The sequence below is a fragment of the Quercus robur genome, chromosome 4 (assembly GCF_932294415.1).
Source record: "Quercus robur chromosome 4, dhQueRobu3.1, whole genome shotgun sequence".
Taxonomy (NCBI): Eukaryota; Viridiplantae; Streptophyta; class Magnoliopsida; order Fagales; family Fagaceae; genus Quercus; species Quercus robur.
Genome location: NC_065537.1, coordinates 5,270,292 through 5,342,380, shown reverse-complemented (window position 1 = coordinate 5,342,380; position 72,089 = coordinate 5,270,292). Strand labels below are relative to the sequence as shown.

At 33.7% G+C, this 72,089-nt stretch overlaps 3 protein-coding genes across 11 annotated transcripts in view; 1 reads left to right on the top strand and 2 right to left on the bottom strand.

The window, feature by feature from the left end:
* The first annotated feature begins 32,290 nt into the window (after nt 1-32,290).
* On the top strand, nt 32,291-36,672 carry LOC126721233 (putative receptor-like protein kinase At3g47110). The gene is made up of 3 exons (XM_050424284.1): nt 32,291-34,967; nt 35,620-36,092; nt 36,407-36,672. The coding sequence occupies exons 1-3, from the start codon at nt 32,291-32,293 to the stop codon at nt 36,431-36,433; spliced, it is 3,177 nt and encodes a 1,058-aa protein (XP_050280241.1). The 3' UTR covers nt 36,434-36,672.
* An 8,885-nt stretch (nt 36,673-45,557) lies between these two features.
* On the bottom strand, nt 45,558-62,783 carry LOC126720405 (cyclic nucleotide-gated ion channel 1-like). Of its 5 annotated transcripts, XM_050422843.1 has the most exons (10): nt 62,702-62,737; nt 51,649-51,688; nt 51,041-51,109; nt 49,963-50,572; nt 49,009-49,221; nt 48,633-48,928; nt 48,085-48,196; nt 46,885-47,121; nt 46,406-46,794; nt 45,558-46,012 (listed from the first exon to the last, which is right to left on the bottom strand). In XM_050422843.1, exons 3-10 carry the CDS (start codon nt 51,067-51,069, stop codon nt 45,775-45,777), a joined length of 2,124 nt encoding a protein of 707 aa, XP_050278800.1. In that variant the 5' UTR covers nt 51,070-51,109; nt 51,649-51,688; nt 62,702-62,737; the 3' UTR covers nt 45,558-45,774. The 5 variants fall into 5 exon arrangements, with proteins under 5 accessions (XP_050278800.1, XP_050278799.1, XP_050278801.1 ...); XM_050422842.1 differs by lacking the exon at nt 51,649-51,688 and having other exon boundaries at nt 62,643-62,783; XM_050422844.1 differs by lacking the exons at nt 46,406-46,794; nt 46,885-47,121; nt 48,085-48,196; ... (4 more) ...; nt 51,649-51,688; nt 62,702-62,737 and adding exons at nt 57,039-57,179; nt 57,514-57,902; nt 58,002-58,238; ... (3 more) ...; nt 60,986-61,571; nt 62,040-62,307 and having other exon boundaries at nt 45,558-45,871.
* An 8,780-nt stretch (nt 62,784-71,563) lies between these two features.
* LOC126720406 (cyclic nucleotide-gated ion channel 1-like) overlaps nt 71,564-72,089 on the bottom strand; it is a 6,671-nt gene continuing 6,145 nt past the window's right edge. For all 5 annotated transcript variants that reach the window (XM_050422847.1, XM_050422845.1, XM_050422846.1 and 2 more), the window contains exon 9: nt 71,564-72,009. In XM_050422847.1, the coding sequence (XP_050278804.1) occupies nt 71,706-72,009 (304 nt within the window). In that variant the 3' untranslated portion in view covers nt 71,564-71,705. The remainder of the gene's footprint in view (nt 72,010-72,089) is intronic.

Genomic DNA, 72,089 nt, shown 5'->3' with positions numbered 1-72,089 from the left:
GAATGTATGTTTCTTTTTTTGTTTTCCTTTTTGCTCCCTTTAACCTCCCCTCTACGTTACATATTTAAAACCCACGCTTCCCTTTTCTTTTATTTCTTTTTTTTGTTTTCCTTTTTGCTCCCTTTAATCTCCCCTCTACGTTACATATTTAAAACCCACGCTTCCCTTTTCTTTTATTTTTTTTTTTCTTTCTTCCAAACCGGCTTGAATGTACGTTTCTTTTTTTGTTTTTTTGTTTTCCTTTTTGCTCCCTTTATTCTCCCCTCTACGTTACATATTTAAAACCCAATCCTCCCTTTAAGCTTCCCTTTTTTTTTCTTTTTTTCAAACCGGCATGAATGTTAGATATCTTCAAAACCCTGAACGTAATATTATCCTCCCTTTAAGCCTCCCTTTTTTTTTTTCCTTTAAGGTGAACTGAAAAGGCTTTAGGTTGGACTTCATAGTGGAACTAAATAAATAAAAGATGGACTGGATTAATTATACAAATTTATTAGAGGGTGATAGTGGGAGTGTAGTGGGCTGGGATTTATATTGATGAGATTTATAGGACTGTAAATTATAAGAACCATTTAAAAATTGAAGGGAAAATATTTTTTTTAAAAAGAAAATGACGTGACAGCTGATGTGGCGCAACGTGAGAGCAGCAGAATTAAACTCTACGCTTCAGCTTTTAGTAATATATTGATTTGACTAAAAAATTTTGGTTACTGCTACTACTACTAACATTACTTGACCTAATTCCGCTTCTCTTCTTTTTCAAGTTCATGGAGATGACTTGGCTTCTATACTTAAAAGTTATACTATCAGAGAGAATCATTTAAACCACCAGCTTGGCTTACCTTTGGTAAATTTTCTTTAATCAATTGGGACATTATTTTTGTACTTGTACCATTTAGCCCAAAAGAAATAATTAGTGAAATTGAGCATTCAAACATACCTGTGAGTCTGTGACAGAGTTAATGAACTCAACGATAGCTGAGCTCAAGTAGAAGCCAATGGACAAAGCGAGCCGGGAAAAATAAGTGGAAAGGATCTCATCCCAACAAGAGCTTCCTTAGAGAAAAACTCCATCAGACCCACCGGTGTGTTCACAGGTTGTACAATACCTCCAAACATCAGATGACTCCCACGTATATTCATTTCCTCACTGGATAATTTACTTGCCACATAAATTATCCATGTATAAAATGGTTAGTTAAAGAACTGGAATAGGCTCTTCGGTTTTTGCACCCAATAATTTACTTGCCACAAAAATTAAAAAAATCAGATGGGACACATGGCGCAAAATTGAACTCCTATTAAAATTCAGATTAGAATCTAATTGAATTTAGACTCTTTAATTTTTGCAACTGATAATTCATTTAACACATAAATTTAAAATTTAGATAGAACATGTGGCGCAAATATATATATATATATATATATATATATCCATAAAGGGGGGAAGGGGACGCACTGCTGAAGAGAAGGAGATGGAAGCACAGTAATATTGTAAATGGAAATAATGTAAAGAACTTGAAAGTAAATAGCTTGAAAATAAATAACTTGGATGTAAGAACAATAATAAGGCGGTAGAACCAGCCAAGCAGTATATATCAAAATAATTCAAAGTAAATAAGAACAATAGTTCAAAATAAATGAAAGCAATTTAAAACCATCCGGTATGGCGGTAATCCGTCCAAGGTGGTGGTAGCAACGAGTAAAGTAATGAACATAGAACTGAAAATACTTGTTATTGAAAGTAGGATAAACACTTACAGTAGTAGTAGTGAATACAAGATTTCAATAGTTACAAAGCTTGAACTAGTCCTACTTACAAGGTTTGTAGGATTACAAGGCTTGTAGTGAACAAGGATGAACAAGGTAGTAGTAGAACAATAGTAGTAGTGGAAGCAAGTGGGTTCTCTCTCTAAGAAGGCTAGTTCTAAGGGAAGAGAAATCAGAACTAAAACTTTGCTTCAGAAGCCCCCTACACATAAGGGACAACCCCCCTTAAATAGGCAAAATTCGGAGTGAACAGTGTCATGAATAGTAACGGATGAATAGTGACAGATGAATAGTGACAGATGAATAGTGACAGGTGAATAGTGACTGAATAGTAAAATAGAATTTTTCTTCTCTTTTTGACCTAGGATTGTGGAAAATCTTCAAAATTGCATGAATCCACCGTAGAGCTCAGCAATAGACTTACAAGTTTAGGGACATGTCCTCATTATTGGTGTCCTTTAGTGACAAAAGAAACCAATAGGAAAGAAACCAATAAAAAGGACTAAGAAGCATGCCTTTCAATTGTCTTCTTGTGAACACTAGTCTTTGGAATCTTTGAAAGCATCATATTGGTGGGAAACAGGCTTTCAACAGTAGTGAATATTGGCCATTGTGCAGGCCAGACAAATATAGGAATCAAAATCTTCCGCAAAATCCGGAGTATCTTGGAACAGTTCCAGATCTTCATATCCGTCATGGACAATGAAATATTTTGGCTTTTGTGCAAGCCAAACAAATAAAGTAGTATCAGTCTTGTAACAGTAGTGACTTCAGGAATAGACTCATTAATCAGTGGAAGTAGCATCTGATGGGTAGTCATCGTAAAGTTCCCATGGAGGATCATCATTACATTCATGCTCATGATAGAGAACATATTGGTTACAAAATCCACAGTATAGAAGTGGCTCAAACTCTGGAGTTTTTCCTGGAGTGAGAAAACTTCTTGGATCACAGTGATCTGCTATCCGCAAATGAGGAATGGCATTAACATAAGGTTTCGGACCAAAAACAGAAATTCTACCTGAATTCCCCATAAAGTGATAATTCTTCCATAAATTCTGAGCAACCTCATGAATTTGATTGTTAAAATAATTACTCCAGCAGTCTGCAAGAGCCCAAGGATTTTTGAAGGATAAATAAGAGTCTCCTTCATACCATTGCCCTTGATGCGTGTATCCATTAATGAGAATGAGATGTTTTGAGGGCTGGACATTCATCCAGTTATCTCTTTCCCAATGAGGCAAAGTGCTCCAGCATCTGATCGAAACAAAAGGACTTTCAAATTTTTTAATAGCAGTCTGAATGATTTGGGGAAGCTGGTTGGTTTGGTTATGGCTTGTTAGTCTTATGAGCCTAATAAAGCCATACTCAAACATTTGGGAGAGCCAATCAGGACTCCTCTTATCATCATCTGAACCATCATCATAATTGACTAGAAGGCCGAGAAACGGGTGTTTCTTTTCGTACACTCTGAAACTACTCCCAAAGTGTTCTTTCCAATCAACATGTTGAAGAATGTCACTAAAATCATCTGAATTAGCAGGATCAGGAATAGCAGTTGTAACAAGTATCTTGAAATGTTCGAACCATAAGTCAAAAGACTTAAACATAGCCTTGCTTTCCAGAATACGAGATTGTATGTCTGTTGGCAAGTTGGCAATAGCACTTTTCAACAAAGATTGGCTCTTAAGACTCATTCTTGCGTAATCAGTGCCCATAATAGTCTTTTTATCCATTGAATGGATGTCCTCTTTGCCAAAGAGTTGACTAGTATTGGGTTCATCTTTGATATTTGGGTGGTTAACAGGTTGGCTTTCAAAAGCCTCATTTTTTGAAACAAAGTTATACTCTAAAGCAAGATCATTTTCTGAAATAGGGTTAACTTGGTGGCTCACATAAGCTTCATTTTGAGCAATAAGGTTAACAAGATGGATTTCAAAGTTTAGGAGAGTTTTTCGGAAAAGATCATGGTGGTTTCCAAAAAAAGCAAATTGAAGGCCATCAAGGATGAGTTTAATAGAATTTGGTAATTCTGAACAGGTTCCATTGTGGAATTGTAAATTTCTTGACAAAATTTCTTGTGAAGCAATTAACATATCACCATTAGATTATGTCACCTCTGGGGGGACATCTGTTTGAAGGGATGTTGATCCACTGGGTTTTACCCCAAAAGATGTGCCTTCATGCATTTTAAAAGGTCGTCCCGTTGGGAACCCTTCGTTTTGAGAATAGTCCTGTGCAGGAGCTTTTCCCTTGTTTTTCCTTTCCATAATAATCCACTTACTAGTGGTATAAATATGAATATTATTATTGTCCCACTTATTAGTGGTATTTATCCACGCATCATTATCCGATTCCTGCAAAGAATCATTAATATTGTTAGGATAATGGATAGTTTTTAACATTTTGGTGTTATGAAAATTACCTTTAAAATCATCAGAATTCATTATCAGTTCTTGAACAAGTTCATTCATGCGAGAGTCTTTCTTATAAGAAAGATTATCAATATCAATTTCAAACTTTGAAGCAAATTTGAATTTTACTTTCTGTCCAAATGGATCAGTAGTAATTCCATCATGTTCAACAAGAAAGGGATACAAAGCGTTAATAAATGGCAAACCAAGAATCACTTTATCAGTCATATTTTTGACAAGAACAGAAGGAATCTTGAAACAAACATTATCATGGCACACCTGAGCATTATTCAATTCATACTTAATTTTCATTTGAGAACCATTAGCAGAAACCAATCTTTCAGTAGATTTCTCAAAATATTTTGAGGGAATTAATCCTTCTTGAATACAGTTCATATCTGCACCAGAATCAATCATAGCAATAACAGTGAAATGATAATCAGGAGAAACAACAATTTTAACTTTTGTAAACCATTTTGGAGGAAATAATTTATTAACAAAAGCAAGTTGGGGATTAGTGAAAGTATCAGGAGTACCTTTATCAGAAAGAAGAGCCTGTTGACTGGAATCATTTCCATCACTGTGCTCATTTTGTTCGTTACTGGATTTATTAAGATCTTTATCAAGTTTTAGCATTGTCAATTCTTGTTTAAGATTATGGTTATCACTTTTCATGCTTTTAAATTCATGTTTTAATTCATTTATCTCTTGTTTAACAATATGAATTTCATTTTGGAGATCATTAACAGTTAAATCTTTAGATTTCTTTTTATTAAATCTTTCCAAAGTTTCTTCAAAACTTATGGTTGATTTTGGTTTTTTACCAATTTCATCTCTTATCAAGTTTTTCTTAAACCTATCCAAATAATCTTTCCGGAGTTCAGGGTTTTGAATTTGATTTATTAGCTGAATTATCAGTTTTTCATCTTCTTCACTCTTGGTGAGAGCATTAATAACATTGCAACAGGAATCTCTACAACCAATTTTAATATTAGGAGAATCAGAAGAATCATCAGCAGATTGATAGCAAGAATCAAATGAAGAAGAAAAATCATCTTCCAAAGAATCAGACGGAGTGTTTGATTCAAGGATTCTGAATAATTCTTCTTGCACATTATCATCAATGTTTAACATGTTGAACTTGTTTTTTAACTTACCAGGTTTTTCTTTACAATCTTTACTAAAGTGTCCAGGTTTACCACAGTTAAAGCATTTACCTTTACTTGGTTTTTGTTTAACATGTTTTTTAGAAACATTTTTCTTCTTAGCATAGAAATCATTAGGTTTAATAAAGTTATTTCTGTATTTTTTATGGCTTTTATCATGTTTTTTACTTTTTTGCCTAGAAGGAGCAATAGGAGGCAGACCATATTGTTCACAGAAATTTCCCATTTCATATTTAGCTTTTCTTTTATTCTTTAATTGGTGTTTTAACAATTTTTCATCATTGCACATATTAATACCAAGTTTTTTAATAGTACTGAACATATCACCATAAGTTAAATTATCATAATCAATAGAATCATTTTTACCCATTAATTCTTGTTTTACCTTATGAGCAAAGATAGGAGGCAGACCGTCAATAAACTTTTCTTTCCAATAAGGCTAATGGAAATCTTTCCGGAGCATCACCCTGGAAGTAAAAACATCTTGATACCATCTGTAATCAGACATAGTTGGACAACTCAAATTATTTAGATAATCAGACACACGGGATGAAATATTGGATGGAGTACCAACAAAATGTTTGAGAATGGTATAGATCAAGGTATTAACACCATCAGGAATACCACGACCAATACTTTCATAAAAAATAGGCAAACCTTCTTCATTCTTTTTAACAGCATGTTTAATAGACTCTTTGGATTCTTCAGTGATGTATGAATCCCACCATCCACGAAGAGTACCAGAAAAACCAGTAAGAAGCAAGTTAACAATTTCAGGTTGATCCAGATCATGGTTGTTTTGATAAGCAATACCAACCATAGACATGTGGCTCATTTTATTAATGATTTCCTGTTCAGACAAACCATCAATATTCCATTCATAGAGCTTATCAGCAGAGACAGAAAACTGTGTTTAAAAAGATCTCTCTTCGAACTGCATATCAGGAGGAGTAGGTTTTGGATACCAATTTTTTGTAAAAGACATGGGTTTGGAGTTCCCAACAAATCTTTTAATTTCTGGGAAATCATCATCAAAGATTCTTTTTGCAGGAACAGAAGAAACAGAAGAGACAGTATCAAAATCTGTATTTTCGTCAGAAATAATTTCTTTTTTGGAAATAGTTCAAGCAGTTGGAGTTCTTGTAGAAGTACTAGTACCCTCAGTTTTAATCTTTAGATTAGAAAGCATTTTGTCAACAATTTCAAGAGTCTTGGACTGAGAAGTTTTAAACATAACTTTTTCTCTTTGACTGGGTAAATCAATCAAAGGTTTCTCAGTTTTAACAAGAACAGGTTTTTCAGGAACAGAAATAGATTTTTCAACAAATTTTTCTTCAATACGGTCAAGCTGTTGACCAATAATATGCAAAGATTGATTAGTAAAATTGTTTTGTTCAATAAGGCTAACAATAGGAGTTTGATCATCAGCAATTTTGAAAGGAGAGGCCTTCACTTCCTCTTTTGTCACTTCATCTTTTTTTGTAGTTATCAAAATTGAATCAAGAGGAGGATGACTAGACCTAACAATGGTTTTATCAATCTTAACAAAATTTGATTTCTTTATCACATTCAAATGTTGTTTTGAAACCTCATTATTTGGAACATAATGGTTTTCAAGAAAATCAAAAAACAAAATATGTTTTTTCAATTGATTCATCATTTCCAACCATTTTCTTTTAACACGGTCTTTATCAGACTGAGCAAAATTATCTTGGAAATATTTTCTCTTGGTTTTGTTTGAAGCAAGCATAAACTCATTGTTCAAAGAATCCCAATCAATTTCAAAATCATCATTTAAAACAGTTAAAACTCTTAATTGATTTTGGTAAACAGGAGGAGTTTCAATAGGAGAATCAAAATCAGATGGAGTAACAGAAACAGTATCTTCCTTATCTTCATTAGCAGTTTTACTAAATGGAGTGGAAGTTTCAGGTTTAGTTGAATAGTAAACAGAGCTAAATTGGGATTTATCACTTGAAATACCTTTTAGCTTTAAATCAGAGGATGTTTCCAAATTCTTTTTCAAAAATTCATTGATCTCACGATCTCTTTTTGAAATACTTTCAGATCCAGCAAAGGAATGTCTTCCTTCGTTGATCCTCAAAGGTGGATTGTTTTGAAAACTTATTTTAACAGTACCATCAAGATATTGTTGAATATGGGTGAGATCAAGCTCATCAAAAATGGGTTTAGCAGGAGGGGTTTCTTGTTCTAACAACCAATCCTTAGGAAGTTTAACATCTTGCCATTGAATCATTTTTGGAACTTGGATTTTAGCATTAGGAGTTGAACATTGAATTAACATGGTTTTACCTGAAGGTTCTCTAGGCATTATAGCACAAGGATTCATTTGAGTACCCATTAGTTTGTAATAAATGCGATAGATCAAAGCAAAAGGCTTACTACCCTCTTCCATGTGATATCCAGATGAAGCAATATTCAAAGTCAAAGCTTTAACAATAGGTCCTAGGAATTCACTTTACGACTAGGGTGGCGCCAACTACAGTAAGAAGGGAACAATACAACGGAATATCAAGCGTTCGGGTAGACACGGACAAGAAGACAAAGAACACAACCACCGGCCAGAAAAGAGTGGCTCTGATACCATAAAGGGGGAAGGGGACGCACTGCTGAAGAGAAGGAGACGGAAGCACAGTAATATTGTAAATGGAAATAAAGTAAAGAACTTGAAAGTAAATAACTTGAAAGTAGATAGCTTGTGTGTTCTTTGTCTTCTTGTCCGTGTCTACCCGAACGATTGATATTCCGTTGTTGTGTTCCCTTCTTACCGTCGTTGGCACCACCCTAGTCATAAAGTGAATTCCTAGGACCTAGTTGTAAGGCCCGTTTGAGCCAATAGAGGGCGTGTAGGGCATGAGAGGTATGAGGTTGGTTAGGGTATGTGTTACGAAATGCAACGGTTGTGAGAAAAACATGATAACTGACTGTTGAACCTAGGATAGTATGGATAAGTTGTGGAGATCCAACTCCTCTATCAGTTCCAGGACTAGTTGTCCTCCTGATATTGTAAATGAAGAAGATCACACTATTGATGATAATGAGGTGATCCCTGATTTTCGTAAATGGACTATTCCTAAAGTTGATTCTAAAACCATTTATAAAACTAGTTTTGTTGAAAGCGCTTTTCATTCTGCTTACAAAGCTAGAACTGTTGAACAAATTTTCTCTATTTCGAGAATTCATGAAAAATGCTGTTTGTTTACTAAAAAGAATATTAATGACTTCCTTGCTGCTAAAAAATTCAGTTATTTGCATATTGGTATGGTTCAAGTTGCTATTAAACCACTTACCCGAAAGGGTATTAATGCTTCTGTTCTCATGTGTTTAAGAGATGCTAGATTTAAGATTTTTAAAGATAGCATTCTTGGCATGATCACTGCTTCTTTGTATGATGGTCCTGTTTATTTTAACTCTTATCCTGATCTTACTCTTGCTTTGGATGATCCTAATATTGTTAAAGCTTTGACTTTGAATATTGCTTCATCTGGCTATCACATAAAAGAGGGTAGTAAGCCTTTTGCTTTGATTTATCGCATTTATTACAAATTAATGGGTACTCAAATGAATCCTTGTGCTATAATGCCTAGAGAACCTTCAGGTAAAACCATGTTAATTCAATGTTCAACTCCTGATGCTAAAATCCAAGTTCCAAAAATGATTCAATGGCAAGATGTTAAACTTCCTAAGGATTGGTTGTTAGAACAAGAAACCCCTCCTGCTAAACCCATTTTTGATAAGCTTGATCTCACCCATATTCAACAATATCTTGATGGTACTGTTAAAATAAGTTTTCAAAACAATCCACCTTTGAGGATCAACGAAGGAAGACATTCCTTTGCTGGATCTGAAAGTATTTCAAAAAGAGATCGCGAGATCAATGAATTTTTGAAAAAGAATTTGGAAACATCCTCTGATTTAAAGCTAAAAGGTATTTCAAGTGATAAATCCCAATTTAGCTCTGTTTACTATTCTACTAAACCTGAAACTTCCACTCCATTTAGTAAAACTGCTAATGAAGATGAGGAAGATACTGTTTCTATTACTCCATCTGATTTTGATTCTCCTATTGAAACTCCTCCTGTTTACCAAAATCAATTAAGAGTTTTGACTGTTTTAAAAGATGATTTTTAAATTGATTGGGATTCTTTGTACAATGAGTTTATGCTTGCTTCAAACAAAACCAAGAGAAAATATTTCCAAGATAATTTTGCTCAGTCTGATAAAGACCGTGTTAAAAGAAAATGGTTGGAAATGATGAATCAATTGAAAAAACATATTTTGTTTTTTGATTTTCTTGAAAACCATTATGTTCCAAATAATGAGATTTCAAAACAACATTTGAATGTGATAAAGAAATCAAATTTTGTTAAGATTGATAAAACCATTATTAGGTCTAGTCATCCTCCTCTTGATTCAATTTTGATAACTACTAAGAAAGATGAAGTGACAAAAGAGGAAGTGAAGGCCTCTCCTTTCAAAATTGCTGATGACCAAACTCCCATTGTTAGCCTTATTGAACAAAACAATTTTACTAATCAATCTTTGCATATTATTGGTCAACAGCTTGACCGTATTGAAGAAAAAATTGTTGAAAAATCTATTTCTGAAAAACCTGTTTATGAAAAATCCGTTTCTGTTAAAACTGAGAAACCTTTGATTGATTTACCCAGTCAAAGAGAAAAAGTTGTATTCAAAACTTCTCAGTCCAAGACTCTTGAAATTGTTGAAAAAATGCTTTCTGATTTAAAAGTTAAAACTGAGGGTACTTCTACAAGAACTCCAACTGCTCTCACTATTTCCAAAAAAGAAATTATTTCTGACGAAAATACAGATTTTGATACTGTTTCTTCTGTTTCTTCTGTTCCTGCAAAAAGAATCTTTGATGATGATTTCCCAGAAATTAAAAGATTTGTTGGGAACTCCAAACCCATGTCTTTTACAAAAAATTGGTATCCAAAACCTACTTCTCCTGATATGCAGTTTGAAGAGAGATCTTTTTAAACACAGTTTTCTGTCTCTGCTGATAAGCTCTATGAATGGAATATTGATGGTTTGTCTGAACAGGAAATCATTAATAAAATGAGCCACATGTCTATGGTTGGTATTGCTTATCAAAACAACCATGATCTGGATCAACCTGAAATTGTTAACTTGCTTCTTACTGGTTTTTCTGGTACTCTTCGTGGATGGTGGGATTCATACATCACTGAAGAATCCAAAGAGTCTATTAAACATGCTGTTAAAAAGAATGAAGAAGGTTTGCCTATTTTTTATGAAAGTATTGGTCGTGGTATTCCTGATGGTGTTAATACCTTGATCTATACCATTCTCAAACATTTTGTTGGTACTCCATCCAATATTTCATCCCGTGTGTCTGATTATCTAAATAATTTGAGTTGTCCAACTATGTCTGATTACAGATGGTATCAAGATGTTTTTACTTCCAGGGTGATGCTCCGGAAAGATTGCCATAAGCCTTATTGGAAAGAAAAGTTTATTGACGGTCTGCCTCCTATCTTTGCTCATAAGGTAAAACAAGAATTAATGGGTAAAAATGATTCTATTGATTATGATAATTTAACTTATGGTGATATGTTCAGTACTATTAAAAAACTTGGTATTAATATGTGCAATGATGAAAAATTGTTAAAACACCAATTAAAGAATAAAAGAAAAGCTAAATATGAAATGGGAAATTTCTGTGAACAATATGGTCTGCCTCCTATTGCTCCTTCTAGGCAAAAAAGTAAAAAACATGATAAAAGCCATAAAAAATATAGAAATAACTTTATTAAACCTAATGATTTCTATGCTAAGAAGAAAAATGTTTCTAAAAAACATGTTAAACAAAAACCAAGTAAAGGTAAATGCTTTAACTGTGGTAAACCTGGACACTTTAGTAAAGATTGTAAAGAAAAACCTGGTAAGTTAAAAAACAAGTTCAACATGTTAAACATTGACGATAATGTGCAAGAAGAATTATTCAGAATCCTTGAATCAAACACTCCATCTGATTCTTTGGAAGATGATTTTTCTTCTTCATTTGATTCTTGCTATCAATCTGCTGATGATTCTTCTGATTCTCCTAATATTAAAATTGGTTGTAGAGATTCCTGTTGCAATGTTATTAATGCTCTCACCAAGAGTGAAGAAGATGAAAAGCTGATAATTCAGCTAATAAATCAAATTCAAAACCCTGAACTCCGGAAAGATTATTTGGATAGGTTTAAGAAAAACTTGATAAGAGATGAAATTGGTAAAAAACCAAAATCAACCATAAGTTTTGAAGAAACTTTGGAAAGATTTAATAAAAAGAAATCTAAAGATTTAACTGTTAATGATCTCCAAAATGAAATTCATATTGTTAAACAAGAGATAAATGAATTAAAACATGAATTTAAAAGCATGAAAAGTGATAACCATAATCTTAAACAAGAATTGACAATGCTAAAACTTGATAAAGATCTTAATAAATCCAGTAACGAACAAAATGAGCACAGTGATGGAAATGATTCCAGTCAACAGGTTCTTCTTTCTTATAAAGATACTCCTGATACTTTCACTAATCCCCAACTTGCTTTTGTTAATAAATTATTTCCTCCAAAATGGTTTACAAAAGTTAAAATTGTTGTTTCTCCTGATTATCATTTCACTGTTATTGCTATGATTGATTCTAGTGCAGATATGAACTGTATTCAAGAAGGATTAATTCCCTCAAAATATTTTGAAAAATCTACTAAAAGATTGGTTTCTGCTAATGGTTCTCAAATGAAAATTAAGTATGAATTGAATTATGCTCAAGTGTGCCATGATAATGTTTGTTTCAAGATTCCTTCTGTTCTTGTCAAAAATATGACTGATAAAGTGATTCTTGGTCTGCCATTTATTAACGCTTTGTATCCCTTTCTTGTTGAACATGATGGAATTACTACTGATCCATTTGGACAGAAAGTAAAATTCAAATTTGCTTCAAAGTTTGAAATTGATATTGATAATCTGTCTTATATGAAAGGGACTCTCCCATGAATGAACTTGTTCAAGAACTAATAATGAATTCTGATGATTTTAAAGGTAATTTTCATAACACCAAAATGCTAAAAACTATTCATTATCCTAACAATATTAATGATTCTTTGCAGGAATCGGTTAATGATGCGTGGATAAATACCATTAATAAGTGGGACAATAATAATATTTATATTTATACCACTAGTAAGTGGATTATTATGGAAAGGAAAAAGGGAAAAGCTCCTGCACAGGACTATTCTCAAAACAAAAGATTCCCAGCGGGACGACCTTTTAAAATGCATGAAGGCGCATCTTCTGGTGTAAAACCCAGTGGATCAACATCCCTTCAAGGAGATGTCCCGGCAGAGGTGACATACTCTAATGGTGATATATTAATTGCTTTACAGGAAGTTTTGTCAAAAAATCTACAATTCCACAATGGAACCTATTCAGAATTACCAGATTCAATTAAATTCATTCTTGATAACCTCCAGTTTGCTTTTACCAAAAACCACAGTAATGTTTTTCACAAAACCCTTAGAGCCCTTGAAATCCACCTTGTTAACCTTACTGCTCAAAACGAGATTTATATGAGCCATTATGGTAACCTTATTCCAGAAAATGACCTTGCTTCAAATATTGACTTTGTTCCAGAAAATAACCTTGTTTCAAAAAATGAGGCTCTTGTGAGCCGTCTTAAAACCTACATTAGTCAACTCTTTGGCAAAGAGGAAATCCATTCGATGGATAAAAAGACTATAATGGGCACTGATTATGCTAGATTGAGTCTTAAGACCCAATCCATGTTAAGAAGTGCTGTTGCCAACTTGCCTTCAGATTTACAATCTCGTATTCTGGATAGCAAGGCTATGTCTAGGTCTTTTGACCTATGGTCCAAGTATTTCAGAAAACTTGTTACTGCTACTATTCCTGACCCTAATGAAATAGACGAAGGTGATAACGTCTTTATTCAGCTTGAATGGGAAGATCACTTTGGGAGCAGTCTCAGAGTATATGAAAAGAAACACCCATTTCCTGGTCTCCTTATTAATTTTGATGATGGTTCGTATTTCACTGATGAAGATTCAGATGATAGTGATGATGATGATCCTAATTCTAGCTGGCTTTCCCAAATGTTTGAATATGGCTTTGTTCGGTTTGTAAAGTTGACAAGTCATAAACAGGCCAGCCAACTTCCACAGATCATTCAGAATGCTATTAAAGGGTTTGAAAACTCTTCCACAAGACCTTTTGTTACTATTAGATGCTGGAGCACTCTACCAAAATGGGAGAGAGATAACTGGATGAATGTTAACCCCTCAAAGCATCTCATTCTCATTAATGGCTATACTCACCAAGGGCCATGGTTTAAGGGAAATTCTCAATTGTCCTTTAAAGATCCTTTTGGTCTTGCAAAATGCTGGAGAAATTATTTTAATAATCAAATTCGTGAAGTTGCTCATGATCTATGGAAAAATTATCATTTCATAGGAAGCACAGGAAGAATTGCTGTTTTTGGCCCCAAACCCTATGCTGATGCCTTTGTTCACCTACAAACAAAAGATCATCCTGATCTAAACAGTCTCCTTATCCCAGGAAAAACTCCAAAGTTTGAGCCAATTTTATATTGTGGATTCTGTAATAAGTATGCTATTTACCATGAGCATGTATGTGATTCTCCGCAAGGTCCTTTTGATCCTTTTGATGGTTATCCCTCCGATGCTCCCTCTACTGATTGATGAGGTCACTACTATTTCGAGACTGGTGTTACTTTATTTGTCTGGCTTGCATAACAGCCAAGATAAAATACTGTCCTTCACAAATATGTTGCGGAAAATCCGATACTGGTTCACAATACTCCGGATTTTGCGGAAGATTTTGATTCTATTATTTGTCTAGCCTGCACAATGGCCAATGCTCCAATATTTACTACTGCTAAAAGTTGATTTTCCACTATGATGCTTCCGAAGGATTCCAAAGATTAATGTTCACGTGAAGACAACAAAATGCATGCCTACTAGTTCCTTTTGTTGGCTTCTTTCTTATTGGCTTCTTTTGTCTCTAAAGGACACCAATAATGAGGCATTGTTCCTACACTTATAGGGCACTACGGAGGATTCCCAAAATCCTACAAGTTTCCTTACAAGATTGGGTCAAAAAAGAGGAGAGATTCCAATTTTTACTATTCAGTCACTATTCACCTGTCACTATTCATCTGTCACTATTCACTGTTACTGTTCATCTGTTACTATTCATGACACTGTTCACTCCGAATTTTGCCTATTTAAGGGGGGTTGTCCCTTATGTTTAAGGGCTTCTCAAGCAAAGTTTTAGTTCTGATTTCTCTTCCCTTAGAACTAGCCTTCTTAGAGAGAGAACCCATTTGCTTCCACTACTACTATTGTTCTACTACTACCTTGTTCATCCTTGTTCACTACAAGCCTTGTAATCCTACAAACCTTGTAACTAGGACTAGTTCAAGCTTTGTAACTGTTGAAATCTTGTATTCACTACTACTACTGTAAGTGTTTATCCTACTTTCAATAACAAGTATTTTCAGTTCTATGTTCATTACTTTACTTGTTGCTACCACCACCTTGGACGGATTACCGCCATACCAGATGGTTTTAAATTGCTTTCATTTATTTTGAACTATTGTTCTTATTTACTTTGAATTATTTTGATATATACTGCTTGGCTGGTTCTACCGCCTTATTATTGTTCTTACATTCAAGCTATCTACTTTCAAGTTATTTACTTTCAAGTTCTTTACTTTATTTCCATTTACAATATTACTGTGCTTCCGTCTCCTTCTCTTCAGCAGTGCGTCCCCTTCCCCCTTTATGGAATGAAGGGAGAGAGATTCTAGCTAGCACAACAAGATCACTTTTATGCCATGCCATGGTCCAGATAATTGTATATCTTGTAAGTAGAGAAGGCCATTTTAGTAGTATGGGTAAGTAATGATGGAAAAGAGAGAATGTCTAGCTAATTATGGATGCTAGACATTTGTATTACTGGGATTTTTCTGCTAGAAGAGAGATAAGCATTTATGGTTGAGTGTATGAAGGGTATTTATGAGCTAAGGCTTGAGAAGCTTCGGTATTGAGTTAAGAACTAAGAACTTGAAAGCTCAAAAGCTCAGTAAAGAACCAATAAGCTGATTTATGAACTAAAAGCAAGAGAGTAAGTAGAGAATTTATGAGAGATTGGTATGTCTGGTGTGTTGGTAAATGGCTCTATTTATATATAGTTGAGTTTAAGGGGGTATTTAGCAAAGAATGACTTAGAAAAAATCAGTCTTAATTAGCAATATATCTTCAGAAGAATATCCATCCTATGATTCGTCCAAGAATAGTAGGTTCAGCTTTTAGGAATATTTTTTGTTTCAAGAATGTCATCTGGAGGTTCAAATTTAGTTGATCTTGGCATTTAATGCTGGGATTTTAAGGATTGTCCCCAACCAATGAGATTAACGCATACATTAGGGCTAGTGATCTTGTTTAGCTGCTATTAGGATCAGAGTTCCAAGACTGATTGTGTTACCCCAAGCCCAGTGTTGAGCTTTTGGGCTTGCACCATTGAAATAGCTCTTTGGGCCCTACAAAATAAATAGTCTTGCCATGATATACAAGTGCTTTTATTAATTGTAATGTAATTGTAAAATAATTATTTTGGTAACGTGTAATTTCCCATGGTTAAAATAAGCATAATTGCCATAATTTTTGTAAAATGAGTGTAGGTTTTTTTTTTGCTTCAATGTAAAATGAATGTAGTTGCCATAAGTTTTGAATGTAACTTTTATAGGCTTAAGTATTAGTTGGCTTTTTATCATCAGACCAAGACACCAATCAGTTTTTGGTGTAGGTGGGGAATGAACCCCAAATCTTTTATACAACTATCAGAGACTTTACCAGTTGAGTTAACTGGAACCCACCAGATAAAAACTAAAGTTTAGAGAAAGTTTAACTTAACATTAAAAATTCGAGAATGGTCTAAAGTCTACCGCACAACCATGTTAAAAGGCCTAAAATTCTGCCATGTGTCATTTGATTACCTATATATCTATTTGATTTATGATTCATATTAAATGTTATTTTTTTTTTAATTTATAAATTTGATTATAGTAGTTATAAACATATTATATTTGAAAAAAAGAGATTATTTTCTCTACATTGTTATCTTAAAATAATTTGGATATTAATATTTTTCACACGTACTTAATTATTCCTTATTATGTATAAAAATTTTGTTTAAAAAAAATTATATTATTACATCATTATTTATTTGTTTATTTATTGTTTAAACTAAAAACATATATACTTACTGAAGAGGAAAAATTATGCATGACTGAGCTATCTGGATGGAGGTGGCACGAACAGAAGTGGCATATACAGACCGAACGGCCATATGGCATCCAACCCATTATTATGTGATCTCCAAGGAACCTTAAATGGAAAATACTTGCGACACACGATTAGCTCTATTTTATAGAGTCCCAACACGAATAGAATTCTAGAATATACACGCATTAATGAGTATCTTTCCCATAAGGAAAAGACTTGTTCCGCAAGCAAAGGAGTTTGGCCCTACGCGACTATAAAAACCCAAAGACCCTCAAGAAAAAGGTACGCACAATTTCTCTAAAGCTCATACTCTCTAACATTGATAGAGCTCTCTTCTGACTTAACCTTCGGAGGGTCTTTGGCCGGTACCACACCGGTACTCTCTGTAAGGTCTTTTTCTATGTTGGGCAGGTCTGGTGTCGAGCGTGTTGGAACCGTGTGGCTCACTGGTGATTTTTTCGGCATCATCAGTTGGCGCCGTCTGTGGGGAATTACGAGTAATCAGTCATTGCTTTATCCCTGAGACAAAGGGTCGTACGGTCCAAACTCGATCGTTGGCATCAGCCAACCAAGAAACTAGAAATCCCCCCACTGTTGTAGAATGGCAACTGCAGATACTCTCGGCTGCGATCGAGCGACTTACTCAACAAAATAAAGCTCTTATGCTACAAAACCAAGCGTTGGAAGTGCAAATTAAGCATCTGCAAGAACATCAAAGTCTTATCGCATGATCAACGTAAAAGTGGTCATAATCACTATCCACCCCTTCGAAATATTATAGAAGGGAACAACAAATAGAAGAGAAGACTGACGACTACAATACTGTAGGACGACGAACGATTGGCCAAAGTCGCCTAAGGGTGGACAGTCACCATACTAAGTTACCTACGGGTAGACGCATGGCCAAAGTCGCCTACGGTTGGACGGCCATTATACTAAGTTACCTACGGGTAGACGCATGGCCAAAGTCGCCTACGGGTGGACGGCCACCATACTAAGTTACCTACGGGTAGACGCATGGCCAAAGTCGCCTAAAGGTGGACGGTCACCATACTAAGTTACCTACGGGTAGACGCATGGCCAAAGTTGCCTACGGGTGGATGGTCACCATACTAAGTTACCTACGGGTAGACGCATGGCCAAAGTCGCCTACGGGTGGACGCATGGCCAAAGTCGCCTACGGGTGGACGGCCACCATACTAAGTTACCTACGGGTAGACGCATGGCCAAAGTCGCCTAAAGGTGGACGGTCACCATACTAAGTTACCTACGGGTAGACGCATGGCCAAAGTCACCTACGGGTGGACGGTCCATACTAAGTTACCTACGGGTAGACGCATGGCCAAAGTCGCCTACGGGTGGACGGCCACTACACTAAGTTACCTACGGGTAGACGGTCACTATATTAAGTTACCTACGGGTGGACGGTCACTATACTAAGTTACCTACGGGTAGACGGGTAGTCAAAGTCGCCTACGGATGGACGGTCACTACACTAAGTTACCTACGGGTAGACGCATGACCAAAGTCGATTATGGGTGAACGGTCGCCACACTTAGTCACCTCAACAAGTCCACAACTCAAGGTGGACGTCCAACAAGGTGACAAGGTAACATTTAGTCACCTCAATAAGTCCACGACCCCAAGTGGACGACCAAAAAGGTGACGAGGTAACAATCACCTCAACAAGTCCACGACTCAAGGTAGACGTCCAACAAGGTGACGAGGTAACACTTAGTCACCGCAATAAGTCCATGACACCAAGTGGACGACCAAAAAGGTGACGAGGTAACAATCACCTCAACAAATCCACGACCCAAGGTGGACGACTAACAAGGTGATGAGGTAACACTTAGTCACCTCAACAAGTCCACAACTCAAGGTGGACGTCCAACAAGGTGACGAGATAACACTTAGTCACCTCAACAAGTCCACAACCCAAGGTGGACGTCCAACAAGGTGACGAGGTAACACTTAGTCACCTCAATAAGTCGACGACCCCAAGTAGACGACCAAAAAGATGACGAGGTAGCACTTACTCACCTCAACTAGTCCACAACCCCAAGTGGACGACTAACAAGATGACGAGATAATACTTAGTCACCTCAACAAGTCTACGACCAAAAAATGACAACCCAAAAAAGTGGACGGACAAAAAAAAAGGAGGATGCATGTCCATGAAAAAAGTGGACGGACCAAAAAATAAACATCCAAATTTGTCCACAGGATGGACGGATACACTGACTAAGTCCACGAGGTGGACGGATGAAAGGTATATAATGTGGTACAACTAATTATTAACAAATCCACGAGGTGTACGGAAGAAAGATGTATAATGAGATGGACCATTACTACCAAGTCCACAGGAAGTGGACGGATACACTGACTAAGTCCACAAGGTGGACGGATGAAAGATATATAATGTAGTACAACTAATTATTAACAAATCCACGAGGTGGACGGATGAAAGATGTATAATGAGACGGACCTAAATTACTACGAAGTCCACAGAATAGACGGATTAAAGCACTTAGGAATTTTTCATGACACAAAAGAAAGAGGTCAAACACAAATATATGAGGGCGACGGAAGCAAGGAAAGCTCAGAAAACCAATGAGCGACAGTCGTTATCCTTACAAAAGCAATCGTTCTCAAAACAGCTCCCATATACTCAAAACCCACTAGCTAATGAGCAACACATGCCCAGAGGTCCCAAAGTATTGAAGCGTTTAAAAGCCGATCCGATTTAGTCTTTATCACAGGCATTATCTTCGGCAAGATCTTAACAATCTCATTGTCAGGCACGGTTGGTTCGCAGTTCATGGGCCACTCCATGGCCACCGTATGGCAAGATTCCCATGAGTCTAATATCAAAGGTGTTTGTTTTGTTGACCAAACTGTCCCACTCCGCCATGGAATCGACCGTGACAATGGTTGTGCTCTTTGTAACTTGCCTCGCCTCTGAAACTGGGCCATTGACTGATTGGTTAGATCCACAACTAGTCCTACATGACCCAACGGATCATGCCCAGTCGAAGAAAACAAGAAAATTCCTTTCTTCTCGAAGAAATCACAGTTCTAAGGTTGATTCCAGTTCTTGAAGATGGGTCCGAATGGGGTTGTTCTTTAACAACTCGTGCTCATATAAATGATGTTCCTTTCTTGCCTTGCTGCTAAGGTGTTTACCGAAAATCCCGTGAAAACCCCTTGTGGTCAATACAACTTTAGCTGACCCACTAAAGCTTTGGGTCTCAATAGAAGAGTAAAAAAAAAAAAAAAATGGGGATTGGCAAGGAAAAGGAAACAGAGAAAGCTCTTTCCCTTTCCTAACTCAGTCACGGTTCCAGCTGAAAAGCTCATCGCCAAATTCAGGGAAGTCTTCTCTACTTTATTTATCCTCTGCCTTTACTTTTCTCTTGAAGCTTGACATCATTTGGTTATATCAATTTGAGAACCAATGTATAAATTTGGCTTCACGCATGGTTGCAAGACATTTTTATTATGACTATATATTAAATATGGTCCTTGCTTTGTTACAATCACTATTAGCCTTTTCAAAGTTAGCTTATTTATTACGAACACCTTCAAGAAAGTGTTATGTTCTTTCTAAGCCTTTTGGATGATGCCTAAGCCAGACTTTACTACCTTCTGCAGCTAAGAGCTTTCATTGGCTTATGTTCCCTTTTATTTATTTTCTTCTTTAAGATTCTTGTGAAGCTTTAAGGTGCTTTTAATCACATTCGCACCTGGGTTGGAAGTAAAATATGGCTGTTAATTCATTTTGAAGCTGATGTTGGTTGGCCTAACAGGTGTTTAGCTTAAAGATGGTTTCATCTTCCATATCATTAACAACGGGAACACTATGGGTTGGAGCTTACATGTTGCCTGCAACAAGCTCATCACATTTGGCATTATTTCACCAATAGAAGCTGAAAAGACAAACAAAAGATACTTCCCATAGAAAGCTAGCATCCACTTAATGTGAGGGCAGGTTCTTAAAATCTCTAATCTGCGTCTCGAGGGAAGTTTCTTCACTTTGATATTTTCTCATATGTTGCTAGAAACACGACTGTTTGAGTTGAGAGTAATGCCTAAACAGTATTTTCTCTCAAGACCAGTTTTAACAAGCTTAATACATGGTTACAAGATTTAATTTTTCTCATTATGATTTCCCATCCATGGACCTGTATCTGCACAAGGCTAAATGGCTGATTTAGCCTTATTTAACTGCAAACTAGTTATTTAGTGGTACTAATCTTGTTCTTGCAGGTTAAGTAAATTATTTTTTATGCCTTATGGCTAATCTGTAATGACGTTACAGGACACTCAGAAATATTTTGACTATCTAGTTGTATTGCTTGGATGTCGCTTTGAGCCAATCAATCTAGCTTGGGAAAGATAGTGACAGTACAACTTGTCAAGGCATGAGCCCAAATGGCCTTAAGAATGCAATTAGTGACTACTAACTCAGTGGCAACATTGTGGAACCTTATCGCCAATATTGGGAATGACCTCTAGCCTCCTGAGCTACAAATTCAGGGAAGTTCCTTGACTCTTTCTTAAAAGCATGAATAGCTTTCTATTGAATCATGGTATCCCTTTTTGCTTAATCGGAGAGTAAATCCTCCCATTTCACATGTTTGGGACTATGTATAGATTTGACTACATGACTGCCTTCAATAATTTCAGTGGCTGATTTACTTTGCTGATCTTTCATCACTAATGAAAATTATCTTCGCGAAATTTATACCAGATGAAAGTAATTCAGTCTTGTCTTTTTGGCAGTCCCATGGAGGCTTTTTCAAAATAAATACTTTATTGAACAAATTGATTCTGGGTAATTACTAGGGGGCAAATTTAGTTTACCCCCAGTATCTTTCATGAAGACCTAGATTCATCTACTAACCATATATGTGTGGTATACAATTTACTTACTCCTTGAAATGATATTTTATCAAGCCATTGTGTTATACAAAATTTTCATGACAGCCATGACTCGTTTAGCAAAGCTAATTCTTAGCCATTATGCAAGGCATGGCCTTATGTTGCCTCTTGGAATTCTATGGATCAGACATGATTTACTTTGAATGGTCATCATACTTAATACATACTGGTGGCTAAAATGGCTTATTATCATCGCTATCTAGCTTGTCAAGGTGATGGTGATCCCATCTTCCATGAGACATAACAAACACAAAGGAGCTCCTTGCAGCCCTCTGGGCTCATTGTAATCTCAAGTTATAAGCCACAGAAGCTTCGCATTTTCTCTCTAGTCTATGACATGGAAGCTATCATCCCCACAGACCTCCATAAGCTAGCTATAAAGCTAGCAAGGATTTCAGGAATATCCGTGGGGGGCTACCAATGGCGTTATTCTTTCTTGAAGACTTCAAATGATAGCACTTACCTCATTGGTGTTCTCAAAAGCCATACAACATGCCATTGGATTGATCAGATGGGAACCCTTACTTGGTAGGGATCTATATGCTCATGCATTGTGCCATCTAGCATGATATTGATGGGATTGCCTTAAGCTTAAAAGAAAAAGGGGGGTGCATATTTCTTAGGCACCACAATTGCCAATGCAAACATGGGTGATATAAGCCAAGGCGACTAGTCTCACTTTCGATGAAGTCAAAGACTTTGTAAAGGCTTCGCCCTCAAGAACCGGGCTCAGGGATGTATTCTCGTTGCCATCTTACTTAATCATCTCACTATTCTATTAAGAAACAGTGCCCATTCATGTGAATGTTTAAACATATATTTAAGTAGCTCATATTGGTTGAATGGCATGTCCTTATGATTAGACAGATTTGAAAATATAGTGATATTTATCAAGTGCTTGAGCACCAAATATTTGAGCTGGCTTTCACATTTTAAAGCTTTAGCCAATGTATGGCACATACATGCTCTTTAAGAACAATTCTTTTACCCTGATCTTTTCAAGTACTTCACACCCACATTCACTAGACCATGCGTTGTTACATGCTTTCACAGGAAAGAAAAGTTAGAAGCAATATACTGCTTGCACAATAAGCTTACATGAATTCACGTGCATTCATTGGAAGTGTACTATGCCTACTTGCCTTCTAATTGGTTTTATACAAAATCAAAGTGGAAAGCTACACATGATGCCAAATTGGAACCAACATTGTTGTTCCACTCAATATTGCTTGGGATTGCATATGCGTCTAGACCTCTGATCTACAGCGGACTCTCATCGCTTAAACCAAGTCTTAAAGTACAAAGAGATGGCGACATAAAAGGCGGGAACTTACCCTAGCCAATGGATGACAAGCAAAAGTTTGGAAGCGATGAATGGGCTAGAGCTCAAAAAAAATAAAAATAAAAATAATAAATAAATAAATAAATAAATGCGCAGGAGACGAAGCGACGCCTCAAAAAATGAGTGCACCCACTTAGAACGCGCCACGTGTTCCTTTGCATTTAATACCTTCAACTACCCAAGGAAAGAAACGACAACTGCAAGAATCTGTCACCCCATGGGTCCTTCCACTCCGAGATCATGGACCCATAGGATGAAGGGGGCAACTGAAGAGGAAAAATTATGCATGACTGAGCTATCTGGATGGAGGTGGCACGAACAGAAGTGGCATATACAGACCGAACGGCCATGTGGCATCCAACCCATTATTATGTGGTCTCCAAGGAACCTTAAATGGAAAATACTTGCGACACACGATTAGCTCTATTTTATAGAGTCCCAACACGAATAGAATTCTAGAATATACACGCATTAATGAGTATCTTTCCCATAAGGAAAAGACTTGTTCCGCAAGCAAAGGAGTCTGGCCCTACGCGACTATAAAAACCCAAAGACCCTCAAGAAAAAGGTACGCACAATTTCTCTAAAGCTCATACTCTCTAACATTGATAGAGCTCTCTTCTGACTTAACCTTCGGAGGGTCTTTGGCCGGTATCACACCGGTACTCTCTGTAAGGTCTTTTTCTATGTTGGGCAGGTCTGGTGTCGAGCGTGTTGGAACCGTGTGGCTCACTGGTGATTTTTTCGGCATCATCACTTACAGTTGAATTTAATATTTTGATAAAAATAAAAGTCTCTTGCATCACATGGGACGATTACAGGCTAGTCAAATAAAAAAAAGAAACTCAACAAAGACAAAAATAAGAATAAAAATACATCGTTCATAACACGGCTTGCATGATAGTCTAAGTTAGAAGTCAAAGAAATAAGAAGAAAAAGAAGCTCTACACCTAATTCAATTAGCCAGGGAATCGGTTAAAGAGACTCGTGAACTTTATTGGGTTGTAATAAAATATTCCTAATCCAATTTCCAAACTACCCCACGTGGGTCAGCAAGTTATTCTTATCATATTAGCAATATTATATGATTTAAAATGGAATATAAATTTAGGAAAATGTTAACGGATGTCCTAAGGGCATTTCTTAATGAACCATTTTAAGAAAATTTTTATAAGAAAAAAAAAAACAATTAATTTTTTGACAGATAATTATTGGTAAATAATGGCGACGCCACGTTGAAGTCAGGGTGTTCCCAGGAACACCCTGACCTGAAAAAAAAGTTATATATAATAATTTAAATTTTTTTTATTTGTTTACCCTTAAAAACTAAAATAGGAACACCCTCAAACAAAATCAGGAACACTCTCAACAATTTTTATGCCAAACAAATTTTGAACTAAAATCTAAAAATAAAAAAAATAAAAAAATAAAAAACTTATGCCAGGCAAATCCAAATGTATAGCTTTCAGCCCCAAAAAAAAAAAAAAAAATGTAAAACCTTATCATTTTACAGAACAAATTTGTTTGGATTTTATAGAGCAAGCCCAAAAAAAGCCCAACAGTAATCCTAAACAAATACCCAAGGGCCCAACCCAAACGTATTCTCAAAAAAAAAAAAAAAAAAAAAACAAAACAAAACCCAATACGGATTCGCGTCAGCCTCAATCATCAAATGGTAAAGCTAAAACCTAAAATCAGAAAGCCTAAAGAAAAAAACCTCATCAAGGACAACCCCTTATGCCTCCGCCTGAAACCTCATCATCAAGCACATAGGCGCGACACGACGACGGCGCCTCCGCCTGAAACTCGAGCAACAGAGCTTGGATCGAGCATCAGAGATCGGAGATCGGTCCGATCGGATCAGAGCTTGCGATGCCGACTGAGAGAGAGCTCAGTGTATGTGATGCCGATCGGATCAGAGCTTGCGACGCCTCAAAGTATTTTAATACACTTTACATCTCTCTCTTTTTCTCTCTTAATCTTTGGGTAACTGGGTTTTGCTGTGGATTGTGGACCTGTGGTCTGAGACTGAGAGAAAGAGAGCTCTCTTTCTTTTTTAAGTCTTTATAAATTATAATTATTCAATTTATTTGCTTGCCCCTGTTTTTTTTTTTTTTTTACTTTACCCGTTGGTGTGTCACTGTGTTGGTTAATTGGTGTTGATGAGTTTGTCTTTTAGTATACTGTGATTTGTGAATTTATCTGCTTAGCTCCTCTTGTGTGAATTTTGTCTCTTGAGTGGGGTTAGATGGGGCCAGGGGCTGTGTGGTGTGGGGTTGGGTGGGATATTTGAATTGGGGAAGTAAAGGTATTCAGAGGCAAGGGTGTGTGCACACATAAGGTGTGTGCTAGTGTGTGCTTATGCACAGTAAATTGTGTGCTAGACGGCTAGTAGCTAGTAAAAAAAATTAATGAAGCAACTAAACACCAATAATTAATAATTTAATTAACTAATACATTATAAAAGACAAATAAATTAAATTATGTTAGGCTAAATAAAAATTAATAATTTAATAATTAATGAAATAATAATACAACAAATTATAGTTTATAAAAGACAAACAAATTAATGAAACAATTAAACAACAATAATTAATAATTTTATTAATATTTCAAATAAACTTATAGTTTATTGTACAGGTACCTTTGTTCATTTCTTTTCTTTTCATTGTTTTTTTCCTTTTGAGGTTTTTCGATGTACAGAATGTAAATTTGTTTTGATTTTAAGAAATTTTTTTTTTTTAAGCACAAACTTCATGCCGGCCAAATCTTGAATTTCAGCCGGTATTTACTGAAACACCCGAAATTTTTTCAAAGTGGAATAGGAACACCCTAGACAAAATTCCTGAAGTCGCCACTGTTGGTAAACATAAATGTGATGTTAGTAGTGGACCCATATTAGAACTAATAAGAATTTTTCACATCAATAGTTTGTAAAAATGTTGTAAAATAGTTTGTGACTGTATCATTACTCTTTATAAAATTGTTGTAAAAAATTTCCTAAAATAGTTTACTAACAATTACTCTAAAGGCACTCATTAATATAACCTGTAAATTTAATCTCTTAGAGACCTTTGGCACTTGAAAGTCTCTTGGATCACATGGGAGGATTACAGGCTAGTCAAAATTTAAAAAGAAACCCAACAAAAACAAAAGTAAAAATATCGTTAATAACACGGCTTACAAATAGTCAAGTTAAATGTAAAAGAAATAAGAAGAATAAGAAAAAGTGGCTCTGTACCAAATCAATTACCCCAAGAAAGGTTTAGAAATAAGGGCATTTGTTAATGAATTATTTTAATAAAAAAATTATAAGAAAAGAAAAAAAAATAATTAATTTTTTGACAGCTTTTTAAATTTTGCATAAAAGTGTTGTAAAAACTTTTCTAAAATGGTTTATTAACAATTGCTTTAAGGGTACCCGTTAAAATGAACCGTAAATTTAATCTCTTAGAGACCTTTGGCACTTGAAAGTCTCTTGGATCACATGGTAGGATTACAGGCCAGTCAAAATTAAAAAAGAAACCCAACAAAAACAAAAATAAAAATACGGTTAATAACATGGCTTACATGATAGTCAAGTTAAAAGTAAAAGAAATAAGAAGAAGAACAAGAAAAAGTAGCTTTGTACCAAATCCAATTACCCAGGGAAAGGGTTAAAGAGACTCGTGAAGTTTGAGTCATAATAAAATATTCTAAAGCCAATTTCCAAACTACCCCACACGGACCCTTACACACGCAGTTCCTTTGCAAATGTCACTTCTGTTTGGAAGTTTTGAGAGGAAGGAGAGTAGAGGGGAGTAGAGGGGAGGAGAGTAGTGGGGAGGAGAGTAGAGGGGAATGATTCTCCTCCACCTTGTTTGGATGTTTTTAAAATTAGTAAGGGAGAAGAGAGTAATTAGCCCTTCCCCTTATTTGGATGTTTTAAAAATTAGGATGGAAGGGAGAGGAAATGATTAAAATAAACAAATTTACCCCTATTTGAAAATGAACTTGCAACATTGATTTATGATTAATTTGTTAGTATTTTTTTTTTTTTTTGATAATTTTTTTATGTGAATTAAATAATCAACATTAGTATATGATTAAATATTTTTTCTACTTTTTTATTATATTAAAAAAAACCATCTTTAATTGATAATAATTAAAATAAGAAAAAAAATGTTTGGTTTGTTTGTTTACTGAAAAAATCAACAAAATATTGAATTTTGACTATTTCAATAATCACAGCCATCCCAGCAGGTTGAATATTACGACAAGGGCTTACAATGACATTGAAGCATAAGAGTTTTGGTTAATAAAAAATCTGAAATAATAAGCTTTGAAATTACTTTTAACTGTACTATCTGGACCACACAACCAAGAATAAAATGCAATCATATCTTATATCCTTATGGAATAAATAAATTGTTATCCATTTATTCCCCTGTGTTTTCATAGTGTCTCAAACCATCACTCTTCCTTTTAGTATACACACAATACACAACATAAATAACTGAAAATCCAATAGTGCTAATGCTAATATAACTGCTATTAACGTAAGAAAAAGAGCACATTGGTGGGCTCTTAAAGCCTCACTGTAGAAGCCTAGAGGGCAAGAGCTTGCGGTGATGTGATCCTCCTCCTTAGGCGCTCAGCAATAATGAAGGCAAGCTCAAGAGATTGTGAGCATTGGCAGTACAGCCAATTTTTGAATCAAAGGCCTCATATGACATTTTATCATGCCTGACAACTGAGAAGTGAAAAGCATAAAAATGAATGTAAGCAGACAAAGTTTTCAAGCCACTGAAAAAAGGACACTGTTACAATGAGCTATGACCATTTTTTTTTTTTTATAAAATGCAAACAAAAACATTGAATTAACAAAAACACTGTTACAATGAGCTATGACAATGTAAGCAGACAAAGTTTTCAAATTGACAAGCTCTGTATCCAAACTTGGTCCACCAATACCAATTCTTGCCACTATTTTTTTTTTTTCCTTTCTGGTTTCGGGACAAGAAATTTCAAAAAGAAAAAATAATTTCAATACATTATCAACAACCAAAAAAAAAAAAAAATCATAAAAAAGGCTCACAATTACAATACCAACACAAAACCATACGCGTACACAAATCTTTCAGCATAATACAATTGTTCTGAAATTGCAAACAAACACTTTTTTTTTTATAAAATGCAAACAAAAACATTGAATTAACATCAAACTCATGGACTGTTTGAGAAGGAAGTTTAGGAGCTAGACTGACACTCTGACAGTGACCTTGAAGACTCCTGTAAGAGCATTCAATAGCTCCTCTACTTCTGTTTCATCACTGGCCCACTAAATTACTTATAAAAGGCACATAGTTGGTATCAGATTTGAGACATAACATTTTACTAATGGCAAAGTTCCTTCAAGTCACCATGATGGAAATTTTGCAGCTCACAAACTAGCAATTTGGGCAGAAAACTACAAATAGGGAGCTTCCCATTTTATGAGTACTGTTAATGGTTATATGCACCTCATGCTCATAGCTCTCATTTCAATCTGATCTTTAGGATTTACTATTCCCAATATAAGCACGCAATAACAGTTGAAAGCCTGGATAATTGGAATTTTGGATTACCATAATTGGTTTGTTGAAATGCTAATCACACACACACACTTATCAAATCAAATATCACATGCACTAGAACAAATGTGCCAGAGACCAAATATTAGACAGAACCATTCAAATCTTTGGGTAGCCAAACTCAACCATATGACCATATACACTCAACAAATCATTAACAAACCTTTTTCTGTGAAACATAAACCTGTATTTTCATTGAATTCTTTTTATCAAACACTTTAACCCTAAAACCAGATTCTGATTATAGACACAAAGAATTGTCTCATCTTTACAAGAATCAACATCAAGAAAATGCAATCGATTTTTGTTCTATTACTGCAAAAGCCAAAGCAAGAAAGCAAAGACCAAGAAAGACCCAGCTCTCACGAAACTAGTTTGGTGATTGATGATTCCATTGCACCCACACCCAGAGAACTCGATCTTGTACTTCTTGGTCATATTCGGATACACTAAGCTATAAACACTAAGCTATTATTTATGCAAGTTCACAATCTAGACTCACTCAAGCACTTTATCAAACACGTTATGAGCAATACTTTGAAACTTTAAAATTTAAAAAAAAAAAAAGCCCTCAAATCCGAAACCCACCCACAAATAACATGTTATTACCCCATAAAATCACAATTAATAAGAAATTACCCAATAAAATCACAATTTTAAGAACATAGTTATTTGATTCAACTTAAAAGAAACCCATGAAACAGAAATTAAAAATAGAGTTTACCTTTGTGAGAGAATGGTAGGCGTGAGAGAGAACAGTGAAGAAGTTGTGAGAGAGAGAGAGAGCCAGTGTAAGCTGAGAGAGCCAAGAGAGCTTGAGCGCCGAGAGAGCTTGAGAGAACACAAAGAACACAGAGAGCTTGAGAGAACTGAGACCTTGAGGGTTACAGTGTTTTTTTTTTTAACGTTAAAATGCCTTGTAATTTTTTTAATATAATAAGGGTAAATTAGGTAATTTATATATTTAATAATTTATGTGCTTTACTCTCCCTCCAAACCTCTCCAATTTGGGGGAATTAAAAATGAGAGATTGGAGGTAGTTGAAACCCCTCCAAATCCCTTCCCCTCCTTCCTTAAAAAACTTTCAAACAAAATAAATGAATTACTCTCCTTCCCTCTACTCTATTCTCCCTCCTTTTTTTAACATCCAAACAGCCCTTAAAGTCTCTTGCATCACATGGGAGGATTACATGCTAGTCAAATTAAAAATGAAACCCAGCAAAAAGAAAAATAAAAATAAAAATACCGTTAATAACACGGCTTATATGATAGACAAATTAAAAGTTAAAGAAATAAGAAGAAAAAGTAGATCTGCACTGCACCTAATTCAATTACCCAGGGAAAGGGTTAGAGAGACTTTGAACTTTGGGTCTTATTGTCAATATCCCTAATTCAATTTCCAAACTACCCCACATGGACCCTTACAAGCACAGTTCCATTGCAAATGTCATTGCTTGACTTGCTGCCATGGCCTTGCGAGTTCAATTGAATGTGGATTTTTTTTGCTCAGAGTTGCTATAATGTATTTACACATGTTTCTTTTGGCCTAAATATAAAATCATTCAAACTCTCCTTTCCTCTAATTTTATATATAGAGTTAGATATATGATTAGGTTTTTCATGGTTTATTTATATTGAATTTCTCATTTTCTACACTAAATTAACTTACTTAGTACAAAAATTTTAAAATTTGAATTAGATGAGACACATGGCGCAAAATTAGACTATAATTAAATTCTAAATTGAAATTTAATTGAATTTTCTCTCAGCTTTGGCTATATATATATATATATAAGCATAGATCTCATGTGAGAAAGTATGAGATTTTGCCAAGTGGCATATTCTATGCAAAGAGAGTTGAGTATTCTCAAGTGTCACATTAGAGATAAGAACAAATTAAATATTGACTTTTTGTTTCATCTGGTTCAATGTTTTAAGACTTTTCTAATTAAAAATAAATATTTTTTGTATCCTTTGGTTCAATATTTCAAAACTTTTTATCCCCCACACATACACACAAAACTCTTTGCATTTTAATTCGCAATTTTCAACTCTTGCACTTCTACCCCTTTATATATGCATACCCATAGCCCTTCATGTCATCCCATGTCAAATACACATAGACAAAAAACGATGTCATTTATCTTCAATCTTTTGACAATACCTACCTAGCTCGAACATTGTTGTTTCATCTAATCCTAACATGTATGAGTTGGCTACAACCAAAGAAGGGGGGGCTTGTATTTTATATTGAGTGACAACAACAATTACAATTTTGAAGTTAAGGTTGAATATTGTGGATTTGTGAATTTTGTAAATGATGTGATTGATTGTGAGTGTTTGAGATGTGTATTTTGTTTGAGAATTAAGGAGAAAAAGAAAGACACATTCTATATAAACTTTTATTTTATAATAGTCCTCCAAAGTTTTTGTTTTTTTTCAAAAAAAAAATTATTTCTCATTCCTTCAATTGAATAATTGTAATGGATATGTGTGTGCAATTTATAATTTTTGCATTTTATGATGAACTCATTACTAATAAAATTCTATAAAAATTATGCTATAATACATATACAATATTCTCCAAACCATCTTATATAAAATATTACAACATTATCCGCGCATCGCACAGGTAACTTACTAGTTTGTATTTAAAAAAATATAAATACGCAATATTAGTGTGGCCATCAGTAAAATGGTCTGTAGTAAATTCTATTTCCTTTTAAATTTAACATAATGCTTGCAATCAATTCACATACACTAATATTACTATTTTCGTGTATGTTCTAATAAATAATACTGTTTACTCAAGAAAAAAAGTTCACACATATAAATTTAGTGGCTCGTAGCTAGTATGTGCAGAGTGCGTGCACCTCTACTCTATGTAAAAATATGGTGTTTTATTACAATTGATACAGATTATTACAATTGCAACTTTCAAAGTTGGATACTGCACTTTTATGTCACTCTCCTCCAAAAACACAAAAAACATAAAAATACAAGATTAAAAAGGATCCAGCAGAACACATTTATCATAAGATTTCAAGTCATAGGTAAATAATTTAAATTTCAGTCAAACCTCAAGTAGGTAAAGTGTCAAATTTTAAACCACAAGTAAACAACTTAAATTTTGGCCAAACTACAGGTATGAAAGTTGTAATTTGCCCATATACAATTTTATTTAAATACAATAATAAAAAAGTTTAAATAAAAAATAAATTAAAGTAACAAAAATATAACGAAAAGACTTAGGCCCCTTGTTGATGTTGAGAACCAGACTTCAAGCGTGTAATGATAAATGATAATTACAAACATTATCAAAGTTGAAAGTGGCATTGCCTGTGCGATGGTACGAAGTGTTGACTCCGAGGCCTTTGTTGACGGTAGTGGCTGCTCCACCCACGTCAACTCATTTAGGCTCATTTAGTTATGCTGTTGTAGTAAACTTGCAAAGAAAGTTTTCAATTGAAGAAAACAAACCTGAGTTGACGTGGGTGGAGCAGCCACTACCGTCAACTCAGGTTTGTTTTCTTCAATTGAAAACTTTCTTTGCAAATTTACTACAACAGCATAACTAAATGAGCCTATATATAATACAAACTCAAGTATCCAGCTCTGCCTCGTACTCAAATTTCACACCAGCTTTCTTTCCTGCTTGCCCAAACCAATGAAGCTTCACAACCCCAATTTTCCTGCATTATTAAGCTCTACACACCTTCATATGATTCTACTCTTTACTATAACCCTACTATGCTTGCAACCTGCCACGCCAACAAACGAGACTGATCGTTTGGCTTTGCTCAAATTTAAAGAATCCATTGCTAATGACCCATATGGAATCTTGACCTCATGGAATGATTCTATCCAATTCTGCAACTGGCATGGAATTACATGCGGCCGTCGCCATCAAAGAGTCACAGCCCTAGAACTAGAAGGGCGTAAATTGCATGGAACCATTACACCTTACATTGGAAACCTCACCTTTCTTAGAGCTATCAACCTCCAAAACAACAGCTTTTATGGTGAAATTCCAAAAGAAGTTGGTCATTTGCTCCGACTGCGACATCTCAATCTTTCATATAACACGTTGGGAGGAGAAATTCCAGCCAGCTTGGGCAACATCTCTGAACTCAGGATAATGGACATAAGGTGGAACAAACTTATTGGGAAAATTCCCATGGAGCTTGGCTCTTTAACCAAGCTTTTAGTTCTTTGGGTCAAGTCTAACAATTTGACAGGAGAAATCCCACCTTTCTTGGGAAATCTTTCGTTTCTTGAATCTTTTTCGGCAACTTATAATAATTTAGAGGGAAATATTCCAGAGAGCTTTGGCCGTTTGAAAAGCTTATCAACTTTCGCCATTGGAGCCAATAAATTGAACGGTACAATCCCTTCCCCTCTCTACAATATATCATCTATCAGCATATTGCTAATTGCAGACAACCAACTTAGTGGTACTCTTCCAACAAACATAGGCCTCACTCTCCCTAATCTCCAATTATTTGAAATAAGTATTAATAAATTTTTTGGGCCAATTCCTATTTCTATATGCAATGCATCTCAACTTCAAATATTTGAAATCACATATAACAACTTCATGGGATCAGTTCCAACTAATCTGGGAAATCTACCAGATCTTGTGAGTCTATCTCTAGGTGAAAATCACCTAGGAAGGGATTTAGACTTTTTAACATCTTTAAGAAATTGTAGCAAATTGGAAGAGCTGGTTTTAGGTGGAAACCAATTTGAAGGTGTTTTGCCCAATTCTATAGGCAACTTGTCAACACAACTCAATTCGTTATATGTTGAAGGCAATCAAATATCTGGAACTATCCCTGAAACATTGGAGAATCTTATGAACTTAATTGTCCTGTATATGGATATGAATCTTTTCACAGGTGTGATACCTAGTTATATTGGGAAGTTTCCGATGTTGCAAATATTTTCTTTATCGGGAAACAATTTTTCAGGACAAATCCCAAACAACTTAGGGAATCTCACTCAATTGATTCAACTCTATTTGTCTCAAAACAACTTGGAGGGAAGCATACCTTCAAGCCTTGGTAATTGCCAAAATTTGCAAAGTTTAGATGTTTCACAAAATTACCTCAGTGGAGTCATACCCTGGCAAGTTTTTGATCTTTATTCCTTGACACTATTACTCAATTTAGCACACAACTTATTCAGTGGCAAATTACCAGTTCAATTAGGCAATTTGAAAAATATATATTCACTTGATCTCTCTGAAAACCATTTATCTGGTAAAATTCCTGAGACAATTGGAAGTTGCTTCAAATTAGATCACTTATACTTGCAAGGCAATTCCTTTGAAGGGGTCATACCTTCATCCATGGCTTCCTTAAAAGGCCTTGAACATTTAGATCTTTCACGAAACAACTTGTCAGGGTTAATTCCAAAGGGCCTAGAGAAACTTTTATTTTTGAAATATTTGAACCTTTCATTTAATGATATTGAGGGTGAGCTACCAACAGAAGGAGTTTTCAGAAATATAAATGCAATATCAGTTGTTGGAAACAATAAACTTTGCGGGGGCATTCCACAATTGCAATTGACAACATGTCACACCGTTACAAAATCGAGAAAGTCCTTTACTTTTGGAGTAACAATCACAATTATTTGTGTGGTTGTATGTATCTTTCTAGTTGCATCCTTTCTTGCACTTTATTGGAGGAAAAGATCAAAAAAGAAACCATCTTCAATAGACTCAAAGATGGAACTCCTTCCAACAATTTCATACAAAATGCTCCATCAAGCGACTAATGGATTTTCTCCCAACAATTTGATTGGATCTGGCAGTTTTGGATCAGTATATAAAGGAGTTCTTGACCAAGAAGAAAGATTAGTTGCTGTAAAGGTTCTTAACCTTCAAAACAAAGATGCTTCAAAGAGTTTTATGGCAGAATGCAACGTATTAAGAAACGTTCGGCATCGAAATCTTATAAAGATCTTAACATGTTGCTCCAGTATAAATTATAATGGCGATGATTTCAAAGCTCTAGTTTTTCAATTCATGACAAATGGGAGCTTGGACATGTGGCTGCATTCGATGGAAAATAGCGACAATCAGTCAAAAAATTTGAGTGTTCTTCAAAGACTAATTATTGCAATTGACGTGGCATTTGCTTTAAATTATCTTCACAATCACTGTGAGCAAAAAATCATTCATTGTGATTTAAAGCCAAGCAATATTCTTCTTGATAGTGATATGATTGCTCATGTAAGTGATTTTGGCTTATCAAGGCTCCTCACAACTTCGAATGATTCTTCCCAAACGTGTACTAGCACAATTGGATTAAAGGGATCTATTGGTTATGTTGCTCCAGGTATTATCTTTCTTCTTTTGTTTTAAATCCTTAAGTATTCTAATGTTTTCATTTTCTTTTTGTCACTTTATCAAATGATAGGATTTTTAACTCCTTGATTTTCTTGTCATATATGCTTTTTAATTTTCGTATCATCAACATATTCGCATATGGGTGTACACATAATTAGCTTATTAACATAAACTCTCACTTAGTAATTTTTATTTATTCATTTGCTAAGTTACTCTCGCTTAGTATTTGTTTTTCTTTTATAAGTTAAAACAAGTTCATGTTTGTACCGCACAAGCACGTAATTAATCTTTTTTTTTTTTTTTTAGTAAAACTGCAAGTTTTAATTCAAAAATAACATTCAAATATGATTTAATCTTTGAGAAATGTTAAATTTTATATTCTTTGACTAAAATTTGTACCTTCTTTGTACAGATGTATTTTCTTAATCAAAATAAATCAACAAGAGGGGGGAAAGTAGTTTGGACCCTCTTAATAAAGTTATTACTGTTTCCTTTAATTTCAAAAGTAATAGCATATGTCATTATTTTTTTTAATATAGATTTGTTTTATTTTCTTGACTTTGCATTCTGTAGAACCTAAATTCATATTTTTGTAAATAGATAGAATATTGCTTAATTTCCCTCCATTTCATGAGTTGTAGAGTATGGCATGGGTGGTGAGGCATCAACTGAGGGGGATGTATACAGTTATGGGGTTCTTTTATTGGAAATGTTTACAGGAAGGAGACCCACTGATGATATGTTTAAAGATGGTCTTGATCTCCATAACTTCGTTAAGATGACCTTACCAAAAAGGCTCATTCAAGTTGTTGACCCACTACTTTTGCCAAGAGAAGTTGAAGAAATGGGAGTAGCAACTACAGCAATGATGGCAAGAAAAGAAGATGACAATGATAGTGAAATTGTAGAAGAAGCTAATAATATTGAGGACTCTAGGCATATTGATGTTGACATGCAAAAATGCTTACTCTCAATCCTTAATATTGGAATCTTATGTTCATTGGAGTCTCCAAAAGAGAGAATCAGTATGGAGGAAGTCATTAAGGAACTACAATTGATAAAAAGTACTTTTGTTAGTTTGGGGATCCGCAGAGGTAGACCAAGTAAAGCTCAAGTAAGAAATTTTTCGTTTTGAATATGAGACTACTCTGAGTAGTGTGTCCTAGTCACTTACTTTGATTTCATTCAATTCCCAAATACTTCTTTTAAAAAAGCATGGAGATTTTATGTTTACATTTGTATTAATCTTGAGTAGATTGTCATAGCTAATTTTAAAATTAGATTTTCATTTCTCACTCGTGGTCAATTGCTAAACAGAAATTGTCATCTTATTAATACCCACAACCTTATAACCATGTAATAGTTATTGTTTTTTATGTTCTCAAGGTATAGAATGGTGAGCTAACGAACTTTTTTTATGAATTGCAGAGGCCTGGAACAAGTAGAAGAGATTAAATGTCCTTAATAATGCTTGGATTATGCAAGGGATTAGGAGGCGTGATCTTAATTTCAAGCTAGTTTAATATCCCTTGTTGAAATGATCAATGGAAGATCTTTCTCTTCTAGTGTAGGAATCATGATTTTCTTTCTCTTCATATGTAGTAGTCGTCTTCATTTACTGTGTTGGATTCTACTACTGTAATGTGTGATTATGTGTTTGTACTAATAATCAATTCAATTCCTAAAAGTCTTTATAGGAAGGGAATGTATCAAAGATGCCATGTTAGTTAGAAATTTAGATGCTTTATGCAACATTATTTTAGTATACAAATAAAAATGGATGTTTCGTTTAATCTATATATATATATATATATATAATAATTAATAGCCGAAACATTTGACTTTTTGTTGATCGCGCTTCATTGCACCAAGTGGCAACACAAATTTCTGCCACACGCCTATATTTAAAAACCAAACAGTTGTGACTTTTACGATTGGTGTTCAATTGTATTGCTCTTGGGCAGTAGTTACAAGATTTTTAAAAAAAAAAATTTTAAATCGTGATAAATACAAGATTTTAAAAAAAAAAAAAAATTTAATTGTGATAAATTACCAAGTAGGCCTTTTAGGAAAAAAATTAAAAAAAAAAAAAGAAGACAATTAGGCCCAATAATTTTTTTTAAACCCTCATCCACACACATTCACCAAAAACTTGGTCTAACTCTTTCAAACCCACACCATTTCAGTGGGTAACTACTTATTATTGTTTGTATACATTGTTAACTTTTCATTTTTTCGTTTTCTCTCTTCTCTTTTCCCTCTGCAAGAAGTGGGTAACTACTTATTATTGTTTGTATACATTGTTAACTTTTCATTTTTTCGTTTTCTCTCTTCTCTTTTCCCTCTGCAAGAAGAAACTTTGCGAAGGTTGAGGAGAAAGAACAAAGTAGCCTTGCACCACCGCTCTGCCAGCAAAATCACCACGGTAAATTGATTTCTTTCATTCTTCCCTTTCATTGTTTACTATCACGCTACTGTTATTGCTCAATCTCTTTTTCACTATCACGCTACTGTCTTTTTAGTTCCTTCCACAAATTTAATAGAAATATTGTTTTTCCATTGTATGTTTTGATGTAGACAACTTTAGTCAATTTTCTGAATTACACCACGTTTACTTTGGTGATATAAAAACAAATGTTAGACATGTTGGTGAAAAATATAAAAGCCATGGAAGAGTTGGGTTTCTGGCTTTATATTATTCATGGCAGAATTTAATTAGTTATGTAGTTCCATATATTTAATACTCTTCAATTTGTTTGTTCTGCCTGTTTGTTGTGTTATTTGTTGCATTACAGGAGCTTTCAATTTGTCAATAGGTTGTGTTACTTGTGTATTTTTGTTTTAATTCTTTTTTCTTTTTTTTAATAATAACAAATGTTAATAACTAGGTGACCTTGCAAAATTAGTGACGAAAGAATAGTTTGTGTTATGTGTATATTTAAATTCTGAATGGTTCTGAATGGTGTTTGCCATAAAGGCGTGTATACTTTACTACTAATACATGTATTGCACCATTTGTCTAATGCAGATAGTTTTATTTATGGAATCTATATTTGTTCATTATTTCTGTTTACTTGTCGTTGGGTTATTTTGGCATTTTAGAAAGTACAGGAGTAGTAGACAAGGTAGAGGTAGAGGTGGAGATGGAGCATAAATATGAGGAATTAGCTAAAGCCCTTGAAAACTTTGGAAATAGGTATTATATCTTCCTTTTCTTTTTGTTTGTCTGTCTAATTCTTTGATTGAATTTAAAAGAATTAGATTCCTATAAGTGTTTGATAACAAGAACCAAGTAAGGGTTTCCCTAAGGTATATAAAATTTGTTAACTCTGACAAACTTTAGCAATTTGGGAAAACCTTTCAACATTTTTGGCAATTATAAATAAACAGTACAGAGACTTAAATATGAATTTGAAATTCAATTAATTTGTAATGATATTATTCTTGAATTACAAAGTTTGAATTCAATCTGCGTTGGTAAAATTACCATCAAAATTTGGGAATTTGACTTTTCATTGTATGGTGGTTCATCTATTTGATTTTTAAATAGCTTTTATCTCTAAAGTCTTTATCCCTGACTTGACTATGTTTCTAAAATATTTTTGCAATCACTTTGGTCCTGCAGATTTGCTTCTCTATTTAGTAAATTTCCATTTTAAATGTTAGGTATCATTAGGTGCACATCAATCAATTATTAGATCAAAGCTGTTAATCTTACTATTGAGTTTTGTTATTGTATGTTTGTTCCCTGTTTCTTTCTTTCTTTTGTTTTTTACCCTATTATGCCTCTAGTAATAATGTGCCTAATAAGGATAACAAATTAAACACAAATAGAGAACATTGAAGGCATCATCACTTTGGGATAAAATTTGTTAAGTTACAACTTACAAGACATCAACTTTCACCAAATTCATTTTGGTCTTCAACTTTGTGGTCTAATCCCTGTAGCCTAGGTGTCTCCTCTACTTTCCAAAGAAAATAACATGACACTAAGAACTAAGAAGGCAACATCACAAACCACTAACATATGCTTGTTAGATTTAAATCAGACTACATACATTTCAACTCTGATCAAGCAAACCAGAATGTTCTTTATAAAATTAGAGAGCATTTTTACAAAAATATTTTATACAGACAATTCGAAGAACAATTTAAAAACTTGAGACCAAGAATAAAATAGCTTTCACCTAACACTATAGATAAAATGAGTTGACAGATTGCAAATGAATTTTCATATTGGTTATTTCTAAAACAGGGAACATGAATTGGTGTGTGTACTGCTTGTTAGACATTGAGCTTGAGTCCAAGCTAATGAGTGTCTAAACAATCAACTAAGTGGGGAAAGACCTTAGCTTTTCTAACTTGTCCACGCTTGCTCCTACTTTTTCACATAAAAGTACATTACATAAAAATAAGATAAAAAATAAGTTGATACAAAATGGAAAAAAGGAAGAAAACCCGGAGCTAAATTATTGGGCCTTACCAGATCTTGTATATACTGTAGGAAGAAATAAACATGTCCACGTAATAGACCTGCAAAATGGAAATTTTACAAAGTTAGATTCTACAAAAAGAAGAAAACATTTAGGTATTTTATCAAACAATTTCTATGCATGTAATAAAAAGTTTGTTAGTTAAGTCCACCCCAGCAATAGCAAATTTTTTTGAGAAAAGGGGATGATTGGCAGAGAGAAACAAACAAATTAAACTTTAAAGAATAGAAGATAATCAAACCTTGAATTAGAAGGTGAAATCAGTGTGACCAAAACATGCTCCAATTGTGTCAGGGAAAATAGCTGTGAGAAGAAGATAAAACACTCCAAGCAGAATGGCATCAAAGGAGTAAAATGCTTGAGTGTGCTATATAATTGGCTAAAAGGATAAGGGAAAGTGACTGGATTCGAAAGCCAAAAGACCAAATACTGAAATCTCTTAAAGCATCTCTGCATTTATCACTTCAAATAATCAGTAAATGTGGACTGGAATTCAAAGAAGTCAAAGAGTGCTGTCTGAGGGTAAGGTCATTGCTTTCATTACACTTGGGGGAGGCTTGGGCTTTTCAAATACTAGTAATTTGTAATATAATAAGTGGGATGGGGTTTTTAAAACCTTTTGTATAATTTCGGAGGACAGCTCATTTTTTGGAGAAGTGAGAAAAGAAGTTAATGTGAAGGCTAAATTCAAGATTAGAGCACCACATGACAAGACCTCATGCTTTTCCGCATGAGGTCTCTGCTTTTATATATACTAGCTTATAATCCGCACAATGTGCGGGACACTTTTATTTATTACAAAAGACAAATTGTAGGTGAAAATTTAAACATTTTATAGTTAGATAATACCAAAAAAAAAAAACTTGCAAGAAAGAAAACTATGAAATCTAATCTTGAAATTTCTTGTTCATTCAACAAAATTTGAAATAGACCAAAAAAAAATCGTCTTTCTTCATCACACATGCACTCAAGCATGTATTAGGTGTATTTGGTTTTGCTAGAAGCAAGAATCAGTGTCTTCAACTAACAATAATTAATAATTAAAATATCATGAAATTCAAACCCTATAGTAGTAATGAATTACATCAGACTACAGTAGTAAGTAGTCTCACAGAAACTTTAAAAAATTAATTAAAAACAAAAGAATATTGCAAGGACTGCACCAACTGGCAAAATTTTAGACCATGTAGAGAGAAGTGTCTACTTTCTATATACAAAGTCATTCTATCACTTTTAACACCACAAAATATACAAAGTCATTCTATCACTTTAACATCACAAAAATTACCATAACTCCATATACTGTTGGACAATTTTTTTTTGCAGAAAATAAAAACAAATAAATTGAATAGTTACTTCATAATTCAATAAAAATATCCTCAATGTACAACATAATAATTGCTTACAATATTCCATCTTACTTTTGTTGTTCAGTTTGAGCTATTTGTCTTAAAGCTTTCCTCTTTGTATCCTTACACTTCCTGCAACATGCATATTAATCCAACTGAAATCCCTTTCCTGGTATAGAGCAATGCAAACTGCAGGGTGCTTTACTCTTTACCATCTACCGAATTCTTTATAATTGTTTTCAATTGATTTGGACATCAATCATTGAACTATTAAGAAAGATATTTATAGTTACATATCTTTGAGTTAATCAAACCCAAAAACAGCTCTGCCGTAAGCATTGTACTGCTATCAAATGTTAAAACACAAATGTAACACACACACACACACATATCTAACTGCATCTAGAGCTTTGGTGTGATTCCTAATTGACCAAGCCATCTATTAAATCTAACGCATTTCTAATATAATTATGCATGCCAATTTTTAATTCAATTACCAATCTGTTGCTATCCTATCTTTGTAGCTCTTTGAATCATCCTTTTATTCTCTATCCAAATAATAAATCATTTGTCCCCGGCTAGGATAAATAGAGGTATTCAACTTAATTAACTAAAAATCACTATAATGTAGCCATTAAAGTTGGGTATAAAAGTCAAGCATCCATAACAATTGCACTATCTAAAACCACAAAAATTTCATAGAATTTAAGCAATAATAGATCTAGATGATCCTTAAATCAACTGAAATGTATATTAAATATCGATTAGCTTTTAAGCAATAATAATCATTATGGCAATTTTTAGTTAATTCATGATTATCATTACCTAATCTACCTAACCAATTGCACTGTATAGATATGCCTTAGAAACTTCTCAATTATGAATGAATTTTTCCAAAAAAATCCGTCCATGATGACCTTGAACCATTTCAATGAATTTATTCTTCAGAACTTAGATAAGAATTACTTTTTTTGACTAATGGGTTTAATCTGCAAAAAGTTTTTGGAGCTGAGAGGATTTTCTTGGACTTGGGAAAAAAAAAAACAAAAAAAAAAAATTTGAGAGAATGCAGGGAGAAATGTTCTGATGTTTCTGATAATGATGTTCTTTCTCTAAGAGAGTGTGTGTCTATACATTTTTTGTAATGCTATAATGATAAACTATAGGTTCTAAATGAGATACTCAATGCAACTCAAGTTTTTGAGTGGAATTAAATTGCAATTGTGCTTTAGTTGGTTACTCTAGTCATGGATGGATACCTTTTGTAATTTAAGTTGAGAATTACGTAATCGGATTGTGAGATTGCTAATCTTGCAGATTAGCTATCACAAAACTTCAATATATTGACTTGCTAAACAAAATTACAAAACAAACATACAGCTGTAATTTTTTTCATTTGGTGTTCAAGTAATAACCTTTAAATATATTTTTTTCATACAGTACAACAGAAAAGGTATCGAATAAATAACATAATGAAAAGGATAAATAGTACCTAAAAGAAGCACTAACAGAGAACACAATACTTTATAATTGTGCACTATATATTCTCTTCAGTGGTTTCATCTCCTCCCCACTGGAAACTCCAGGATCAATATAACACAACTGAAAGTCTGAAACAAAAACAGAATATCATGCCCACTGTCAAATTGTAGTACTTTCAAAATGTAGCAAGACCAAATACCATAGTTTACTAAAAACATAAACCAATATTGTGGCTTCTTCAATGTGTGACTCCTTTATTTATAAGCTTTTTCCACCCATAATTCTCTTCCAAAATAGACCTTAAAAGTAAAAGAGGATTAAGAAAACTGACCAAAGAAACTTGGTACATTACACTATAAATTAGGCAAAACAAATACTTCCATCATTCACAAATTGAAAAGAAATCATCTCCATTGAGTTAAGTACTGTACAAAGCCTTGAATTATTGAATTTTCTCATGTGATTGCATGACAGATTCTCTACTAATCATCTCAACTTGCTGAAATTTCATGGTATTTAAATATCATAACTGGTTGCAATTCTCTACTTATCACCACAATTCACAAATTAGCAAAGTAAACTAACAAATGTAATTTAAACAAAACAATTTAAAACCTTCAAAACTGGTTACAATTCCTTTTACTATTGTTTCGCTTTTGTTTCTTACTACTAAAAAGATTCTCAATGAATTTTCAAGAATGATATACAACATGAAAAACCCAAAAAACCAAATATTGTACACACCAGAACCAACACCTAGGAATCTCTGAGAAAAAAAATTTTTTTTTTTTTTTTTGATAAGTAAATCTCTGAGAAAGTTATTCTCTACCATAACATACAAAGTAATCAATTTTGTACAAAGAACATTATAATTTCAGATTTAACAATTTAAAACATGCAAAACCCAGAAAAACCCAACATCAAAAATAACAAAATCATGACTTAAAAGTATCTTTAAAAAAAATATCGTCTAAAATCTACAATGTACAAAATAACAAAATATTTTCAGATTCCAAAACCCCACAATTTCAATCCCCCTTACACATAACAGAATATGTAAGAGAGAAAACAAAACTTGAAAATTAAAGTGAAATGATTAAGTTTAAAGGATTAGAAAGATTTCATTTTGCGGAGGTTTTCCCTGATTTCAACATATAGAGAGGAAAAGTTAGGAGAATATTAGGCAAAGAAATTGGTACCTTTGCTTTGATGAAATTAGAGACTCCAGATTGAAGAAAAGTTCCACTTCATCTCTGCAGAGAAAGAAATTGAATGTTTTAAATCCAAAAGAGACGAATTTAAACAAACCCATTACTGAAAATATCTAAATTAATACTCACATATCAGAATTTCGAATTCCTTAACCCTTATTTCTGGAACCAAACCCAACTGTAATTGTAAAAGTTTGAAACATATAACAGATCTAATTTGTTGGGGAAAAGTCGGAGAATGAATAGGAACCCAGTCGGAGGCCTTGTTAATAGGCAGAGGAGACTCATCTTCCTTCTTCGAAGTTTTTGTTTTCCTTAATCACAAAGTAGAGTGAAAGATATTGAAAGGAATTTGAACGTAGGTTTTTCTTTTTAAGCGGTGTGATTGTGTCGTAGGGTATGACTTCGAAACACATTAAAATCTTAATTAAAGAGAAATGTGATAAGTGATTGCAAAGGGAAGAAATTAGCACAACTTATTTGGGTAAAGCAAAAGGTGTGGTCTTTTGATTCGGTTTCGAAGGTTTTTCTTTTATCTTTTCTGGGTTTTGGTTTTGCTTTCCATTGTTTTCTGGGCAACCAAACAGATATAGAAAATAGTAGAGAGAGAGAGAGAGAGAGACCTGTTGGGAGGTGACATCGGTGGTGCGAGGCTTGAGGAGGAGGTGGAGGTGGGGAGGGTAGGATTGGAGAACCACGCAATCGTCTCCGTACACTGCTCTCACCGCTTCTACTTCTGCCTCAACTTCCTCTTCTTCGACGATGAGGGAGAGTTTTTTTTTTTTTTTTTTCTTTTTGTTTTGGGAGAGAGAGAAAAATAAGGATGCTTTCTCTTCTTTTTATTCTAATGTAGTGTTTTATCCAACGTAATTCGACCCACCAAAAGCAGCTCCACCACAATCCGACCTCCAGAAACTCAACTCAACTCAACAATCTTAGATGAATGGTTTTAATCTCTTCAATCTGGGTCTTGAAGGGCGATTTTCGAAGCTGAAGAACTGGGTCGGATTCGGTAGGGAGTGGCGCCACCGGTGGTTTGAAGTAAGAACACTATCCTATTCAAACAGTGTAGGAAAGGCTTTTGTTTTTATGTATAGGATTAGTTATTGATTGATTAATGATTAATGGGGATGTCACAGTCTTTTATTTTTTTTATATATATATTTTTTATATACAAAATAAAATTTTTAGTCTAACATAATTTTAGTATATATATATATATATATATATATATATATATATATATATATATATATATATATATGAAACTCTCTTATATAGACTTGAATCTTAATTTTTATTAAAATAAAAATAAATTTATTTTAAAAAAAAAAGTATGTCTCCCCAGACAAATTAAACCCTCAAAGTTAAACTTTTCCGTCATATTCAAATTCATCAAGATCAAACCCCCATTTTTCCAAGTTTAATAATGAGTTTGATACTTTCTGCATTTTTCAGTAGAAATATCTTGATCTCAAATCCTCTCATGGGAAACTATCGAATTATCAAAAATAAATAAATAAATAAATAAATAACAACAACAACAACAAGAGTCATCACAGTTAAAGCTAAATCCAATTTCCATTATTTTGGGTATAATAAAAATCGAAAATTGCAATTGGGCCTCCACATCTGGGACTGAACCCATTAACCCATCTCTTAGATTGCCTATCCAGACCGATGCGAATCGTTTTTGCCCATTTCCTTTAAATTTGAGTCTAAAGTCACACTGACTTCGATTTGGTTCCTCGTACTCGCACCAATTTCGCCAAAGAATTAACAATCACACTCCTGAGTCTCTGGTTGCACTACTTGATTTGTTTCTTGCTTCTCATTTATTTTCTACATATTCTAATACTTTTTTTTTTTTTTTGTACGCATTGTTTATGAGATCAATTAATGTTAATTTGCTACTTGTTCTGTGAGTGGACTGTGTTTAAAAATAAAATTTTATTTTATTCTTTTTTGACTTGCACCACTAAATAATGTTGTATTTAATAGGAGCTAGGCACATAGTGGCATGAAAATGTCTTCCTTGCGTTGGTTGAAGAAGGAATTATACGAGAAAAGCTTATCACAAGACATTCCTCATGTATGTGTTTGAAGTTTCTCAGTGACACAGTGAAAGTTCTAAATTATGTTGTCTGAAGTTTAATTGCTTAGTACATGTTACATATGCAATACGCAGAAACCTATTGCATGTCAACCTTGTTTATTAAAACAAAACTTACATAATAATCACTTGAAACACCATACTTCTATTAATCTTCACCAATGAAATTGGGTTCATCAGGCTTCTGTGGCAGTAGAAGCAACCTTTTTGGTGCTTTGCCTTCACCATTGTGTTCAACCTTTGAGGTCCCTGCTTCATCTGTCACACCATCTTGCAATCTGTCTTCTGCTTCATGTAAAGACTTATAAAGCTTTCTCTCATGGTACCTGCGCCAAACTGCTTGGATGCGACGAGCTGCCCACATTTTCCATTGTAAGGAGTAGTACCTGAAAGTCATCATTGCACAATTACACTTGGGGATCATTCCACTTGGAAAAATAAAGGTAATCAGAGTTCTAAAGTAATTTTTCTTCAAAGTCACTATGAATATTCAATTCTAATAATGATATCACAAACCAAGGAAAAGATATCATATTCTTTTTAAAATTTTTTGTTTAGAAATCCAATGCAACGGGCATTGTAGATTTTGGTGGGATAACCGTGGTGTTTCGATTTAAAATTAAACGAAGAATTGATGGCCGCATCTTTTTGTACAATTTCTGAACAATATATATATATATATATTTTTTTTTTTTTTTTTTTTTGTATAGCCTCACTTTGTTTGGAGAATGTTGACAATAATCATCCAAAATGTTGATAAGCTTAGCTTAAAGACTTGCCTGAAAATATGCTGGAACTGCTTGCTATGAAGACGCCGAAACTGAGAGGCCACAAACTTCAAATCAGCCGCCCTTAGCACAAAGGCTTCAACCTCTGTCTGAGCTATTACTGTTCTTGTTGAAATGGGAAGACTGGTAGAAGAGTGGGGATTCAAGGCCCATGCAAAAAGTTCTTCTCCACAGAAGTCACCGGCCTTCAAATCACCAGCGTTACCTTTTTCTCCAGCATTAGTAGTGATAGTGGTCAGGTTTCCTCGCATGATAAAGAGCATCTCATCCACTGGATCCCCCTCAAGGATAATGCAGCTCTTCCCTGTGTGAAGAACTGGTTTGAGACGATCACAAAGTGCATCAAACAGTTGAATATCCATTTTTTCAAACATTGGCACCTAAAAGATAAAATTGATTTGATGAACAAAATAGCTAGAAGTCGGACAAAAAGATGTATGGAAAAAAAAAATCAAAAGAAAAATTCTCACACTCTTGAGAAGACTTAAGCAAAGATGGCGTGTTATGTCCCTTCGGAGGTCCTTAGGAAGGCTTTTAAGTAGATTCTGTTCCTCAACACCTCTGGTTAGTTGCCATTTATACTGTTGGTATCGTCTAACTCGTGCCCTTAATTCCTCAGGGAGCATACGGTGGGACATCCACCGTTCTGCATCAGTCCTTTTCACTCTCATTTCTTCTACTCTCATTGTTGTGGATTGCAGATATCTCTGTAACATTCATAATATAGCACTTTTGTTAATCGAATCTTAGGACTATCTGTGGAAAGGTTTCTCCTCATAAGAGTGGATAGAGTTAGTGAGAACAGACCAACATCAAGTTTCGATTGAAGCTAAAATAGAACATCAGATCTTTAAGAATAAATACACCACAGAGAAATTAATACAATAATGTTTGCATGTTTATTGGATAAATTAGCATATTATGCACTTTCTGGATATCACAGGTATATGGCTTTCAATCAAAGGAAGGAGAAGGAGATAGCAATGGCTAGGATGACTTACACAGCTCTACAACAACAAATCAGAGTATTAACAATTAATACTGACTGTTGGGAGGCCACACCGGGGGGGGGGGGGGGGGGGGGGGGGGGGGGTTGGGGTGGGTGGGGGACATAAAAGCAAAAACACAAACAGGGGAGGCATAGCATATCAGGCAAAGAGTAGATATGGGAGACCAGTTTTTGAAGTATGCCATTCATTACAGGTCTACAACACAGTCCATGGCACAATAGCAGCAGTCAGAGAAGACCTATACCAAGCAAAGGAGGGGGGATTTCAAAAGGCAATGGTTCTAACAGAGACCATGGAGGCTCAAGGCATAATAACCCGGGTTGCCAAAGCCCCCTGAATTTGCTCTTTCATGGAAGACCTGAAACCACCAGAGAATAGAAAGACTCGTTTTTGAATGTCTGGTAGTTGTGTGTAGGACTTTAGGTTCGGTTGTAAACTGAGTTAAACAAGCACTAAACACTTATGTGAACTTCTTTATTGTTATTATTATTATTATTTATGCTGGCATGTAACTAAAATTTGTATGTCGTATAAAAAAGGAAAAAACAAGAAAACCAAAACAGAAAGTCAGACTGACTCAAACAATATCTATTTACATAATAATCTCATATTGCTAAAACATTAGGTTAGAAAGAGAACTGATAAGAATCAGAGAGTCACCTGCATATTGCCAATAAGTAACGAGAATAAAACCAACCCAAAGGTGGATATTGCGACAGCAAATACTATCTCCCATATATAAGTGCTTGTTTCAAGGTTTTGGCCAGCACAGCTGAGAAAAAACAAAATGATTCAATATAGAAATGCCTTTAGCTCCTAAACTGTAACTCACAATGTGTTAGATCTTGTTATAAGTTGACAAGCCTTGATTTATATATAGGAACTTAGGTAACCAAATTTTAATAGGAAAACATTCACTCTTGGAAATTAAAACCTATGCAGATGACATTTGAAATAATATTTGAGGTGATGCAATTGAGTTAAGGGAGTAGACACCTTTTCATGAAAAAAAGAAAAGAAATTAAAGAGACTAAATATTGCCAAAGAGTCTTGTAGTTCAATTGGTATTGTTGTGGTCTCTTTTATCAAAATGAACATATAGAGATAGGCTGGAAAGCTGCCTACCATTAGGGTTCAAATCTTTTATCCTCTCTTGTTATAACAATTAAATTTTATATATATTTGGAGGATTCTATATATTTACTTACCCAAGATTACGAAAAGCCCACCAAAAGCAGTAAGACAATTTCACTTTAAAATCTGTTGTATGTAGCAACAGTCCATTCTTGAGAACGTCAGTAAATATTCCAAAGTCAAAGTCCGTTGCTTTTTCAACATCATCAGGTTTGGTATAACGACAGCTCTCATTTAGACATTTAAAGCTTTTACAGAGGCCTTGACCACAGGGAAGATTACCTCCACATTCGATATAATCATGACAGTGCTCTTCCCAGCATGCACCCTCTCGTTCAATGGCAAACAAGTACCAAAAAGCTCCAACTACCTGCTTAATTTGTCACATTTATTTGTGATCATCATAAAATCTTTGAAATTAATATTGCTAATAATTCAAAATCAACTTACGTGACTGGCTAACATATAAAGAAAAAGATTATAAGCAGCTCCAGCCCATGCTGTCTGAGTCAGTATCCCTGAGGCTCTTGTTACTTCCATGTATAGTGGATAGAGCCGAGAGAGTCTAGGTACATATTGTAAGAAGATTACGAGCTTCAACATTTGCTTCATGATTAATGGAGCTTTGGTTTTTTTAGTGAAAATGATAACACAAACTACCACCTGAAAAGGAAGCAGAACACATCCATTACTGTAAAACTGACATTCCCTTACACGGTTAATTCTTTTAAATCAAGCAATTTGACACAACTTCAGCATAAGGCATTGTTTACTTTTACATATAGTTTGCTAGAGGCATTATGTGTTTTTGTGTGTCCAAAGTATCACTTTGAACTAGTTATTGTCAAAAGTCTTATAGCTTAATTGACACTTTTTAATATTTTCAATAGACTTCTACGACCTATCTATCAAATTACAATAAATAAATAATAATAATAATAACATTTGTCAGGGCATGTAAAATCTAACCTTAATCTCTCCACACACATAAATGTAAAGGCATAAGTATGGTACTCATACTGTGGTAATTCTCCCTTGAGAGACTAGTTTCCATTATTTCCTTAACTGGATTAACAGCAGCAAAAATGGAAGCCAAATGAAATGAATGATTATAATCACTTCCTCGACTAATTGCAAAGTAACAAGTATGGAAGCAAGTCTGTTACTATAAAATTGTGAACCTATGACTGCAGTGGGGTTTGAACTGAATGTTGTTATGAACACACAAAGACGTGTGTCTGTTTGGTAAGAGCTTTCTCTATTCACTTTTTAGTTTCTTTGCCTATATACAACTTTTTAAAATCTCATTTTTACCATACTTTAACCATTTTTCAACCAATAATCTTTTAGTAAAAAGCTACATCAAAATGCACTAAATAAGATTTCGTGAAATGTCCTGCATACCTGTGGCAATGGAAGAATTGACAGAATGTCAATGAGGAAGTATGTGGATAAGTATCTTTTTGCTATAGCCACCGGATCAGTAATCGTTTCACCCCTTCCGAAGACTTGAGAAGAAGGGGCAATAAACCCAGTACGGAACTGAAAGATTATATGAAGTACATAAAAGGCATCAAAGAGTGAACGAAGAACACAAGCAATTGTTGCTAGTTTTTCGTCCGCATCGAAGCATTTGTAATCTTCATTCTTGTCCTTATTATGGTTCTCGTCGATCACTGGGATGTAAAAGAACAAAGGGTCCACGGCCACAGATATGACACAAGAGAGCACAAATACTTTGTTCCAAGTTTGAAGAAATTGACCCTGAGGATCAAGAATTGTCTTCTTAGGAGTAGGAGCTGGAGCTGGCACTTTTTTTGGCTGATCACCTACATAAGGGATGCTTTTCAGTTTTTTGAAGCTTTTAATCCTCTCGGAACCCCTATCGAATCTTCCCTGAAGACTCTCCAAAACTCTGCCAACTGTTGTTCTAAAGCTTCTTGGACGTAGTCCATGTTCAAAGTCAGATTTCTGCCCAGAACTCAAAGATGGTTCTGTACTCCGATCGTTAAACCTGGATGAACATAATGTATAGATTAAAGCAGCATAAAGCAAGTGTAAGTAGCACAATATCAAATAACTGATTGCAATTTAGTCTACTGTAAGTCTCTTCCATAAACTGACACATCTGAATGGCCCCTAACTATGGAATTCTGCACTAAAACAGAATTTCAGAGAACAACTGATGTTTATTCAGTAATTCAGCCTTTTGCAACACTTCCAATTACCAATTCTGGTCTATTTACTTTCTAAGCTAGAATGCCTTAAAACGATAGACTGATAGCATAACATTAGATTCCTCCACTAGGATATTTTAAGATAGTTTCACTCAATCCGACTATTCAAATTGTTGCATGATAGTATTTGTGACCCGCACATACAGTACTCCAAGAAAGAAACAAAGACATGCTGACAAAATTTTTACTAGAAATAAAGGCAACAGAAGAAGGGACTGCTAAAATTCAGGCTTAAGCAAACTAACCTGAAAATTTTAAGTCGCTTGGAATCCATTTCCTTCACCCAATTAAATTTCCAACATAAAGAGACAGACCTGTGAATTTTGAACACACTTTATTTACAGTTAAGAAGTACGAGTTCAAATCTGAAATGATTTTCAATGAAACTGAAAACCCAGAATGAAAAATCCGAGAGATAAGTTAAAAGAGTAACAAGTAAGATATTATTAGCTATTATGGGACTGCAGTCAATCATCGAGCATCATCTAGTCAATCCATGCAGTCAGTGTCAAAAAGTAAAAACTTTAAACGTGTAACGTACCTTTAATCACTTTCCACGTAATAAAACCCAACCCCATTTTTTCAAGTCGGTAGTGGACTATAAATTGACTATAATTGTGTCATTGTTTATAAAACGTTGGAGACTAATGCAGGGAAGTTAATGCCGTACCGTACCAGCCGGTATTTCTCTTACCGGTCACTCAACCGGTACAGGAACATGCTTGTATCGTACCGTTTTAAATACCGGGCAGTACCGGACTATACCGGCTGTACCGGCGAAAATCGGACATTCCGGCCGAAAATTGAAATTCGGACGGTACCAAAAAAAAAAAAAAAAAACTATATTAATCACCTGCACTGTCATCCTCCAGTCACTAACCCGGCGCCGATCACCCACTACCAGTTGTTGCTGCCACCGCTTCTTCTTCACCTTTGTCCCAGCATAAATGTTCACTCTTCTCTGTATACTTTTCTCGTTGTGTCCGCCTCTGATGGTCTAATAAATGTGAATGAATGACGTTTAAATGGGCTAAAAGCAAAAACTGAAGTTAACTTTTTCAAATTTTGTCTTTTTTTTTACATCACACGACTTTGTACTTTTATTATTATTATTATATTATCATTTTATTAAAAGGATGGAAACATTAATGAGATGTAGCAAACTAGTAGTAATTAGGGTCTTTTTATAAAAGTGTTTAAGTATTATTGTTTGTATTTTATTAAAATATATGTGAGGAAAAAAATGTGTAAAAATATATTTTGGATCCGTTTAAATTGAATTTTGTAGTTGAAATTGAAAATTAAAATCTAAAAATAACGTAATAAAATAATTTTTAAATATGTGAATAGTAATTGACTTAAAAAACCAGTGAACCGTAAGAGCCGCGATGAACCTCCAGGTTTTGAAAACGTTCTCACCGGTCAGACCGTTTGAGGTTTTTTTTTTTTTTTTTGCTACTTACAGCTCACAAGTTTATAGCCATTGTTGAAGCTTCAAGCCTTCAACTTCAACCACCCACGGTGAGACTATCAGACTTGAGATCGCACCGCCATCTTCTTCTTCTTCTTCTATGCCTCGCTCGCTCTCTCTCTGTGCGTTTTAACCGAAGCTGTATCTGCATTTTTGCTTCTAGAGTCTTCTTCTTCTTCAATTCTTTGTAGATGATGCACTGCACGGACTGCTTGGTTACTTTACTTGCTTTTACTTTCAACCACTGAGGCTTGCTTTCACTGTCAACCACTCATGCTTGCAGTCAAGCACTTCTTAAATTTGATGGGGACTTGTTCATTTATTTAACCCATTTTTTAATGGGCCCACTCTTGTAGTTTTTTTTTTTTTTTTTTTTTAATTCACAGATGGTTGAATATTCAAATGTGCATAAAAATAAAAATACGGTTTTTGTCCTGTGTATTCAGTATTGGATCTGTTGCAATTATGATATATGTTTAAAAATGGACGTGTCAATATTTTAGCGTGTCCAATATCATAGGGTACTAGATAGAAACCACACCCAAAAAAGAAAATATTGAGTTGTCAATTATGCTTTGAATTTAATATTTTTTTTATTTGCATAATTATGTTTTCTTAGAATTTAATATTTTTTTCTAAAATAAATAAAAAAATTTAATACATTTTACTTGCATTATAAAATTTATAACATAAAAAATATATTTGAAATATAGATGTTTATATTTATTTGGATTATTTTAGTTAATTTTTCAATTTTTACTAATTTAATATATTTATTTATCTTTTAAATAATTATTTAATTAATTATGTCATCATCACAGTTAAATTTCGGTTGAACTTAGGTCTAACCTTATAAACCTTAAATCTCTTCTTTTTTTGATTTTTTGAACCGTTTGGGTCTGAAAATGAGATTCTCAAAGTATTAGCTGGATTTTACACTTTTTTTTTAATATTATCCTTTATTCTATTTGTCTTTACCAAACTAAACATTCATTAAAGGAACACTTACAAAAGCTAGTCCAAAACTTTTCTTACCTTTTTTTGCAGTGTACAAACATTTTGAGACCATAAAGGAAAAGAGAGATAAAGAGATATTACTTATGAGGAGATAGAATAAAAGACAATAAATAATTGAAGTCGTTGTGTGTTTGGATCCACGTTTATTGGCGTTTGCGTTTAGCTACGGCGTGTTTTCTCTTTATTTTTTTTCTTTTTTTTTAAGCCGCAACTTTTGATTTTTTTTTTTTCGTAAATAGTGCATCGAATGCACTGTTTACGGGTCCCATAAATTTCACTTTTTAACCACTTTTTTTTATTAAAAATGGGTCTCACAGTATTATTTACACATTTTAAAATTATTTTACTACAATGTTTTCAATTTTCAATTTTTAATTTCAACAAATAAATTCTATCCAAACGGATACTCGATAGCAAACTCTATAAAAGGGAATTGTACAAAGCATAAAGGAGAGTAACACTTACATAGCTGTCTTAGAAACAAGACCAGACGCTCAATTCTATAGGAAAAACAGGGGGCGGGTCTCTTTCTGATCTGGACAAGTGCTAAACACATCAATTGGTTGTACATTAGATTTTTTCTGAAACCACATCTATTTGTTTTCTAATCTTACTCTTTCTTCTTACATAGCTCTTTTCCTCTTTTTGGATTTATGGAGTAGATCTGATGTTACAAAATTTTCCAATCTTTTTTTTTTTTTTTGAGAAGGGAAATTTTCCAATCTTAATGCATATGTTAGTCCTTCCAAAATAATAATGCATATGTTAAATATTAGCTATGATATATTCCATATTGAATATGCTTTTTTTTTTTTTTTTTTTTGAGAAACCATATTGAATATGCTTGAATAAATGCATAAGAGAGAAGCATAAATTAGTAACACAAGAACACGAGGGTTACATGGTGGGCTACATCACTATTATATATATAAGAGTGTAGTACAAAACCTATGTTACAATAAACTCTAACATAAATATATATAATAAACTAAACCCTAAACTAATAGACTTCTAGTAAAATAAGAGACTTGGATTGCACACAAAATAAAATTAGGATTGGATCTAAACTAATGAGCTAATATATCTCTAACAGCATAGACTACAATCTCCAAATTTTTACATGAGGTTGAACTTGAACCCTCTCCACCTTATATAGAAGGACACAAAAAATGTCAATTGATCCATAATTAAACCATTGGTGATTAATATTAAATAGTCCATTTAGATGTATGATCACATCTAAGACAAAATTATGGAATTATCAATGCACTTTTAAAATTCTATAATTCTATACTTATATCATATGATTTTTTTAATAGTAATAAAATTTTTGGTCGTTAAATTTTTGTGAGAGTCATGTCAAGGATGTTATATAATTCCCCACTAAAATAAATTATCTTCAGCATGCATAAAAAAAATAGTTATTTATACGTAATAAAAGAAAGAAGCTCAAAAGAGTTTTAATTTAATCCACCCTAATTTTGTTCTCATGTGTCGCTTTTTTAAAATTTTCCATTCCATTTAAAACACTTCCACCAAGTTAAAGCTACGACTTCTAACCCATTTGAATTTCTTTTAGAATTTTTGAAAACTTATTATTGTGTGGTATGATTTGGTCAAGGTTTTTTTTTACTGAAACGAAAGTAGTTTTACTAGGGGTTTAAGTTAACCAAATTTGGAGAGAGAGAGAGAGAGAGAGAGAGAGAGAGAGAGAGAGAGAGAGAGAGAGAGAGAGAGAGAGAGAGAGAGAGAGAGAGAGAGAGAGAGAGAGAGAGAGAGAGAGAGAGAGAGAGAGAGAGAGAGAGAGAGAGAGAGAGAGAGAGAATGCTTCAAACCCCAATATTGTTCTAAATACTCTTATACAAATTGAAACATCTTAGTTTGACAACAATAATAAAAAATAAAAATAAAGTAGTAGAAGAGCATTTTGAGAATTATGAATGATTTATTTTTGTGAGCATATTGAAATGTGCTTTGAAAACTTATGGCAATTCATGATTAAAAGTTCAATATTGTTTTTAGTCCTTAACAAGGGACCATCATACTGCAATTAGTCCTTAGCAAAGGACGGTCCTAGAAAAGGTTACTTTATTTATTTTACTTTCTCACTTCACAAAACACTCAATATCAGTGATATTATTTTAGCTTTAAAATAATATAAACAACACAATAAAATAATATATCTACTACAATAAAATAATATACCCACTACAATAAATAACCATTACAACTACTATTGCAGTGGGTTTGGCTTTCTATTTTTCTTCTGATCTGAACACACTAACATCCAAATTTGCAAACAAAAAAAAAAATCACAAAAATTCCAATTTGCAAAACCTATAAAAAAAACCCAACATACCAAATCTAAAAACGGAAGAGAGTTGAGAGTCATTAGCTGAAAAAAGAAAAATAGAGCGCAAGGAAGAATGAGGCAAAAAAAAAAAAAAAAAAAAAAACAAAGAAGAAGAATAAAAACAACGTGCGAAAAAAAAAAAAAAAAAAAAGTGTGCAAGGGAGAAAGAGAGCGTGGAGGTGTAATAAAATACAATTTTTTGTCTTAGCTTTTTTTGCTACAGTGTACAACTATAGATAGCTGCGCACGGTACCAAAAAGCTAAAAATTTTAATTATGACATTACCATTGTAACATATTTTTTAGTATTAATAATGCTAAAAATAGCAATATGATTTTTTAGTACCATCAATATTAATGCTCTAGAAATCTCTAAAACATGTTCCTCAAAACTAAAAAACATGTTAAAGTAACATGAAAACAGGTGTATGGCTGTGGAATTTTTTTTGTTTAAAAAATATAAAATATCTCATCTCTAATCTCTTCCCCCCACAGATAAGAAACAGAAACACGTTGGATCTCTTCTCAATTTGTCTTTCTCCCCTATTACATTATTTTGGGTATAATAAAAATCCAAAATTGCAATTGGGCCTCCACATCTGGGATTGAACCCATTATTAACCCATCTCTTAGATTGCCTATCCAGCCCCATTTCCTTTAAATTTGAGTATGAAGTCACACTGACCTTGATTTTATTATATTTGGTTCCTCGCACTTGCACCACTCTCGCCAAAGAATTAACATTCACACTCCCGAGTTTGTGGCTGCGCTACTTGATTTGGTTATTTCTTATCATTTATTTTCTTCATATTCCAATGCTTATATCATCCAGAAATCATATTTATTTTGTAAGCATGGTTTATGAGATCAATTAATGTTAAATTGCTACTTGTTCTGTTCATGGATTTTATTTATTTCATTCCTATCTATAATAATGATAGCGGACCGTGTTTAAAAATAAAATTTTATGTTATTCCTTTTTGACTTACATCACTAAATAATGTTGTATTTAATAGGAGGCACATAGTGAAAATGTCTTCCATGGCCCATGTTACATGTTTTACTCTAAGATTTGCTTTGATTGAAGAAGGAATTATACGAGAAAAGCTTATCAGAAGACATTCCTCATGTATGTGTTTGAAGCTAATTAGTGATACACAGTGAAAGAAACAGTAGTTTTAAATTATGATATAAGCTTAATTACTTAGTACATGTTACATATGCTATACACAGAAACCTATTGCATGTCAACCTTGTTTATTAAAACAAAACTTAGATAATTATCAGTTGAAACACCATACTTATATTAATCTTCACCATTGAAATTGGGTTCATTGGGCTTCTGTGGCAGTAGTAGCAACTTTTTTGGTGCTTTGCCTTCACCATTGTGTTCAACCTTTGAGGTCCCTGCTTCATCTGTCACACCATCTTGCAATCTGTCTTCTGCTTCATGCAAAGACTTATAAAGCTTTCTCTCATGGTACCTGCGCCAAACTGCTTGGATGCGACGAGCTGCCCACGTTTTCCATTGTAAGGAGTAGAACCTGAAAGTCATCATTGCACAATTACACTTGGGGATCATTCCACTTGGAAAAATAAAGGTAATCAGAGTTCTAAGTAATTTTTCTTCGAAGTCACTATGAAAATTCAATTCTAACAATGAAAGAGTATCACAGCCAACAAAAAGATATCATATTCTTTTTAAAATTTTTTGTTTAGAAATCCAATGCGACAGGGGCATTGTAGATTTTGATGGGATAACCATGGTATTTCGATTTAAAATTAAACGAAGAATTGATAGCCACATCTTTTTTTACAATTTCTGAACTTGTGACAATAATCATCCAAAATGTTGATAAGCTTAGCTTAAAGACTTGCCTGAAAATATGCTGGAACTGCTTGTCATGAAGACGCCGAAACTGAGAGGCCACAAACTTCAAATCAGCAGCCCGTAGCACAAAGGCCTCAACCTCTGTCTGAGCTATTACTGTTCTTGTTGAAATGGGAAGACTGGTAGAGGAGCGGGGATTCAAGGCCCACGCAAAAAGTTCTTCTCCACAGAAATCTCCAGCCTTCAGATCACCAGCGTTACCTTTTTTTCCAGCATTAGTAGTGATAGTGGTCAGGTTTCCTCGCATGATAAAGAGCATCTCATCCACTGGATCCCCCTCAAGGATAATGCAGCTCTTCTCTGTGTGAATAACTGGTTTGAGACGATCACAAAGTGCATCAAACAGTTGAATATCCATTTTTTCAAACATTGGCACCTAAAAGATAAAATTGACTTGATAAACACAATAGGTAGAAGTTGGACAAAAAGATGTATGATAAAAAAAAAAAAAAAAAAATCAAAGAAAAAATCTCACACTCTTGAGAAGGTTTAAGCAAAGATGGCGTGTTATGTCCCTTCGGAGGTCCTTAGGGAGGCTTTGAAGTAGATTCTCTTCCTCAACACCCCTGGTTAGTTGCCATTTATACTGTTGGTATCGTCTAACTCGTGCCCTTAATTCCTCGGGGAGCATACGGTGGGACATCCACCGTTCTGCATCAGTCCTTTTCACTCTCATTTCTTCTACTCTCATTGTTGTGGATTGCAGATATCTCTATCACAGCACAAGGTTCATAATATAGCACTTTAGTTAATCAAATCTTAGGACTGTCTGTGGTTAGGTTTCTAGTCAAAAGAGCAGAGAGAATTAGAGAGAACAAACCAACATCATGTTTATATTGAAGCTAAAGAAATTGGAAAAGTCAAAATAGAACAAATCTTTAATAATAAATACACCATAGATAAATTGATACAATAATTATGCATGTTTATTGGATGAATTATCATATTATGCATGTTTCTGGGTTATCATGGGTATATGGCTTTCAGTCAAAAGAAGGAGAAGGAAATAGCAATGGCAAGGACAACTTACACAGCTCTATAGCAAGAAATCAGTGTACCTGTAGATCGGCAATTAATAATGACTGTGGGGGGACATAAAAGCAAAAACACAAGCAGAGGAGGCATGGTATATGCTAGATCAGGTAAAGAGAAGAGATGGGAGACCAGTTTTTGAAGGCTGCCATTCATTACTGGTCTACAGCAAAGTCCATACCACAGTAGCAGCATTTAGAGAAGTCCTATAACGAAGGGGATTTTAAAGAGCAGTGGTTTCTAACCAAGAACAAGCAGGCTCAAGGCATAATAACCCGGGTTGTCAAAGCCCCATGGATTTGCTTTGTCATAATGGAAGACCTAGACTACTGGAGAGTAGGGATAAGTTTTTGAATGTCTAGTAGTTGATTGTAGGATTTTCGTAAATCTTTTGTTTTAATGCCGGCATGTAACTAAACTTTCTATATATATATATATATATATATAAAGTCAGACTGACTCAAACATCTATTTACATAATCATCTCATAAGATGCTAAAACATTAGGTGGGGAAGAGAAATGATGAGAATCAGAGAGTTACCTGCATATTGCCAATAAGTAACGAGAATAAAACCAACCCAAAGGTGGATATGAACACAGCAAAGACTATCTCCCAAATAAAAGTGCTTGTTTCAAGGTTTTGGCCAAGAGAGCTGGGAAAAAACAAAATGGTTCAACTTAAAAATGCCTTTAGCTCCTAAGCTCTCGCAATGAGTTAGATCTTGTTATAAGTTGACAAGCCTTGATTTATATATAGGAACTTAGGAAGGAAATTTCAATAGGAAAATATTCACTCATGGAAATTAAAACCTATGCAGATAACATTTGAAATAATTTTTACGCCAATGCAACTGAGTTAAGAAATTAGGCATCTTTTCATGAAAAACTAAAAGAAAATAAAAAAGAAAAAAAAGAGAGTTAATAGGCTAGACAATGCCAACTATAAAGAGAAGTAGAGTTCGAATATATTATTCTCACTTATTATAAAAATTAAATTTAGGTGTGTGTGTGTGTGTGTGTGTGTGTGTATATAGAGAGAGAGAGAGAGAGTTCAAGGATTCTATATATTTACTTACCTAAGGTTACGAAAACCCCACCAAAAGCAGTAACTTAATTTCACTTTAAAATCTGTTATATCCAGTACCATTCCAGACTTCAGAGCGTCAGTAAACATTCCAAAGTCAAAGTCATTTTCTCCAACATCATCGGGTTTTTTAACAGGGCACTCCTTATATAGACCTACAAAGTCTAATTTTGAATCATCGCGGTCTCCACAGTAAAAATATTTATCTTTACAATCACCATTAGTCATACACTTATTTTGCCAGCATGTACCCTCTCGTTCAATGGCAAACAAGTACCAAAAAGCTCCAACTACCTGGTTTTGTTTGTCACATTTTTATTTGTGAGCATAAAATCTTGGAAGTAATGTTAATAATTTAACAAAATCACCAAAGCAACTTACGTGACTGGCTAGCATATAGAGAAAAAGATTATAAGCAGCTCCAGCCCATGCTGTTTGAGTCAGTATCCCGGAAGTTCTTGTTACTTCCATGTATAGTGGATAGAGCCGAATAAGTCTAGGCACATACTGTGAGAAGATTACGAGCTTCAGCATTTGCTTCATGATTGGAACTCGGAATTTGATTGACAAAATGATATCAAAAACTACCACCTGAAAAGCAAAACACATAAATAACTGTGAAACTGACTTTCCCTTCATGGTCAATTCTTTTAACTCAAGCAATTTGACACAATTTCAGTATAAGACACAGTTTAATTCTACATATAACTTGATAGATGCATTATGTGTCGGTGTGTGTTAAATGTATCACTTTGAACTAATATTTGTCAAATTCTGATAGAGCTCTTTTTGGTGTTTTCATCTGAAATATCGTTCAAATCTCCACTTCCTCAATTATTAAATTATTAAAAAAAAAAAATTTGTCAAATATATGTCAGGGCATGAAATCTGACTTCATAGCCTATCCATACACAGTTTTTAAGGGCAAAAGTATGGTACTCATCATATGGTAATTCTACCCTTAGAAACTCGTTTCCATTATTTCCTTTAACTAATTTAACAGCAGCAAAAATGGAAGCCAAATGAACTGTATGATATGATTATAATTAATTCCCTGACTAATTGCAAAGTAAAGGCAGGGAAACAAGTCCCTCACTATAAAATTGTGAACCTATGAGAGCAGTGGTGTTTGAACTGAATATTGTTATGCCTGTTTGGTAAGAGCTTTCTCTTTTCACTTTTCATTTTATTTGACTATATACAGCTTTTTCAAACCTCACTTTTTCTAGGTACAGTTACACATTAACCAATTTTTAACAAATAAGTTTTTAGTAAAAAGCAATACCCAAATACACTAAATAAGATTTTGTGAAGCTTCAGATTGATTGAATGTCCTGCATACCTGTGGAAAGGGAAGAATTGACAGAATGTCAATGAGGAAGTATGTGGATAAGTATCTTTTTGCTATTGCCACCGGATCACTAATCATCTCACCCCTTCCGAATACTTGAGAAGAAGGGGCAATAAACCCAGTACGGAACTGAAAGATTATATGAAGTGCATAAAAAGCATCAAAGAGTGAACGAAGAACAAAAGCAATTATAGCCAGTTTATTGTCCACACCAAGGCACTTCTCCTTGTCCTTGATCACTGGGATGTAAAAGAACAAAGGGTCCACAGCCACAGATATGACACAAGAGAGCACAAATACTTTGTTCCAAGTTTGAAGAAACTGACCCTGAGGATCAAGAATTGTCTTCTTAGGAGTAGGAGCTGGAGCTGTCACTTTTTTTGGCTGATCACCTACATAAGGGATGCTTTTCAGTTTTTTGAAGCTTTTAATCCTCTCGGAACCCCTATCGAATCTTCCCCGAAGCCTCTCCAAAACTCTGCCAACTGCTGTTCTAAAGCTTCTTGGACGTAGTCCATGTTCAAAGTCAGATTTCTGCCCAGAACTCAAAGATGGTTCTGTACTCCGATCGTTAAACCTGGATGAACATAATGTATAGGTTAAAGCAGCATAAAGCAAGTGTAAGTAGCACAATATCAAATAACTGATTGCAATTTAGTCTACTGTAAGTCTCTTCCATAAACTGACACATCTGAATGTCCCCTAACTATGGAATTCTGCACTAAAACAGAATTTCAGAGAACAACTGATGTTTATTCAGTAATTCAGCCTTTTGCAACACTTCCAATTACCAATTCTGGTCTCTTTACTTTCTAAGCTAGAATGCCTTAAAACGATAGACTGATAGCATAACATTAGATTCCTCCATTAGGATATTTTAAGATATTTTCACTCAATCCGACTATTCAAATTGTTGCATGATAGTATTTGTGACCCGCACATACAGTACTCCAAGAAAGAAACAAAGACATGCTGACAAAATTTTTACTAGAAATAAAGGCAACAGAAGAAGGGACTGCCAAAATTCAGGCTTAAGCAAACTAACCTGAAAATTTTAAGTCGCTTGGAATCCATTTCCTTCACCCAATTAAATTTCCAACATAAAGAGACAGATCTGTGATTTTGGACACACTTTATTTACAGTTAAGAAGAACGAGTTCAAATCTGAAATTATTTTCAATGAAACTGAAAACCCAGAATGAAAAATCCGAGAGATAAGTTAAAAGAGTAACAAGTATGATATTATTAGCTATTATGGGACTGCAGTCAATCATTGAGCATCATCTAGTCAATCCATGCAGTCAGTGTCAACAAGTAAAAACTTTAAACGTGTAACGTGCCTTTAATCACTTTCCACGTAATAAAACCCAACCCCATTTTTTCAAGTCGGTAGTGGACTATAAATTGACTATAATGTGTCATTGTTTATAAAACGTTGGAGACTAATGCAGGGAAGTTAATGCCGTACCGTATCAGCCGGTATTTCTCTTACCGGTCACTCAACCGGTACAGAAACATGCTTATATCGTACCGTTTTAAATACCGGGCAGTACCGGATTATACCGGCTGTACCGGCGAAAATCGGACATTCCGGCCGAAAATTGAAATTCGGACGGTACCAAAAAAAAAAAAAAACTATATTAATCACCTGCACTGTCATCCTCCAGTCACTAACCCGGCGCCGATCACCCACTACCAGTTGTTGCTGCCACCGCTTCTTCTTCACCTTTGTCCCAGCATAAATGTTCACTCTTCTCTGTATACTTTTCTCGTTGTGTCCGCCTCTGATGGTCTAATAAATGTGAATGAATGACGTTTAAATGGGCTAAAAGCAAAAACTGAAGTTAACTTTTTCAAATTTTGTCTTTTTTTTTACATCACACGACTTTGTACTTTTATTATTATTATATTATCATTTTATTAAAAGGATGGAAACATTAATGAGATGTAGCAAACTAGTAGTAATTAGGGTCTTTTTATAAAAGTGTTTAAGTATTATTGTTTGTATTTTATTAAAATACAGGTGAGGAAAAAAATATGTAAAAATATATTTAGGATCCGTTTAAATTGAATTTTGTAGTTAAAATTGAAAATTAAAAATTGAAAATATTGTAACAAAATAATTTTTAAATATGTGAATAATATCGTTGTATCTATTTTTAATATTTTTTTAGTGTGTGAACAGTGCTGTGAACAATGATGAACAATGTGTGGACAGTGATTTTTGTCCCCTGTACAGTGAACCCATGTGATATTACTGTTTACACGCAAAAAAAAAAAAAAAAAAAAAAAAAAAAAAAAAAAAAAAAAACTGAAAACGCAAACGCCCACTCCAAACGATATCATAATGTTGCTTAAAAACTAAAAATAACCTGTATAACATATCTATCAAGCGGGCCTGGATCTTCATACATTTTAAAAAACTATTAAGTTTTGTAAATAAATTATATAAAATTTGACTAATAAATATATAAATAATATATATAGCAGTAGAACCAAAACGATACACCGATATTAATCGATATACAAAATATATCGTACTGTTGGTCAAATCAATACTACCTCCAATACAATATTAACTTCCTTGAAATAATGTGGACTTCCTTGTCTCACATTAATAATGCATAGCATAGGTTTCACCAAAAATTTAGTATAGGTCTCACCAAAAATTTAGTAAGTGAGACTATTATTAATGAAGATAATATATTACAGCATTATTGTACTCTTGAAAAAAATATTGTATAATTACTCCACGTGTCTTAGTATTTTCACTTTTTAACATGGTAAAATACAATTAATAATCTTGAGGTAAATTACTTAATTTGTGCCAATGATTGTAAGGTTTAAGGATTTTAAAATTAACCAACTTTTTCCTAATCACAGTAAAAAAATGAGTAGGTATTTAAGAACTAAATTGATCAATTTTGACCATTAAAAACATTTGAAATGATGATCCATTTACAAATATAAATAATTATAAGATGCGTGGAATAAGAATTGAAATTCAAATTTTCAATAAAGTTTCATACAAATATAAAAGATAAGTTAGAATTTCTACCTTGGATTAAACAAATAAAAAAGGATCAATTTTAAAATTCAGATTGGACTGTGAATTCAGACCCGACCGCACAGTCCAACCGGATTAACCGGGAACCATTCACTAAAGCCGTTCTTTTAACCTTGTAATTGGCTTAAAAAGCCAGTGAACCGTAAGAGCCGCGATGAACCTCCAGGTTTTGAAAACGTTCTCACCGGTCAGACCGTTCGAGGTTTTTTTTTTTTTTTTCTTACTACTTACAGCTCACAAGTTTATAGCCATTGTTGAAGCTTCAAGCCTTCAACTTCAACCACCCACGGTGAGACTATCAGACTTGAGATAGCACCGCCATCTTCTTCTTCTTCTTCTATGCCTCGCTCGCTCTCTCTCTGTGCGTTTTAACCGAAGCTGTATCTGCATTTTTGCTTCTAGAGTCTTCTTCTTCTTCAATTCTTTGTAGATGATGCACTGCACGGACTGCTTGGTTACTTTACTTGCTTTTACTTTCAACCACTGAGGCTTGCTTTCACTGTCAACCACTCATGCTTGCAGTCAAGCACTTCTTAAATTTGATGGGGACTTGTTCATTTATTTAACCCATTTTTTAATGGGCCCACTCTTGTAGTTTTTTTTTTTTTTTTTTTTTAATTCACAGATGGTTGAATATTCAAATGTGCATAAAAATAAAAATATGGTTTTTGTCCTGTGTATTCAGTATTGGATCTGTTGCAATTAAGATATATGTTTAAAAATGGACGTGTCAATATTTTAGCGTGTCCAGTATCATAGGGTACTAGATAGAAACCACACCCAAAAAAGAAAATATTGAGTTGTCAATTATGCTTTGAATTTAATATTTTTTTATTTGCATAATTATGTTTTCTTAGAATTTAATATTTTTTTCTAAAATAAATAAAAAAATTTAATACATTTTACTTGCATTATAAAATTTATAACATAAAAATTATATTTGAAATATAGATGTTTATATTTATTTGGATTATTTTAGTTAATTTTTCAATTTTTACTAATTTAATATATTTATTTATCTTTTAAATAATTATTTAATTAATTATGTCATCATCACAGTTAAACTTCGGTTGAACCTAGGTCTAACCTTATAAACCTTAAATCTCTTCTTTTTTTGATTTTTTGAACTGTTTGGGTCTGAAAATGAGATTCTCAAAGTATTAGCTGGATTTTACCATTTTTTTTAAAAATATTATCCTTTATTCTATTTATCTTTACCAAACTAAACATTCATTAAAGGAACACTTACAAAAGCTAGTCCAAAACTTTTCTTACCTTTTTTGCAATGTACAAACATTTTGAGACCATAAAGGAAAAGAGAGATAAAGAGATATTACTTATGAGGAGATAGAATAAAAGACAATAAATAATTGAAGTCGTTGTGTGTTTGGATCCACGTTTATTGGCGTTTGCGTTTAGCTACGGCGTGTTTTCTCTTTATTTTTTTTCTTTTTTTTTTTAACCCGCAACTTTTGATTTTTTTTTTCCCGTAAATAGTGCATCGAATGCACTGTTTACGGGTCTTATAAATTTCACTTTTTAACCACTTTTTTTTATTAAAAATGGGTCTCACAGTACTATTTACACATTTTAAAATTATTTTACTACAATGTTTTCAATTTTCAATTTTCAATTTCAACAAAATAAATTCTATCCAAACGGATACTCGATAGCAAACTCTATAAAAGGGAATTGTACAAAGCATAAAGGAGAGTAACACTTACATAGCTGTCTTAGAAACAAGACCAGACGCTCAATTCTATAGGAAAAACAGGGGGCGGGTCTCTTTCTGATCTGGACAAGTGCTAAACACATCAATTGGTTGTACATTAGATTTTTTCTGAAACCACATCTATTTGTTTTCTAATCTTACTCTTTCTTCTTACATAGCTCTTTTCCTCTTTTTGGATTTATGGAGTAGATCTGATGTTACAAAATTTTCCAATCTTTTTTTTTTTTGAGAAGGGAAATTTTCCAATCTTAATGCATATGTTAGTCCTTCCAAAATAATAATGCATATGTTAAATATTAGCTATGATATATTCCATATTGAATATGCTTGAATAAATGCAGAAGAGAGAAGCATAAATTAGTAACACAAGAACACGAGAGTTACATGGTGGGCTACATCACTATTATATATATAAGAGTGTAGTACAAAACCTATGTTACAATAAACTCTAACATAAATATATATAATAAACTAAACCCTAAACTAATAGACTTCTAGTAAAATAAGAGACTTGGATTGCACACAAAATAAAATTAGGATTGGATCTAAACTAATGAGCTAATATATCTCTAACAGCATAGACTACAATCTCCAAATTTTTACATGAGGTTGAACTTGAACCCTCTCCACCTTATATAGAAGGACACAAAAAATGTCAATTGATCCATAATTAAACCATTGGTGATTAATATTAAATAGTCCGTTTAGATGTATGATCACATCTAAGACAAAATTATGGAATTATCAATGCACTTTTAAAATTCTATAATTCTATACTTATATCATATGATTTTTTTAATAGTAATAAAATTTTTGGTCGTTAAATTTTTGTGAGAGTCATGTCAAGGATGTTATATAATTCCCCACTAAAATAAATTATCTTCAGCATGCATAAAAAAAATAGTTATTTATACGTAATAAAAGAAAGAAGCTCAAAAGAGTTTTAATTTAATCCACCCTAATTTTGTTCTCATGTGTCGCTTTTTTAAAATTTTCCATTCCATTTAAAACACTTCCACCAAGTTAAAGCTACGACTTCTAACCCATTTGAATTTCTTTTAGAATTTTTGAAAACTTATTATTGTGTGGTATGATTTGGTCAAGGTTTTTTTTTACTGAAACGAAAGTAGTTTTACTAGGGGTTTAAGTTAACCACATTTGGAGAGAGAGAGAGAGAGAATGCTTCAAACCCCAATATTGTTCTAAATACTCTTATACAAATTGAAACATCTTAGTTTGACAACAATAATAAAAAATAAAAATAAAGTAGTAGAAGAGCATAGTGACTTGGTAATGAAGTAAAAAACCAATTTAAAAAATTCTCTTTAATGGAAAAATCACTCTATGGATCCAATCCCAAAGCTAATTAACTATAGGAAAAATAATTACAACAGTCTACTTAAAAAATAAACCCTTATACAACTAGACTCTTTATTGTAACCTTTGCAAATATCGTATTTACCTTCCTATCACAATACTCTTAGAACCTCTGGAATCTTCCTAAGCAAATTTCCTTAACGAACTTCTCGCCTGTATGAACCAGAATCTTTGACACTCCAAGGAACCTTTTGAAGGTTTTCTAGAATAAGCACACTAAAAAAGATTTCTGTGGTTTCAAGAACAGTTTGGAGCTAAAGGTGTATAGGAACAAACAATAGTTTTCATGTTCTCACTCAAAACACAAGTATGATTTTCTATGTTTAGGTTTAGAAAGAAAGGAGCAAAACTAGATATGTTTTACTCTAGTATAATTGCCTTTTTACCTCTAAAAGATGTACAAGTGATTTATATAGGTGCAAAAAATAGGCGGAGATCCTAACATAAACCCTTTTGTTTTAATAGAATTTGGATTGCACATTGCGCAACTTAGATCAAGTGAAATTGCTTCTCACTTGAGTGTGATTCCTGTATTTAACATGGTTGTGCCAACATCAAACAACTATAGCTCACTCATTTGAAAATTTAAATTGAGTTAAATTTTTGTTTGTTTTAAAGCCTTGAAAATATACTTCAATGAACAAAATATCACTTAGGAATTCATTATGGTGCAAAGAGATAAGGAAAAGATAATCAACTCTTCATCTTTGAGCAAATCAAAATTTTGTCATATTTCAGTAGCTTCTAACCCAAAATTTACCAAGTTAAATCTTTAAGTATTCTCACAGGTACGGAATTTGACAAAATTAATAAAACTGGGTCTCACAGTATTGTTCACACATTTAAAAATTATTTTTCTACAGTATTTTCATATTTTAAATTTCAATTTTCAAGGTATTCAAATGGACAGATAATAATAAAATTTGCAAAACCATCTATCAAACCTAACCCAAAAAAAAAATAAATTGTGCGAAAAAGGGTACTTAAAAAATTTGTGTTTACTGTTTGAAGGATGTCACTGACTTTGTTAAATATTCTTGAATATTCCAAAGCACCATTCACAAGAATAGAATGTGACATTTAGATAAGAAGCAAGATCAAAGATCCGGTATAGCAAGCTCAAGTAGAAAAGATAATATGATGTAAGCCTCTGACCCACCTCATGGATATTGTGCCTTTATGGGTCCTTTGGATTGAACTTATTTTTGTTAAAATTGAAAACTGAAAATACTGTAATAAAATAATTTTTAAATGTGTGAATAGTATCGTGGGATCCATTTTTAATATTTTTAAATGCGCAAACTATGTTACTACAGTGCGTGAATAGTATTGTTACAGTGATTTTTATCTCTGCACAGTAAATTCATGTGATTTTACTGTTCATGCGCTAAAAAAAAAAACACGCTGATCGCAGATGCGCAATCCAAACGGGTAATACATATTTTTTTTTATAGATTTTTGGGGAAAAACGAAATTGATAGTGGGCCTTTATTTCAATCTTACGCTTGGCCTACCTCCTAAGTGCCTTTATTTCAATTGACAATATTACAACCAATCCATTAAATATTTGAATCATTCTTCTTTTATTGTCTTTTTTTTTTTTTAATTTTTTTAATAAATGTAATACTGCGTCTTATGTATATTACAGTAAGGGTATGTTTAGTTGGGGTGAAAACAAGGAGGATGAAAAATAGGGAGAAGAAAATAGGGTGAAAAATGGTATTTTCTACTATTTGGTTCAAAAGAGAAAACAAGAGAGAGACAGAAAATGGGGAGGAAAATTTTCCCTTCAGGCCCACATTTTTTTATCCTCCCAAATTGGGAGGAAATTGGGGAGAAAAAAGTGCTAACTAATGTACTTTTATTCATCTCACCCACCCCTCACTTTATTCATCTTATTTAATGAGTGTAAATTTGTTGACCATGTTTTTACTAGTGACGTTTTTGTTGCCCAATTGCCCAGTTAAATCATTAGTGCAAGTTTTGATTTGTATAAATTAGTGCAAGTTGATTTGCCCAGTTGCCCAATTAAATTATTTGTGCAAGTTTTGATTTATAAGTTTTGTCCAGTTAAATTGCTTAGCTTATTAATCTCACTTACTCCTCATTTTATTCATCTTATTTAATGAGTGTAAATTTGCTGACCACATTTTTGCTGCCCACGTTTTTGTTGCCCAATTGCCTAGTTAAATTATTAGTGCAAGTTTTGATTTATACAAATTCTAGTGCAAGTTGATTTGCCCAGTTAAATTATTAATACAAGTTTTGATATATAAATCAGTGCAAGTTGATTTGCCCAGTTGCCCAATTAAATTATTAGTGCAAGTTTTGATTTATAAGTTTTGCCTAGTTAAATTGCTTTAGCTTATTTGTCACCCACGTTATATTCACTAGTTGAATGGTGAATATAGGAATACCTTGGTTACAAAATCTTTTGCCCAGTTAAATTTATATGTACACTATTGTAATTTTTACATTAAAATAATAAAAATAATAATAATAATTTATATATATGATGCGGTAAATTTTATATTATTTAACAAGTACAAATAAATCTATTTATTACATATTACGTAACAAGAATATAATAGTCAATTTATATAAACTACATTTTCTATTATTCCACTTTTCTTTTCGACCACACTTTTTCACCCCTCCAACCAAACACACATGAGGGAAAACTAAAAATTTTCCATCCTCCTACTAATTTTTTATTCTTCCACTTTTCCACTCTTCTAACCAAACGGACCCTTAAACTTTGTTGTCAATTAATTTAAGATTTAAAAGTAATATTACATTCACAATATTTTCACAACAATTTAACAATTTAATACTAATTCTTATACAGGCTTATTAATAATATCACCATTTTATCTATCACTAAAAATTTGCTACCTAAAAACTTGTTGTACAAATGTTTTGTATCAAACTTTTTTTCTCAATAGTTTAATAATTGAACTGATGCCTTACATGATAAATTTGTGAGTTTGTGACCAATCAAATCTTTTGTTGATATTTATCATTAAGTCTAATGAATTTAATCGCTTGAACACTTGCAATGTCTGTTACATCTCACTCATGAGAAATGACCCAAAGCAGTGAGCAGGAATGGAGTATGGACCACCGCCACAAGCTTTACAAGAAACATCTACAATCTTTTTGTAGGGGATCAAAACTCAACAGATATTTTCTTTTGTTTGTTCAGACTTCAAAGAGATAACAGATACACTTATCACTCACATCTTTTCAAGTTTTAAAGTTCTATAGGGACAGCAAATTGTGCCTATATAATTTCCTCTCTTACAAATTCAATTATTGTAAAGGTTTAAATTATGATTTAAACCTTTGACCTTTCATTTGAAAACATTAAAAAGCATCAATCAATTAAACTCGAGAACTTTTAAAAAATCAGGGTGTTAATGGTTGTTAATGTATACAAGGATTAAAAAAAAAATGAAAAAAAGAAAAAAAGAAGCTTTTGGTGTCCCTATAGAACTTTAAGCAACCATTGTTGTTAATATATACATTTTAAACAGTTAGAAAGATCTCTATTGTTGGTTAGCACTCTACCTTAATAATTGAGAATTATGACTCTATTGTTGGTTAGCACTCTACCTTAATAATTGAGAATTATGACTCTATTGTTGGTTAGCACTTTACCTTAATGGTTGAGAGTTTTTTTTAATGATTTTAAAATTACAAGTTTTGGAAATTCTCAAGGTTGATACTTATGTTTCGTGGTTATTAAATTTATATTATTATTTTTGGTAATATTTAAAAAATATAAAATTTAATTGTTTAAAATAATGTTATACGAACTCATATTAAGTAACTAAATAACTAATATTTAACCAGGTAATATTAAAGCATTCTTATGGAAATACAAAAAAAAAAAAAAAAAAAAAAACTGTAAAAAGAAAATTTGAAGGGAGTCAATTGCCTTTCCGTTTTTTCTTTATTTTTTATTTTAAAGGCAATTGACCCCACTTAAATGATTTAAAGTATCTAAATAATTTATCCTAGCCTTTATTATTTTTTTTTTAAAAACTCACTTTGAAATTGCTCAATCAAATTAACTATAGTGGTTTAGTTATAATATTTGCAAATGTTATATGTGCAATCTGCTTTTTTAAATGATAAATTATAACTCGACATAAATTGACCATTGCTCATTTGCAATCCATTAGTCGATAAATCAATCAGCACTAGCAAAAATATCATATGCTCTGGCCTACTTTGTGGAATCCAGCTTTCAAATAATCTATTGAATCATTGTTCTCAAGTTCCTAAGGCACCAATAGGATTTTAAAGTTTGGAGAATCATTGTTGTTAAAAGTGTGCCTTTCATTGTCTATTGTGAACAGAGAATTATTGATGCCAGCTTATAAACCAGTTAGATACTTAAAAGTAGGATGTTTGCTTATAAAACATGTTGCACGTGCTATATATATGTACAGAAAACTCTCACATATGAACAATGCATGTATAACACAAACTTACGGTATAATTCACATGAAGGTTGAAACGCCATGCTACTAATGATTTTCAGCATCAAAATTGGGTTCAGCAGGCTTCTGTGGCAGCAGTGGTAGCAATCTTTGTGGCACTCTAGTCTTGCGTGCACCATTTTGTCGCAAGGTTCGAAGTGCATTTGCAGCAAACCTTGATGCATAAATGGTAGCACCAAGACTTGGCGAGGTCCCAGCTTCATTTGCCAAAGCATCTTGCAGTCTGTCTTCTGCTTCACGCAAAGACTTATCAAGCTTTCTCTTACAATACCGGCGCCAAGCTACTTGGATAAAACAGGCTCCCCACGTCCTCCATTGTAGGGAGTAGAACCTGGAAGTCATCATTGCAAAAATGCATTATGAGGGCAAATCAAAGCGCTCATCAGAGTTTTAATAGCCATTATTTCTTTC

Coding starts and splice junctions, on each gene's coding strand:
- LOC126720405 (XM_050422842.1), bottom strand. CDS start 51,069: ATGGATTCCAAGCGACTTAAAATTTTCAG. Junction 50,573..51,040: donor AAGCGACTTAAAATTTTCAG/GTTAGTTTGCTT, acceptor ATGTTCATCCAG/GTTTAACGATCGGAGTACAG. Junction 49,222..49,962: donor CAATTCTTCCATTGCCACAG/GTATGCAGGACA, acceptor CTTCCTTTTCAG/GTGGTAGTTTGTGTTATCAT.
- LOC126721233 (XM_050424284.1), top strand. CDS start 32,291: ATGAAGCTTCACAACCCCAATTTTCCTGCATTATTAAGCTCTACACAC. Junction 34,968..35,619: donor TATTGGTTATGTTGCTCCAG/GTATTATCTTTC, acceptor CATGAGTTGTAG/AGTATGGCATGGGTGGTGAG. Junction 36,093..36,406: donor GTAGACCAAGTAAAGCTCAA/GTAAGAAATTTT, acceptor TATGAATTGCAG/AGGCCTGGAACAAGTAGAAG.